This window comes from Carica papaya, chromosome 2 (assembly GCF_054855325.1).
Source record: "Carica papaya isolate Zhongbai chromosome 2, ASM5485532v1, whole genome shotgun sequence".
Lineage (NCBI taxonomy): Eukaryota > Viridiplantae > Streptophyta > Magnoliopsida > Brassicales > Caricaceae > Carica > Carica papaya.
In genome coordinates, this window is record NC_142310.1 from 17,709,070 (window position 1) to 17,780,881 (window position 71,812).

The window sequence follows — 71,812 nt, forward strand, 5'->3', positions numbered from 1 at the left end:
GGCCCCCCGAGGGCCCTAGGGTTGTTTTATCACAGGGACCGATGCAAGTGTGGCCGAATTCGGCCGGAAACGGCCAAAAACAGCCAACCCAAGGCGAATCGCAGCCGCTTGTCGCCGAAGCACGGCGGAGCCGCCGTGCCGGAATTGCGATATTGGCCGAAAGGGGCCTTGGGTCTAATTTGGGATTTTTGGGACACGTGCAGGTACCAGTAGTGCAGTTTTAGTTCCCCGAAAAAAATTCAGGGAAAATTAGGGACAGCCTGTAGGTGCACTTTAGAGCCGTATTCAGACCCCGAAACAAGTAAGGACCCCTCACCCTATTTCCTATCACGGTATTAAAGTTCAATAAATGATAAAACGGTATTTCATGAATCAATAGATGTGTGAAATTGTTTAAGGTCGCTAATGGAGCTCGAGTCTGGTGTGTTTGTCGATCAGCTGTTGTTTGGCCTATTTTACAGTCTTAAATGCAGTATGAGGTCGATGTTTTCATTTCATAGTTTCGTGTGTATATATCACTGTTTTATTGATTATGGGTTAAATGACTGAGAACCCGATGTTGTATGTTGTCTTGTTTGGCATAATTACTGCTTTACTTGTTTGTGTGTAATTTGATGATGCTGACTGAGGAAAGGGGGAATAAAAGGGTATGTGAATTGATAATTGTTTAATGTGGTCAGCCTGACTAGATATCTTGGGAGATGGTGGACGGACCGGATCCGTAGGGAACCCTACCGGGATTGTGGTCTCTCATACCGGACGGGGTATGGAGAGCTTATGTGTTTTGGCGCCCATACCGGACGGGGTATAGGGACGAACCGTTTCACCCTCATACCGGACGGGGTATTGAGGTTTATAGTTTTGGCGCCCATACCGGACGGGGTATGGGGACGGCCCTGAAATCTGATTACAAGTGTTAAGGGTTCACGGGTAGCGGGACCCCTATGGATCCCCATGGATACTAGTAGGCTGGTAAATGAGGAAAGATATGTTGTGTAATGATTGAAATGCAAAAGGCGTGATAAGTATCATGTTATACAGTTCATATGATTTCATGATGATGATAATGTTATTGCTTTCGTATATTGTTTTATAAATTTCACCGAGGTAAGTGGATAGTAAAGGATTTTATAATTGATAAAAGAATTTGTTGTAAATTATGCTCCATTGGTCTTTTTGTGTTTTCTACCCACCTTTACCTCCGTGACGGTGAGATAGTGTGATGTCTTTATTGGGCTGGTGTAGCTCATTCCTTATTTAATCATTTCAGATCAGGAAGACATAGTTCCCGAGCCCGTTCCGCAGGAAGACGGCGAAGGGGACGCCTGAAGACTCTGTAGTTATATTTATAGTTTTTATTTTCGAGTTTGTCTTTTAGTTAGTTTATTCTTTTATACTTTAAGCACGTTTTTGGTTTTAGTGTAAGGGATGTTAATCAAAATTTTTATTCCGCTTCCGCATTTGACCTTTTTAATACATATATTTCATTTCAAAATTTCGGGGCTGTTACATTTATTATTAAGTATGGCATGAGTGACTGAAGGTGTCGCGTGGGACAAGTTGATTAGCCAACTCAATAAGATGGATCAAGTGATAGATCATTGGAGTAGGTTATCGTGATTGTGAAGAATGTTAACGTTTCCCAAACATTTTTCATGTGGGTTTTAGAGTATATTTTTTTATATTCAACGAACAAAAAACAAAGAAAGAAAAAGATAAAAGTATACAAAGTGGCTTGATAGGAGATTAAGTTTAAATATTTAATAAGTTAATTTTTTAGAAAAAAAATGAAAATATTTAAAATTCATAATGTCAAAGTTATTTTTTTTTTTCAAGTGACATAATTATTCGGTGGTTTAAAGATATTTAAGATTTTTATTGTATAATTAATAAATTATATTTTATAAAATATTACATTAAAATAAAAATATCAAAATAAAATTTTTAGTTCTAAAATTTTAAAGGTAAAAGACTAAGTTGAGAAAGATACCAAAAGTAAAATGTTAAAATTGTAAGCTATTAAAAATACATAAAAATAATATATTAAGTAAGATATAATATATTTTTATTTAAATTAAATTTAACATATCGTCCAAAAAAAAAGTTCATTATAAATATTTAGTTTCGATAAAAAAATATTTTAAAGTTAAAATGTAAATAAAATATATAAAACAAATACAAAAATATAAGTAAAATTGAGAGTTGAAAACAAAAAAGTTCAATTTCTTTTTTTTTTTAATGTCAAATTGAATTTTTTTAGTGAAATTAGTTTATAATTTTTTAAAAATAAAAATATATTTACCTAAACTAATTTATGATTTAATAAAAAAAGAAAATAAAAAAATAATTTAATTTAGATAAAATCAAACAACCGTGTTTCTTCAGTCGTCTTCCAAGTTGAATTCAAGTCATTGTTTTTTCTCTCTCTAAACTCATTTACTACTTCTAGAGAGAGAAACGGATTGGTCTTCCTTTTGCCGCCCTAGAGAGAGAGAGAGAGAGAGAGAGAAGCTTCCTTTACTTTGCAAAGTCAAAGTACAAACCATTACGCATTACTCTGTAAACTGCCAATCTTCTTTCCTCCTTTGGATTTTCCTCCTCTGGATTTCTATTTCCTTTCAATCCCCAACTTTTCCTCTTCGCATTCGCTTCTATCATCTTCTTCCCCTCGATTTCTCTCTCTGTTCCTCTGTCTCGATCTTTTTTTGCCTGGTTATCTTGTGTTCTCCTGAAAAGCAACCTCTGTCTCGGCGTTCTTTCACATGAGTCCAAATACAGCGTCGTCCAGTGCTGGAGCTGGTGGATCGGCGGATTCTTCGACTGCCAGGAGGAATTCTAAGCGACCCAAGTGTAATCTTCTCTTCCTTCTTTCTGGTTCATGTAGTTTTTGTTCGTATAAGATTTGTCATGATGTTGATATTCAACTCTTTTGATGTAACTGCCGAAATCTAATTAGGAGTACGATTTCTGTATATATATTGAGCATTTTCTGTTTTTCTTGCTTTATGTTCTTTTTTTTTTTGTTCAAGGAACTTGCTTTTTATTGATGCACATGAATTATATCTTACCTTTTATCTAGCTATATGAGCCTGAGTAGGCATGATTAGCAAATATTTGGGATTGTCTCGTTGCAACACCGTATTCTTACTTGCATCGTAATAGTTGATGGACATGGTGGTGTTAGTACAGTATCCCCAAGAATGCATATTGAATATTCTTGATACTTTCTAGCTGGATGAGGTAGAGATACTATTTTCTTGGTATCGTCTGGAATTTCATTGGATGGGTGCACTGTATTAACAGAAATTGAATTCAAATTTTAATATATTTTCAAGCATGGGGAAATTTTTAAATCAAATAAAATCTTGTTATTGAAAAAATCCAGGGGAATGTTGTATTTGTTTATGCACTATATTTTTCTTGATTTTTTTTCTCTGGGGATAGAGAGTATACTATGTTGAAATTCCTTGAAGGGAATTGGTTGTGAACATGATTTGTATTTAGCTCTAAAATTTTGAATGTTCATATTGCTGACTGCTTACAATTGTGGATCTATTCTATTTTTCAATGCCTGTCTCATCAGGTCATCTTCCCTAGGCTAATGATGTCTTCTTTGATTATTCTGGCCTGTATCTTTTTCTGAGATCAAATTGAATCACCAACGTCATAAGCTTGTTACTATTTTTCTGAATTAAGTGATTTCTGCAGTGGTTTAAAGAGAGAGATTTCTTTAATCTAATAGGTAAACAAGCTTAATTAGAAAATGCTGCTGTTTGGCCAGGATTATGGCATTATATAAGCTTTCCTATTAATTAGGGTACTTTTATTTTTCTGTACTATAATGTTTTAAGAAGAAAAGAATCAGTTATATTTTTTTTAATAAATAAATACTAAACATCTAGCTAAGACAAGTTTCGAATACTCTTTTCTGGGGAAGCATCATGGTGATAGTTTTCAGCCTATAATTCATGGTGTCAAAGGCACCTATATTAGTTGGTAGGACCGGTGTTAAAAAACAAAGTGATGGACAAGATACGTTGGCATCCACCTGTAAACAATGTGAAAACCTAGGTCCAGCATGCATTTTCTGATTCTTCTTGTGATTGGAGCATTTATTTATTTAATGTCAATATAGACTAGAGACCTTTCCTTGCCTTGCATCTTACAGGATGTGATTCAGCTGAGTATTCGATCTAAAATTTATTTTCTGTATTCATATGGCGGTCACTTTGCAGATTTGCCATAAAATAATCTACTTGCCTTAAGAGAATTTCTTTTAAAAATTTTTCTCTTTCAGATTCAAGGTTTACGCAGCAGGAACTCCCCGCTTGCAAGCCAATTCTTACACCCCGATGGGTATGGTCTAATGCGTTTACTGCATGATAGAATAATAACTTTTTGAAATTTTCTCCTTGAAATATTATCATTATACATGTGAAAAAAGCATTTAACTTGTTACCTTCTGCGGCAGGTGATTTCAACTTTTCTACTCGTTAGTGTTGTCTTCATTCCCCTTGGAGTTGTCTCGCTTTTGGCTTCTCGGGATGTATGCTTGGTTTCACTCAAATCTACTGATTTTTTTTTTTTTCAGTTTAATATGTAATTGATTATGGATGTGTCATTCTTAAAAGGTTGTTGAAATTGTCCACCGGTATGACGCTGCATGCGTACCCCCGTCCTCTAGAAATGATAAGGCGGGATTTATACAAGGCCCTGAAGATAAGAAATGCAACAGAACGTTAACAGTAAGTTCCATAGTGTTCAAATTTTCACTTTTATTTTTTTTTTCTTATCAAATTTCTCACCATTGCTTTTGGTATTGATTTCTATATTTGTCAAACCTTAGTTAATTGAAATACTAAAAGTAAATTTTCTAAGTTGGATGGAAATATCATTATATTCTACGTGCAAAAGATGATTTTATTTTTTAAATTTTATGTTTATTTTGAAGTTTGTGATTATGGCTAATTTCGTCTAGCCTTATCCATATATCTTGGTTTTTGTCAAATTCTTATTTTCCATCAATTTTTTTTCAAAATATTCTGATCATGCTTTATGATTTTTTTGTTCACTTATCCAGTTTCGAAATTAAACATGCAATGTTAACAACCACAATCTCCCCCTGCTTCCAATTTAACAACCGTGTGCACTATCTCCCTGGTGCATTCACCTGCTTCTAAGGGTTGTTGAGTAACTACTAAGAGTGCATGATGTTGACTCATACATCTTGTATTTGACATATAAGGTTTTCCTAGTATAAGAGACTATTCAAAAAGGTCTGGCTGGCTTTTAATCTGCTCCAATGACCACTGTTTCTACGTATTCCATGACGGAAATAACCCTGAATGTAGTGTAGGCAGCAATCCTTTTGCCTCACTGGAGACATTTTATCAATGTCATAGTCCGGAACTGCATCTCAGATGGACATATCTAAAAATTCTATAATCTGCTGTGACGTTTTGACTATAGTAACGTGCCCCTAATGTTCTTTTTTTCTTCTCTTCATTGTAAGGTCCCTAAGCATATGAAGCAGCCTATCTATGTGTACTACCAGCTTGAAAACTTTTACCAGAATCATCGGAGGTATTTACCTGTCTCTTCATTTCCTCTATGCATCTAAAAAATCTGTGGATGCAAGAAACTATCTGGAGAAATTTTCAGAATGGTGTGATTATTATGCGAGTGATTTTTCTCATGGAAGCTTTCTTGTGACCATGGAGTTTGAAGACCACAAATAAGGCAGTATCTAGGTTATCAACTTTGTTTATACCGTGGACAGATCATTATATTTGGTGCAGGAAACTGCAATCTTTTTCTAGATTTTCTTTTTATGCATCTGAACTCAAAAAAGAAAAAAGGGGTTAATGAGTTATAAGCTTTTAATGACATGAAGATTATATGTTATGGCTTTGTGTATTTGCAAAGGAGAAAACAACAATGTCTTCTCTTCTTGTTAGATAATTGCACCTGTGCTGTATTGTGATAAGTGTTCCCCTTAATTCCCAATAGAATAATTGGCATTGACAACCAGGGGTATTTGAAATGTGCATAAAAATATCTAGTTAGATGGACCTGCATTTTTTTGCCTGGTGTTGCTTGATAATTAGCATGATCTGATTAAGCTTGTATACTTCGAATTCTCATGTTTAATTATTTTTACCATATTTAACTTTCTATCATAATAAATAAAGGTTCCCTGTTTAAAAGATTAAAAACAAAGTAGTGAGTATCTTAATTTGTAATGAACACTTGGCAATAATAATGACTTTGTACAATAGGTATGTAAAAAGCCGAAGTGATGCACAATTGAGAGATCCAAGTAGTGAGAATGATGTAAGCTCTTGTAAGCCTGAGGACAATGCAGAAGGATTACCAATCGTGCCTTGTGGTCTCATTGCTTGGAGTTTATTCAATGACACGTATAATTTTACCCGCAACAACCAACATTTGAATGTGAACAAGAGGGGCATCTCATGGAAGAGTGATAGGGAACACAAGTTTGGAAAAAATGTGTTTCCAAAAAATTTTCAAAACGGAAGTCTTATTGGTGGTGCAAGTCTTATTCCCAATGTATCAGTAAGTCCCATCACTCATTGTCATATATTTATGGGTGCATTTGAGTGGAAAGATTTTTATAATTTTCCTTTCTATTTTTTCATTTCCCATTTTCAGTTCTTCTTTCAGGGAAAAGATGTTCGCATTATTTTAGTTAGTTAATGGAATTGGAAAATAACCATTTTGATAATTTCCAGTAATGGAAGAACATAAGACAATAAAAGATGTTTTGAACATCAACATTTAAAAATTCTGTTTTCCTAATATATGTATATATGTATGTGTGAGTGTGTGTAATCATAAATTAAAATTGTTTCTCTACAGAACATTTTTCAGATGATTCTTTTAGAAAATAGATTTTTTTTCCAACTTAATGTGCTCTATCTTTCTTGTATAATGATAGTTGATATTGCATGCCATGCATCACCTTCAGATAGAATGAAAAAGTTCCATCATCGCTCTAGTTGCATATTGTGGAAGAATGTGCTTTACGCATGTATAGATTAAATTAGGAAAGTCTGAATATAATAGTTAGTCTCCCTAAAATTAGGTTAATTTGATTAGTTGCTTTTTTTGTGGTGTCATATCTCACAGATTATGGAATGGGAATATCCCACAGATTATGGGATGTGAATATTCCACACACTATGGATGTGATTCTATTTCTAAGGGCTAGAGCTTCAGTATATAAACCACTTGTAATTGTAATACAAAATATAATTTTTCCTCTCAAACTACAACATGGTATCAGAGCTTTAGGCTCTTTTTCTGGGAACTGAAACCATAACCTTCATAGCAGAGTTCTGCCTTCATAGCAGGGTTTTTTTTTTTATTCCGTTGTTGAGGAGTTTTTTGAAATTCTACTTCATCACCAAGGTTCCATTGATTCACCGCTGTAATTTGACCTGCCACTCTGTATGGAATTGTACGAAATTGCAAGCTGCCCCCTGTTTCTGCCCTACCACCACTGTTGCCAGGAAGCTTTTGTAAGAGAGTATCTGAATTGTATCAGCCTTCATCGCTGATATTTTAGTTGACTCAAAACCAGCCTTAATTGCCTTAGGACTACTTGGTTCGATTAAGAATGTCGGAGGTGGTAGAAACAAAAGATATGGTACAGTTGGAGGATGCAGAATTGTTAGATCTCAAGCCAGGGAATTGCAGAACATTCAGGCAGCATATAGGCTGAATGGAAAAAACTATCTTAAGTGGTCCCAACTTGTCCGGACTGTGCTGAAAGGGAAAGGAAAAATCAGTCACATTTTAGGGACATGGCCAAAACCGGAAGATCCACGATTTGAAGCTTGGGATGAGGAGGATTCGATGATCATGGCATGACTATGGAACTCCATGACTCCAGAGATTAGCGACACATGTATGTCCTTAGCTACTTCCAAGGATGTATGGGATGCAATTCAAGAAACGTACTCCAAGGCAAAGGATGCTGCCAAAGCCTACGAAGTCAAAGTTAAGACGATTGCTGCAAAACAAGGAGATAGGACTGTCACTGAATATACCAATCAAATGAAGGCTTTATGACAAGAACTTGATCATTATAGGGTAATTAAGACCAAATGTCCTGATGATGCAGCAATTTTGAAGGAGTTTATTGAACAAGATAGAGTTTATGATTTTCTGGTTGGACTCAATTCAGAATTTGATTTAGTTAGAATTTAGATTCTTGGCAAACAGGAAGTTCCAAGTTTCAATGAAGTGCTTGCACTCATCCGAGGAGAAGAAAGTAGAAGAGAATTGATGTTTGAACCAAAGGGAACTGACAGTTCGGCTTTAGTTGCTAGTAATAGCAATAAAATAGCCACAAATTCAGAAAAAATGCCCACGGTCGAGAATGGAAGGACCAGCCAGCCAAAGACTCAAAAGCGTGACCACAAAGACACTCTATTGTGTACCTACTGCAAGAAGGCACGTCATACTTGTGAGTGGTGTTGGAAATTGCATGGAAAACCACCTAACCGCGAGTGGGGACAAAAAAGAGAGCAACCAAGGAACAATGGACGAGCCCAGATTGTAACAGTGCAACCGCATGAAGGGATATCACAAGAGATGGGAAATCTCAGCCAAGAACGAATTGAGAGGGTGAGATCACTTATTGGCAATCTTGAAAAACCATCAGGTACTTGTTCAATGTCGTATTTAGGTAAAATTTCCTTCTCCATTGGATTAAATGTCTTGAATATAGTCTTTACCAACTCTTGGATTATTGACTCAAGAGCTACTGACTATATGATCCATTCCTCAAAAAGTTTTTCCTCATATACCTCGTGTCTAAGTAATAGGAAAATAATCACAGCCGATAGATCATTATCTACTGTGGCAGACATAGGTGATGTCAAGATAAGCCCGTCATTATTGTTAAAAAATGTTCTTCACATTCCTAGGCTAACCACAAATCTTGTTTCCATCCAAAAGCTCACTATAAATCTGCATTGTAAAGTAGTTTTAATCAGAGTTACTGTGTATTTTAGGACAAAGATTTGGAGAGGACGATTGGACATGCTAGAGAACGAGATGGACTCTACTATCTTGAAACATTAAATCATTTACCAAGTCAATCCAACACTACCAAGGGCATAACATCTCATTTTCCTGTCTCACAATCTTTTTCATCTAATAAAGAACAAGTCTGGATTCGTCATCGCAGACTTGGACCTCCATCATTTAGGATTATTAAACTTTTATTTTCTTCTTTATTTAAGGGTGTAGAAGTTGAACATTTTCATTGTGAAGTGTGCGAACTTGCTAAACACAAACATGTATCTTTTACAATTAGTAATAAAAGGAGTTCTATTCATTTTGATCTCATTTACAGTGATATTTGGGGTCCTTCAACTATTTCTAATGTAAATGGAGCTAAATGGTTTGTCGTTCATTGATTATTGTACTCGAGTCATCTGGATTTTTTTACTTAAAAAGAAATTCGATGTTAGTATTGTTCTTCAAAAATTTTGTTCTATGATAAAGACTCAATTTGGGGTCAATATAAAAAGATTTAGGTCAGATAATGCGAAAAACTATTTCAGTCAAGCCCTAACTACATACTTTCAGAAAGCATGAATAGTACATGAGTCCTCTTATGTGGGCACTCCACAACAAAATGTAGTAGTAGAGCGAAAAAATGGTCATCTCCTCGATTTAACAAAATCCTACCTGTTTCAGAAAAATGTACCTAAATCTTTTTGGGAAGAAACGGTTCTTACAGCTGCCCATATCATAAATCGCTTGCCTTCTAGAGTCATAGGATTTAAAAGTCCAATGGATGCCCTTTCCAAATTCTATCCAAACCTACATACCACAAATAGTCTTGTTCCTCGTATATTTGGGTGTGTGGCATTTGTTCATGTTCATAATTAGAACCGGGGAAAATTAGATCCAAGGGCATTAAAATGCGTGTTTGTGGGATATTCTTCAACTCAAAAGGAATATAAGTGCTATCACTCTCCATCAAAAAGGTTCAATGTCTCAGTTGATGTGACATCCCATGAACTAGAATCCTATTTCATTGTTCCTTATCTTCAGGAGGGGATTCAGTAACGGAAGATAAGGATAAGGCAGATTTTTTGCCTCTTGATCTGGCATCGTCACCACTTCCTGTGTTAAGACAGTCTAGTCCCATGGGTGTTTCTACCGAGCTTCCTGAAAATGTTCCTCTCATTGAGCCCACTGACAATACAAATCCGACCATTGATAGTGTGAGATTTGGCAAAGGCAAAGTGTTCTCGAGGAGGAAGAAGGTTGTTCGTGAATTTGTGCAAGTCCAAGACTTCAACCTAAATCTTGAGAATGAGGTAGCAGTTTCTAATCCTTTTTCTCAGTCTGTATATGAGATAAATAATAATGACCAAGACCTCCCTATTGTTATCAGGAAAGGAGTTGGAGAATGTATAAACCGACCTCTATATCCTCTTGCACATTTCCTGTCCTTTAAACATTTTTCACCATCTCATAGAGCCTTCTTTGTCAACTTAAACACCATCTCCATCCCTACGAATGTATCCGAGACTTTAACCGATGAAAAATGGAAGCAAGCCATGAATGTTGAGATGGAGGCATTGGAGAAGAACAAAACTTGGAAGTTAGTGAAGTTACCTGAAGGAAAGAAACCTGTAGGGTGTAAATGGATTTACAAAGTAAAATATAGAGCAGATGGGTCAATAGAAGGATACAAGGCTAGGTTGGTGGTTAAGGGTTATACTCAAATCTATGGGATTGATTATCAAGAGACGTTTGCTCTAGTTGCAAAGATGAACACTGTTAGAGTTTTATTGTCACTAGTAGCTAATGGTGATGGAGATTTGCAACAGTTTGATGTTAATAATGCATTTTTGCATGGAGAACAGGAGGAAGAAATTTATATGGAAGTTCCACCAAGTTATAATAAAGGGTTGACTGCTAGTACAATATGTAGACTAAAAAAGTCCTTGTATGGACTGAAACAATCACCACGAGCATGGTTTGGAAGGTCTGCTAGAGTAATGACAGCTATGGGATATAGGCAGAGTCAAGGGGATCACACTTTGTTCATTAAACACTCATTTGCAGGTAAAGTTACAGCTCTATTGGTGTATATTGATGACATAATTGTGACCGATGATGATGATAGGGAGAGACAACTTCTAAGTCAATGTTTAGCTAAAGAATTTGAGATCAAGACATTAGGAAGATTGAAGTATTTCCTTGGAATTGAAGTGGATCATTCTAAGCGAATGCATTTTTATCTCTCAACAGAAGTATATTACAGATCTACTCAAAGAAACCAGCAAAACAGAATGCAAACCAGTGAGTACTCCAATAGAACCGAATCTCAAGCTTGGGGAGGCAGAAGAAGATGCTATGGTGGATAGAGAGATGTATCAACGGTTGGTGGGGAAGCTCATTTATCTTTCTCACATTCGGCCAGCCAGACATGGCGTATGCAGTGAGTGTGATCAGTCAGTTCATGCACAATCCAAAGGAAGTCCAACTGCAGGTGGCATATAGAGTTTTGCAATATCTCAAAGGGAGACCAGGTAGAAGCATCCTTTTCAAGAGGAATGGAGGGTTAGTCTCTGAGGCATACACAGATGTTGACTATGTTGGGTCAGTCGTTGACAGAAGTTCAACTTTAGGTTATTGCACCTTCTTTGGTGGAAATCTGATGACATGAAGGAGTAAGAAACAGAATGTGGTAGCACGGTCTAGTGCTGAGGCAGAATATCGAGCAATGACTTAGGGAGTGTGTGAACTATTATAGTTGAAGATAGTTCTAGAGGATCTGAAGATTATGTGGGATGGCCCTATGAAACTTCATTGTGATAACTAATCTGCAATCAACATAGCTCACAATTCAGTGTAGCATGATCGAACAAAACACATCGAGATTGACAGACACTTTATTAAAGAAAAGTTGGATAGTGGACTGATTTGTACACCTTATATATCTACACATGGCCAACTTGTTGATATACTCGCCAAGGGGTTAAGTAGTTCAGTGTTTGAGAGTTTTGTATCCAAGCTGGAAATGGTGAATACCTTCATTCACTAGCTTGAGGGGGAGTGTGGAAGAATGTATTTTACACATGTATAGATTAAATTAGGAAAGTCTGAATATAATAGTTAGTCTTCCTAGAATTAGGTTGATTTGATCAGTTCCTTTTTTTGTGGTGTCATATCCCCCAAATTATGGGATGGGAATATCCCACAGATTATGGGATGTGATTCCATTTCTAAAGGCTAGAGTTTCTGTATATAAACTAATTGTAATTGTAATACAAAATATAATTTTTCCTCTCAAACTAGTTGCATGTATATGATTTGCCCAAACAATTTAGCTTTTCAAATATTTCTCTAGTTCAAAGGACTCTGTTTTCTTTTTTTATGTAATTAGCAGATTTTGTTATGATTGTTCATTCTCTCAGCATGTGTTAGGATAGGGATGGTTAGGTTTCTTTTCACTCCTCTTGACCTAAAATGTAATGGAAGAAACAAACGAAAAAAGCTGGATTTCAATATTTTTTTCAATTGAATTTGCTTTCTTCATTGAGACAAATGCTTAACCTGGCCTATTTTTCTTGGGTCACAGTTAAGTGAACAGGAGAACCTTATTGTCTGGATGCGGACAGCTGCACTGCCAACTTTCAGAAAGTTGTATGGGAAGATAGAGGTGGATCTGAATGAGGGTGAAACCATCCAAGTTACATTGCAGAACAATTACAATACTTACAGCTTTAATGGCAAGAAGAAACTTGTGCTTTCAACTACTAGCTGGCTTGGAGGGAAGAATGACTTCCTTGGCATTGCTTATCTTACTGTTGGTGGGATCTGCTTCTTCTTGTCCTTGACCTTCTTCGTTATGTATCTCGTCAAGCCAAGGTAAGCTTCTTAAGAAACCCAAAATAATCTATATGCTGAGCTTTCTAACACTAGGGCTGTCTTAGAAACTTCCTCTTGCAATTGAGTACTGTTTTAAATTCCAAGAAATTCAAGAAGAGACTGAGGTTTCTTTAAGCATAAAAAGAAACCTGAAACGAAAATTTTGAATAATATCAAAAGTATTATAAAATTAAAGTATTACTTGTGAGTGAAATGATAATTAAACCAAACTAGATATACAATGATTAGCAGAAAAATTGGCGTTGCTTAGAAAAATGACGCACTTTGAAAGAGGTACTTACTTTTTTCTATTTTGAGATGAGATACTTAATTTTTTATGCTCAAAATTGCATACAAGCACCTTATGAGCAATTTGCTTATGGATTAGTAAACAAATATAGCTAAGTATGATGGTTATAAATTGCTTTTAAGCAAAGTGGAAGATTCTCTTAACGGTACCCTTTGGTATCTCTTATTTACCAGGATTAAATACCACGAAAGTGTTCAGTGCTAGCCAAATAGCACAAAAGTTTTCAGTTTTATCTTTGAAGCTAGAAGGAGATTAGAATAGAACAAAATAACGAATCATTACAAATTTTTCCTTATTTTGCTGGGATTTATTTGCTTCAAATTCTCTTTAAAACTCCGGATTTTAAAATGCCAAAGTTGTCCCCACATAATTTTTAATTTCTAAATTGTCCTTTACCTTATATTAAAGCGACATTTGAATGCTTTTTTATTTTTTATTTTTTATATACTTTTATTCTTTTCCAGGTTTTATGTATACTCGTAATGTATGTGGTGTATAAACTGTATGACAATGTAGAAACTCACATGCTTGATATAAGTCTTCTTCACAGTATTTTATTACTGTACTATATTTGATAAATCTGCTTAGTATTTATAGTTATGGATTAAAATAGTTTCTCATTTAAATTTATAGAAACTAGAAACACAAGAGGAACACAACAAATAATTGTTGCTAGACAAAAACCAAGTTATTTTTTGGTATATATATTGTTAATTGATTTAGTTAAAAATATTACTGTTATCAGTCTTTTGGCGTCAAACGCTCCAATATGAGCCAAGGGTCTATTTGGAACTTGGAAGGATTGAAAAAAAGTGGAAAAAGAATCAAGGGATTCTCCATTCCTTCCTTTACATATCATATCCTCTTTGCCAGAAGACGATATAGGATTTGATCCCCTCTTTGTGGCGACATATATAAAAAAGATCTGGCAACTAATCTCAGAATCTTTTTGGTTTCAGGCGACTTGGAGATCCTTCTTACTTGTCATGGAACAGAAATCCTGGAGGCCGCTAACAAGCTTATGCATTGAGTATCTCACAGATTAGTTGTCTTGAAATGCTCTTATTTCACCCCCCTCCATTGTTAATATGAAATTGGTTGTTGCATGCTCCAAAGTGTAGTGTTTGTTTGAAATATGTATTTTTGGTGAACTTGACATCAGGAAATTTGATTTATAATTTAACAAATAGTTGCACCCAAACAGTTTTCATCTAGTAGCTGCATTCTGTAAAATGTTAATGACAAGGATGTCTATAACACTCTGAGAAGAATATTGGAGAGGTATGCTCCTTCTGGGTATGATGGGTCAACAGGATGATCACAAGCTGCTCCTGTTTGTCGCAGGATTGTGACTTTCCGACCAGCCATTGCTGCAGCACTCTGGAAAATAGACATTCAGAGGGTTACTTTTAAAGATGCTTAAAAAGACTATGATCTACTCCGGAGTGTTCATAGATTATCTGAAAAAAATCCTTATTTTGAACGGTGAAGTGTTCACTTTTAAGAGGGGGAAGCAATTAACGGTTATATAAGTTTTACAAATATCACTCAATATATATAACATTCACTAAAGAGGGAAAATAATTTCACTAAAAAAAAGAGTTAAAGCGAACAACACCACTAAACAAGGGCTAAGTTGCAAATATAGCTAGATAGGTACTAACCACTAAACACAGATTTTGGCTATCAAATTGATATTTAGTAAATATCAAGAAATTACTTGGGGCAGCAAAAAAGAAAATCAAAGAAATAACTTACCTGGAGATTACCCAAGAACATCCCACTCTGTGTCATAGCTCCTGAACAAGAGCAAGTCATGAGGAGACCTCCTCTTTTCACCAATTGCATAGCTAATGAGTTTAAATTCCTGTACATGCCTGATGCATTTTTCAGAACCTGGAAATAGACAAGCCAAATTAGTCGCAGTAAGACCACAAAAAAGTTCAAGGGGAAGCAGCCATCCACACATGAAATAGTTTCAATCCAAAACATGCAAATGTCAAACCAAACAGCTACAATGTTCTAGATGCACAAAAATATGTTTTCTCGTATATGTATAACATGGATTACGGAATGAAACTCAGAGAGCATAATTAAATCACGAAATAAGTACAAAATGTATAAACTTTGCTCTTTTATTCCTCTAGCTGCCATTTAAAAAATCCTTCTCCCTACCAAAGAGGGAAAATGAATTGTGGATATTAGCATTGTCTTTGATACTTCAGATTATCCAGTGAAAATTATCACCTTACTGCAAAGAGTTATGAATTGTAAAATATGGTGAAGCATATGTATGATCAGATAATAATTGACATCGGGTGATATCAAGCTTGGCATATCTATCATTCTTATCAGAGTGCTGACTAATTTATGACAGAGAAAAGACAATAAAACTGGGAAAAGGATGAAACAAATTATCATCCTTATCATAAGATTTCGAGGCCAGAGAGTAACAAAGGCGAGATAACATGCTCTGTTTTTTGAGGACCAAGGGGCCATATCCCAAGAGGTGAAGTAAATGATGCAATAGCTGATTTCATCAGGCAATGTTACTTAAATTTAGATGAAATGAATCTCTAAGCAGGTAAGTACTGAATGGCTGAATATCAATCAATGACATTTAAAATCTATTCTCCATTCTCCTTTTCCTGACAGAGAAAGATTTGAGTAACAAGTTATGTGATCTCCATCCTACTTCTGGAGAACAGTGAGATGAAGAACTTCACAGAAAACATCCAAAATCACATGACATTTAACCATGCTATGTTTGGGGGATGCGACGTATGTAAAGTTGCCTTCCCTCCCGCAAAATTTTTACCTTTTTCCTTGGTGCTAACTTTGGAGGATCCAAAATTATAATATCCCAAATCTCATTGCTTGAAAGAGCACTCTTCATAAACTCAATTGCGTCCTCTCTCATAAATGATATTTTTTTCTGATCCATATTGTTAAGAACAATATTTTCTCTGGCAAGCTCCAAAGCAGCCAATGATGAATCAACACCTACAGGATATGTGGATGATTTAAATGGATTAGTATGAAACATCTGTCTAATTTTTGCACAATAAACTTCATAATACTTCATAATGAGAGTGAGGGGAATTGAATGAACACCCTCTTGGGGCCTTTTTTTAATGGAATTTTCTTCATTGAAAAGAAAGAAAAGTAACATTAAGATTAAATGTAACTTTAACTGAAGCCTTCTTCATTTTTAATGCAAAACCAGCTTTCTAATACTACAAGTTATAAATTCAAGAGCAAGTTTTACTTAAAATGTTCATAAACTTTCTACACAAGCTAAAACATTAATATCGAATTTCGGACAGTTAAATTAGAAGTAGTAAACTCTGCTTTAAAATATACCTAATAAAAAATAGACCTCAATGCTTTGAGAAGATCCATATACACCATTCAATAATTCATGTTAAAGAAAAACGTGTATAAATATGGACCAGGAAGTGCCTTTCTTCAATAAATAATTCTTTTGTAGAAGAAAAATATCCCAAACTACATATTGTTATGCTGTTCAGACAAAAAACTTTTGAAACCACGTGAACATTTAGTTGTGCTTCGCCAAGAATTTCCATTAACTCCACAAATAAAATGGAGAAATTAATCCTTTCTTTTTTTTTTTGGGTGAGGGAGGCAATTGAGAAAACAATTAGTTATTTCAATTTCTATCCAAGGCATGCTTTTAATTGAAGAAGACAACAATAATATATCTGAATTAGATACTTCCAGGCTTACGTAAAGAGAAATAAGGCTTCAAAGAATATAGCATCAGATAGATAAACTATGGGCTTTTGGTAAACAAAGGGAAAAAAAAGAAAAAGAACAGTTCGACTATACCAATGACATTCATAGCACCTCCTCGAACTGCATTTAGAGCAAAACCACCACTATAGCAGCAAACATCAAGAACTCTCTGACCATTTGAAATTGTTGATATAAAATGACGGTTTTCACGCTGGTCAGCATAAAATCCTGTCTTCTGACCATCTAATGAGATTGCATAAGAAATCCCATTTTCCATAACCTGGTATGCAGATGTTACATGATGGAATAAGACAATCTTACCAGATGTTTCAAGAAGCCATTTTTCAAGAGCTGTACATAGATCAACTTAAGCCAAACAAATTTAGTCGCAGAAGCTGTCAAGGACCTAAAAGGTATGAAGATAACATCCTTTGCTAAGGTGTATAAAAGAAAGAGAAAAAGCTACAGTCAATAATTAGTAAAGTTTGATTAGGAAGATAATTGTCTTTCTAATTTTCTGTCAATTATTCTTATGGCAGTGTATAGTGTAAATGTATTAGGGTGTGACTGCTAAAAGTATAAAAATAAGATAAGAAGAGGTCACTCCTAAATTCCGAGAAACCAGAATAACTACTCTTCCTTCTATTCTAACAAACTTTGTTATTGTTTCTCTGGACACATTATGTATAAAAATTATCAAAATATAGTATTTTCTTATTCAAGAGATCATTGGATTTTCTATTGAGGATCCCACAAATTAGAGTAAAAAACATCCCAAATTTCCTACTGATTTCCATGTAAACATCCCATTACTAGATCCATCAATGGAGACTCTACCAGAAGCACTTTTTCGTTTAGGTCCAATAAATTCTATTTATTTTCATTCATAAATCTGGAACGATTTTTTTGTAAGAAGAATCTTGATATAAGAAGACATTAGACAACTGAAAGATCAAAATATACAATATTATAAATGATATGCAATTGGAATATCAAATTCTCTATTCTCTTTATCGAGTGAAATCACACCTAAACTTCTAGGATAAATTTCACTGGTCGTTAGTCGGGTTACTGACAATTAGGCAATATTAGCAACGCATCAAGGATAAATTACTTTTTCTGAAGCTCTGAAGTAAGAGGAACAAGAAAGGACTTTTGAGGGCTAATAACAGATTAAGGGTAAGAACATATTTATCACTTTACCTCCCCACAAGTTGTGTGGGTAACGTACAGAGACAGCAATGGAGAAAACAATATCAATGGTGGATGGCTTGAGATATACAATAAGTTTCGCGTAATCAATACCAGGCTGTTGGCAAAACCCTTTAGAAAGCTATCAACCTTCAAAATGCTTCAGATAACAATCATCCTTCTGTTTAACCTCGTATACCCGACAACATCCAACCATATTAGCTCCAGGTGGTGGTGGAACAAGCTGCCAAGTGTTATTGGCAAGAAGGGCATCAAACTCGCTTGCCATGGGTTGCCTCCATTTTGAGAGGATTTAACGAAAGGTTGCAAACATGATCTACGCTCAAATGGCAAATCACAGGAGGGGGCAATTGGGATTGATAAAATTGTCCTTGACTTTTGGCTTAAAATGATCTATGGGGCTTCTAGCGAGCATGGGATGAGGATTAATTATAGGAGGAGAAAGAAGGAAAAGTGACCATAGAGGCTGATGGAAGTTGAGTGGTAAGTTTTGTACTCTGGCAAAAGTAGGTGATGATAGGTTTTGGTTGAGATGGAGGTGTAAAAGGTATAAAGAACTAGAATTAGAGGACACAACTTGCAGTGCTGGACTTTTTTAGTAGATAAATAGAAATGGCAGATAGCCTTGACAATTGAAGATGTCATGGAAGTAAAAGGTGAATCAAGGATAGTAGCCAGTGGTGAAGGAAAGAGAGCAAGCAAGTCCTTAGATAAAACAGATGTTTACAGAAAACCAAATATCGAGAAACAATAACCTTTTGAGTAGCAACAATAGAATAATGATAGCTTTTATGATTGTCCGAGTATTCAATAAGGTATATTTAGTAGATATATAACTCAATTCCTCAGTAGTATGATAGGATAAAGTTGGGTAACAAATACAATCAAACAGTTGCAGATAATCATAAGTAGGTTTCTTGTTGTAGAAAAGCTCGAATGGAATCAAATTCTAAATTGAGGAGGGAGTCCTGTAAATGACATGGACAGCAGTCCTGTGAGCTTCTATCCAAAAAATTGGATCGCATAGAAGCTTGAAGAAGTAGCGAGCGGACTGTATTGATGATGGTTCAATGCATATGTTCAACCAAACCATTTCGTCATTGAGTAAAAGGAAAAAGAAATCTCATATGCGCGTCATTGTTGGGAACAAAAGTCTCAAACTTAAATGTTGACAAATTCATTACTGCCATTACATTGAAATTGCTTAATTTCGCAACCAAAATGAGTGAACAAAAAACTAAAAAGAATTGACAAAGATGTCATAAAACTGAGATTTACTTTGCATAGGAAAGACCTATAAAAAGTGAGAACATTCATTGAGAAAGAGAACAACATAGTATTGATAACCAGAGAAGGGAAGAGAGGGAATGTTTAAACATCAGAACATCTAACGGAAAACAATTCATCAACATGAATTGAGGACAAGGAAAAAGAAAGCCTAGTGCTTTTTCATATCAATCAAGATTCACAATTAAAGGAATTAATTTTAGACATTAGAGGAGGGTTAACAAGACTCTCTTTGTCATTCTAGATAGTATAAAAGATCTATAATGTCCTATACCAAAGTTCAAGAGATGGTCAGACAGCAACGCGAGTTGGACAAATGAAAGAGGGAGCAACCAAAGCTGTAGGTGAAAAAGAGTATAAATCACCTTGTCAATTGCATATGGGAATTGGGGTCAGCGTCCTGAGGTCCTTGACACAAAAACGAAAAGAACCAAACACAATTTGAACAAGAGTTATCTTTCATAAAACTATTTACCGAGATGAGATTAGCAAAAAGAGAGGGCACCACAAAAACATTGTTAATGCTAAATGTTTTATCAAAACAATTTAGAAAAGAAGAACCAATATGAGAAACGCGGTCGATAGAACTATCTCCAAATGTCACTTGAGATTTATTTGTGGGAAAGATTGAAAAATACCTAGTCTGGCAATTATATGAGTATCACCCTAGTATCAAGAAGCCAAGATGTCTCATGGAGATCTGTGAGTTGAAGGGCAACAAACAAAAATTGAATAGAATCAATTCTCTTCAGCTTAAAGACATGGATACCTGCCTGAACAGTGGAGAACATCTTCTGGAAGTGTGATTTTGTAGCCCAAACAAAAATTGAACTTAAGGGCATTGGAGCGGCAGGTTAAGGACTGTGCTTTAAAGAAGATACTAAGAATTCCAGAAGTTGAGTTCAACCATGGTCATGCAATTGACCATAGCTCCTTGAATTTGAGGAAGACAACAAATGTCCTAGTTGAGAGAAGTGATTAATGAAGGTTTGAGACAGTTGAGAGGCAGTCACACAACAAAAGCAGAGGAACTGGTGGCTGAAGAGGGAGCCTTTTGACGTTCCACGCATCAGACTTCCTAGAGGTACAAACCAATTCGAAGTTTGACAACAACAATGATATCTGAGAACTCAGACCAATAACAACATTCTCGTAGTCAAGGGGAAGGCCTCCAAGACTTGAAGCAGCAGATCATCCTCAGAAAGATCATGCCGATCGAGACAGGATCAAATTTCTTCAATCTATGGAGGTAATCATTAATGAAGAGGTCAGATATGGAAGTACTGTAGAATTGCGACTTGAGTTGAAGGGTCAAGCATGAGCATTTTTCTGGAACAATTTGTTCGATGCCAACGCAGACTTCTCAAGTAGTGAGAGAAATGTTGGGTTTGAAATGACTTCTTAAGATACCAAAAAAGACAGTGGCCTAAATCCAATAGAGAATGAGAGAGTCGAACTATTTCCAAAGGACATCGTCTAGGTTTGGGACCTACTTTGTGGTAATCCATGACTAACTTTGCACAACAGGAACCAAGCCCATCAATAACACTGTGGGTTGAAAGACTAGATGAGAAAGAGATCTCTAGAATAGGTAATCATGAAATTAAGTTGCTCATAAACATAATTCTTGATGTTTGAAACTCCAAGAAATGGAATGTGAAAATTGAAGGAAGAAGAAGAGGATGAATCAGCTAAAGAGAAGAGGAAGAAAGACTCATCATTGTAATAAGAAAGGAAGAAAAGATTTAGTTCTTTTCATGGATAGTCGGCTATTATACCAAAAACGGGTGAGGAAAAATATTGTTGGGAGATTCTTATTGATTATGCTAGTGTGTTATTTATAGCTTACAAAAGATTAAGTTGTAGAAACCTAGTTATAAGAAAATAAAAGATTACTTTATACATAGACTATATAACAATTTAATAGCAAATTGTATGAAAGAGTATATTTATCCCTTTAGGAATAAGATGTAATCAAGCAGAAAATTGTCGTCAAAAGTGTGAGTTTCCTTTTTTAAGTTGTCAAACCTTTGTGATAGAGCATTAGCAAGCAAATAGCTGTTATTTCTATGCTTGCAACTTTGTGTTTGGGTCATAAAGAATAATATTAATGCTGATAAAGGAATAAATTTTTAAGAGAGAATTAGAAGATGGTAAGGTAATGGGAGGTGAAACAGCAACTTCAAGCAATTTCATTAATGTGGAGAGAAGGACTTGCATAAGAAAAGTGATAATATCTGCAACCATTAAATCTTTCGAGGACTCTGATACCTTTGTTCTCTCTGGACAAGTTGATGGAAGCATTTCTTTAAAATTAGACACATCAATTCCTTCTTCTTTCAAAATGTCAAATGAAGGTCTCCATTTTACATGATTAATGTCATTAATTTTTCTAATGCAAGCCTCTACTTCTGGTCTATACTTCTCAACCCAAGCAGCGGAAGATGCTATTACTGCTATATCTCCAAAGACATCAACAATTAGTCCTGACAATCTGCAGCAAGGAATGATTTGACATAAATAAACTTTCTTATCCAGATTCACCTCAAAGGATGTGATCATAAACAACTATTCTGAAAGAAAATTACAGTATAAATCTAGCAAATGCACATTTTCTTCCTTCTTACACCCTCCCCTATATATTTCCTTTTTGAAAACGAAAAAGTAACAAATATTTTACGACATATGAATAGTATGATAAACTAGATGCAGGAACCAAATGACAGTATACATACTGCAAATATTACCAGCACAATCAATCAAGATATTGTAATTTACCTAGAAATTATAAGCAACAATCTCAAAGTTGGCTTGTCCAGGATTCCTATTTACATTACAAATTTTAAATTAGCTCTTGTTGTGCATCCAACTCAAACTAAGGTTGGGATTGCTGAGCATAAAATCTGCTCGTATTTTGTAATCAAGTAACTTTGTTAAAGAGGAAAAAAATAAGAAGTAATGTGGAATTTCCACAAGGAGAAAGCCTGGAGTTTGGTCTCTTTGAGACTTGTACGAACATATAAACAAATAACACGTGACGTACATCACATGATCAAATCAACTACTCACTACATATAGATAAAGAATATGGTGAACATGTCATGGGCTCAAGTGGTGGTCGGCAAAAGTCAAAGATCTTAGACTAGAAGCTCATGTACAAGAATCAAAAGGAACAAAGAGAGTAGTTTCCCAATAATTAGATGAAAATAATGATAATGTGAACACAAGACTCAGTGTCCAAATGACTTACCTGTCTCCTTCACTATTTACAAGCCGATAAGCATTTGTATATGCTGAGGGAAGTCCCAGACTCTTGCGCAGTTCTCTAGCTGCATCAATTCTTTTTTCAATAAGTTTCTGTATGTTCAAAGCACAAGAAGGATCTCTGCAAAATGAACTGACAATGAGCTCAGTAGCCTTATGAAAGAGAGACAAGAGAGGTATGAAGCACTTTTTAGAATCTAGAACATACTTCAGCGCTTCCTCTTCTAACTGCATCAGCCGAACAGAGAACATAGAAACAGAATTATACAAGCCCCACCCAATTGGTTTCTCTGTTCCATCAGCCACCAGCACGACATCTCCAGTCTTAGGTGGTGGCCTACTAATTATTCTGTCAACTGCTCCACTGTACACCATTGGGCTTCCATCCTTAAAGAGTTGTGTTTTACCCTTTTTCAATACAACCTTGGCAATACCTACCAACCAAACCAATCACAAGAAGGTATAAAAGTTAGGGATGAGTTTTGGGTACTAATTTGCTTAAGCTATTTGAAGTATTATTTAAGGATAAATGGGAATTTATAGCCAATTTTATTTTAGGTGCTTAGAATTTCCAGTAGGAACACAATTTCTTCATCTCTTCCAAAAGCAATTAAGGAAGCAACTGAAAAAGATTATAGACAGTGTCACAACCTAATACATAATGGCAGTTCTTTCAGTAGCTTGCAATATCAGCTGCAGTTCCAAACAAACTCTCAGCTAAATGTGATGGATAAGTGAAGTTCAACATTGATAAGCACATTAAATAGCAAAGAGAATGTTTACACTTGAAATATGCTTTTGTTATTGTTCCCATTGATTGATATAGCCACTCAAGCAATTTTCAATTTTCAAATTCTAATTGAAAATCATCATGGCTTCAATTCTACTTCACAATATACCTTATGAAGATAAATTCACAGGCCAATCATCTTTAAAGCAGGTACCATAACAAGGCAACTTTTCAAGTAGAGTTGTCTTTGGAACAAATAAATTCTACAAAAATTATAAGTGATTTGTAATCTTAACTTGTATGCTTAACAGTTGTTGCAAACATGAAAATTCAATTCCAAATAAATTCTAAGTAGGATCAACAAAATACATTTTAAATTCACAGTGAAAAATAACTATATACTTCAAATTTAAATGAAACTACTAAAATACCACAATACTAGAAGTACGCTAAAAATACATTAAATTTCATCAAATACTTTATCCAAATAATTTCCTTGGAACTGAAATGAATTGCATTGTTCATTTATTCCAAACATGATATGACATCCGGTTTCAATCCAATGTATTCCATTAGCATTCGGATAAAAATTATATGTCATTAGAGAGTAAATTCAACAATATATCGAGGATTCATGTATTCTCTCTCAAATTGAATCCAATAAACTATCAAAACAACACCTCTCAGGTCACTAGGAAAACTACTTAACACATTTCGCATTATCGGACCGCAAAATTTCGGACAAAAAGTACACTTAAATTGTATGCTTAAAAAGGAAAAAAGCATCGGTTGCACACGTCTATATGGGCAAAGACAGAAAGGACACGTGAAACATGATAGTATGAAGACAGCCCAATGTTCAAACGACCTGATATGTATAGATATGAGGGAGAGAAACAAAAACCTTTATGGTGAGAGGAAGCAATTTCTTGGAGGGTGGTAGCAGAAAGAGAAACAGACTTTACGAGGCGAAGTGGAAGTTGCTGCATCATTATCTTCATATTAGACGTAAATGCAAGCACATACCTCAACAGCACGCATTTGCTCTTCCTTGCTCGAAAGAGAGAAGAGACGCGCGAGCGATTCTCGTGGACGAAAAGTTGCAGACCCTGTAGGATTGAACTGGGAGCTGAGAGACTTGGACAGCTCGTTTATATGTCGGGTCGGGTCGGATTGCTCCGTTAACCCATCGCCCGGCCCATTGGATCTATTATTTACCTGGGTAAATTTTATTTTTTTAAAAAAATTATATATTTAGATCTAAGTTTATATTTTGTCTCATTCCTCTTTTTGTTTTTTCTCTGGTTTTCGGTTTTTATGTAATAACAATATAGTAGGTGCATTGTGGGGGTAGAGAAGTCGGATTTCTCAATGAATGTTCATGCAGAAGAGATAAGAAAACTTACTTGGTTATCTAGCAAGATGAAAAGCATTATACGAAATGATTCATACACGATGGAAATGTAAAGTTTGGAAGAAGGAACAAATATGGTCCAAAAAAACATATTTCTCTTCCAATTTGGAAATTAATGGATCTTATGTAAGAAAATAATGTAGCACCCGGAAAGGAGGAGGAAAAAAAAAAAAAAAAAAAAAAAAAAAAAAAAAAAAAAAAAAAAGGGGGGGGGGCCACGTCAGCAGCCACGTCAGCAGGCCCGGTCAGTAGTCCCGGCCAACCGGGGCCTGCCACGTGGCAAGATCGCGTCACTCCGAAAGGAGCCACGTTGGCGATCCGCGTGGGTGCGATCCGACGGCCCAGATCAATCACGCGATCGGACGGCCCAGATTCAAACGCACGGACGGCCCAGATTCAATCAAAAACGAACGGCCCAGATTAAAACGAAACGAACGGCTGTGATCAAAAGGCAAGGGGTTATAAATAGAACCCCCACACCAGACCAAAAACCCTAGCCGCCAGCCGCTCGCCGGAGAAGACGAACCAGAGGCCGACCGCCGCCACCCGCCGCCACTCGCCGCCGCACCGGGGAAATTTCCGACTGCCGATCGAGGTAAATTTCATACCCCCGACTCGTTTTTCCCCACTGATTCCTCCTATGGCCAAATCGAAGCCGAAATCCCGGCCAAACGGCCGGAATACGCGGCCGAAGCCCAGCGGCGCCGCCGCGCCCCCTCTCGGTTTTTGCCTCCGACGAGGCCCTTCCCGGCCTCCGTTCGATGCAATTTTTATATCACCGTGATCACCATTCTTTTCTCTACAGGTTGACCGAAGCCAAATCACCAAAACACGAACTTCGCCGGAGAGTCGCCGTACCCGAGAGCGCCGCCGCCGGTAAGCTCCGTTTTTCCGTGATTTTTTGGCCCCCCGAGGGCCCTAGGGTTGTTTTCTGACAAGGACCAATGCGAGTGTGGCCGAATTCGGCCAAAAACGGCCGTAAACAGTCAACCCGAGGCGACTCGCCGCCGCCAGCGGCGGCGCCGTCGCCGGAGCACGGCGGAGCCGCCGTGCCGGAGTTGCGATTTGGGCCGAAAGAGGCCCTGGGCCTAATTTGGATTTTTTTTGGAACCCGTGCAGGTACTGTTAGCGTGTTTCAGTTCCCCGAGAAAAATTCAGGGGAAAATTAGGGACAGCCTGCAGGCGCACTGTGAATCGTATTCGGATCCCGAAAACAAGTAAGGACCCCTCACCCTATTTCCTATCACGGTATTAAAGTTCAAAATGATAAAACAGTATTTCTTGAATTAACGCATGTGTGAAATTGCTTAAGGTTGCTAATGGAGCCCGAGTCTAGTGTGATTGATGATTTACTGTTATTTGGCCTGTTTACAGCTTTAAATGCAGAATGAGGTTTGATGTGTTCATTTTACAGATTTGTGTGCATGTACTACGTTTTTATTAATTATGGGTTGAATGACTGAAAAACTGATACTGTATGTTGTCTGTCTGGTATGAATTACGATTTGCTTGTTTAAATGTGAATTGATGATGCTGATTGAGGAAAAGGAAAAATGAAAGATTGTGTAGACTGATAATTGTATTATGGGGGTCAGCCTGACTAGATATCCTGGGAGATGGTGGACGGACCGGGTCCGTAGGGAACCCTACCGGGATTGTGGTCTCACATGCCGGACGGGGTATGGAGATCTTATGGTTTTGGCGCCCATACCGGACGGGGTATGGGGACGGCCCGTTTCACCCTCATACCGGACGGGGTATTGAGGTTCATGGTTTTGGCGCCCATACCGGACGGGGTATGGGGACGGCCCGTTTCACCCTCATACCGGACGGGGTATTGAGGTTCATGGTTTTGGCGCCCATACCGGACGGGGTATGGGGACGGCCCGTTTCACCCTCATACCGGACGGGGTATTGAGGTTCATGGTTTTGGCGCCCATACCGGACGGGGTATGGGGACGGCCCTGGAAACTGATTATGAATGTTAAAGGTTAACGGGTAGCGGAACCCCTATGGACCCCCACGGATACTAGTAGGCTGGTAAATGAGAAAAAAAGATATGTTGTACAATGATTGAATTACAAGATACGTGATAAGTGTTATGTTTTACAGCTTAGATTATTCAATGATTATGATAATGTTATTGCTTTTCTCATATTGTTTTCATAAATTCCACCAAGGTAAGTGGATGGTAAAAGTTTTATTATTGATAAAAGGTTTTGTTGTTAATAAACGAGTTTATTGTAAATTATGCTCCATTGGTCTTTTTGTGGTTTTCTACCCACCTTTATCTCCGTGACGGTGAGATATCGTGATGTTCTTACTGGGCTAGTGTAGCTCACTCCTTAATTAACCATTTCAGATCAGGAAGACATGGTTCCCGAGCCCGTTCCGCAGGAGGACGACGAAGGGGATGCCTAGAGACTCTGTAGTCATACGCATAGTTTATTTTCGAGTTTTCTTTCTTAGTTAGTTTAACCTTTTATATTTTAAGTACGTTTGTTTGGTTTTTCGTGTAAGGGATGTTAACTGAAATTTTGATCTCGCTTCCGCATTCGATATATTTAAATACTCATTTCATTTTTATATTTTCCGGGGTCGTTACAGTTGGTATCAGAGCCGCATTTCCTCGGACCCATCCCTTACACTATAGTCCTTTAAAGAAATACTCACCGATTGGTCGTTACTCAACCATTCCTTGTAAATGCAGGTACACAGAAATGAGGAGAGGAAGGCCCCCACTAAACCGAGCGGCCCAAGATAATTCGCTTCGGGAGGATTTGGACAGATTATATGAGATGGTGGAAGCTCTCGTAGCTGCTCAGCGAAGGCAAGAGGAGAGAAGGGAGTTACCCGGACCTCCTCCGCTAGCGCAGGTTGAGCCCCCGTTACAGCAGGCTGATCCCGAGCCACCCCGGCAGGAGCCTGTTCCTCCACAGTACCACCCGGCACCACAGCCGCGGTACGACCCGGTACCACAGCCACGGTACCAACAGGTACTGCCACAGCACATTCCAGTGCCCCCACCCCATCAGCAGGCGCCACCACAGGGTCCCCCAGTTCACCCTCAGCCGGCCCCAGTTCCTTTACCTCGGGACCCCGCTCCCTCCTTGATCGACCCTGGCTTCATAGAGAGGTACAGGAGACTGAACCCTTCTACTTTTTCGGGGGAATCCTCTTTTGAAGAGGCCCAATACTGGCTGGCGGAGACTGAGCGAGCCTTTGAGACCTTGGGAGTAATTCCTGAGCAGAGGGCTGCCATTGCCTCCTACATGCTGGTAGGGGAAGCAGTACGCTGGTGGGAGCTCAAGCGGGCCACCCTGCCTGTACCAGTTACTTGGGAGCAGTTCCTAGCGGCTTTCCATGCGGAGTATCTCCCTAAGCACATCCAACATTTAAAGGAAATTGAATTTGCTCAGTTGGTCCAGGGTAATATGACAGTGTCGGAGTATGCCCGCAAGTTCCTGGAGCTGGGCCGACATGCCCCGGAGACATTGTTGGATGAGGGCCGAAAGGCCAGGAAATTCCAGTGGGGTCTCCGCCCGGCGATCAGACAACACTTGTTGGTGATGGAGCTCGAGACATATTCGGCAGTCCTGGCAAAGGCGCAGATCATAGAAAGGAGCTTCGACACCCGCCCTCAGCTAGCGGGAAGTTCTCGACCTTCAGCCCCGCTCCGCAGGCCAGCGCCTACCATGCCGGTCCAACCCAGCAAGAGACCCAGGCCTGCCGCTCAGGGCCCTCCTCAGGCTATGGGGGCAGCTCGTGAGAAGATCTGCCAGTACTGCGGCAGGGATCATGGGGACCGACCCTGCTACCGCCTCAACAACACCTGTCGCATATGCGGCAGTGCCCAGCACTATGCGAGGGAGTGTCCTAGGAACCAGAATCAAGGGAGGCCTCCAATCCAGGGCAGAGTTTACAACCTTACCCAGAAGGATGCCGATGCAGACCCGGACGTGGTACATGGTATGTATACTATCTCTGGCCACATTGCTCATATTTTGTTTGATACTGGTGCATCACATTCTTTTATTTCACATGTTCTTGCTTCCAAAATTTGTGTACCACCTGATAGACTTGATTCATTATTGTTTGTATCTACCGCTGGGGGGGAGACATTACTAGGAGAGGTTGTCTACAGGGCATGTGCCGTGGAGATAGCAGATAGGAAATTGAGGGTAGACCTGATAGGGTTAGACACAGGGGATTTTGATGTAATCCTAGGAATGGATTGGCTGGCGGCGTATCACGCCACCATAGACTGCTTTAATAAAAAGATTGTATTTAATCCTCCCAACGAGGAGCCATTTACAAGTTAATAAAATTATTCGGTACTGATTCTCCCTAATGACAAATTCTTTTCTTCTTAATTCCCAGTGCGTTGATATTGTATTTTCCCTAACTAGGTAAACCCAAGAAGGAAGTTTGTATCCAAGAGATTCCAGTAGTCCGAGACTTTCCAGACGTATTTCCGGATGAACTGCCCGGTCTACCAGGGGACAGAGAGGTCGAGTTCACCATAGACTTACAGCCAGGAACCCAACCCATCTCGGTAGCTCCTTACCGAATGAGCCGCATCGAGATGGAAGAGCTAAGGAAACAAATCACTGAGCTACAAAACAGTGGCTTCATTAGACACAGCATTTCCCCATGGGGTGCCGGGGTTACTTTTGCAAAGAAAGGAGATGGAACGTTGAGACTGTGTATTGATTATAGAAGGATAAACAAGGTAACAATTAAAAACAAGTACCCTCTCCCCCGGATTGATGACCTTTTCGATCAGTTGCAGGGTGCACAGGTCTTTTCTAAAATAGATCTACGATCAGGTTACCATCAGGTAAAAGTGAGAGCAGAAGACATCCCCAAGACGGCATTCCGAACCAGGTACGGACACTATGAGTTCCTGGTTATGCCGTTTGGGCTAACCAACGCCCCGGCCATCTTTATGGATCTAATGAACAGAATCTTCAGAGAGTTCTTGGATAAATTTGTCATCGTGTTCATCGATGATATCTTAGTCTACTCAAAAAGTAGAGAAGAACATGCTCATCATCTTGCCCAAGTCCTCCAGGTACTCAGGGAAAAGAAGTTGTACGCAAAGTTGAGCAAGTGTGGATTTTGGCTCGAGCAAACCGCCTTCCTAGGACATGTTATATCGAAGGAAGGGGTGTCGGTGAACCCCGAAAAGGTTGAAGCGGTACTTGGTTGGAAAAGGCTGACAACAGTTAAGGAAATTCGCAGTTTCCTAGGGATGGCGGGTTATTACCGCCGGTTTGTCGAAGGGTTCTCCAATCTAGCGGCCCCTCTAACCCGACTCACAAAGAAGAATGCAAAGTTTGATTGGAATGAGAACTGCGAAAGGAGTTTTTCAGAATTGAAGAAGCGACTGACTACTGCACCCGTGCTGGCTCTACCGAGTGGATCAGGAGGGTATACAGTTTATAGTGATGCCTCCTATCTGGGCCTGGGTTGTGTCCTGATGCAGCATGGAAAGGTTATAGCATATGGGTCTAGACAGCTAAAGAATCATGAGAAGAACTATCCTACCTATGATTTGGAGCTTGCCGCAATCATACACGCCTTGAAAATCTGGCGCCATTATTTGTATGGAGAGACCTTTCAGATCTACACCGATCATAAGAGCTTGAAGCACATCTTCACTCAGAAGGATCTCAACATGCGTCAGAGAAGGTGGATGGAACTCCTCAAGGACTATGATTGTGACATCCTATACCATCCAGGTAAGGGCAACGTAGTAGCCGATGCCCTCAGTAGGAAGAGTGCAGGCACCCTAGCCCATCTGATGGTTTCGGAATGCAGGTCCATTGGGGCTACGCAGCAGGTTCGACTGCAAGATCTGAAGAGGGCCACATGTTTGAGCCACCTAGCAGTCCAACCCGAGCTAATCCAAAGAATAAAGGAAGCCCAGTCAATCGACTCCGCCCTAGTAAACCGCAAGAAGGATGCAGAACAGGGAGTGAACTCAGAATTTCAGATCTCTGCCGACGGATTGATTCGTTTCAAGGACAGAATGTGTGTCCCAGACGACAATGAATTAAAAAGAGACATCATGACAGAGTCCCATAGTTCAAGGTTCGCCATGCATCCAGGAAGTACAAAAATGTACCAAACTATGCGACCCCGATTCTGGTGGAATGGGATGAAGAGAGATATAGCCGACTTTGTATCTAAGTGCTTGGTATGTCAGCAGGTCAAAGCAGAACATCAACGCCCAGGGGGGTTGCTTCAGCCTTTACCGATTCCAGAATGGAAGTGGGAACACATCACCATGGACTTCGTATCGGGACTACCCAAGGCACGATCGGGACACGATGCCATATGGGTAATTGTTGACCGACTCACTAAGTCTTCCCACTTCCTGGCCATCAGAATGACTGATTCGTTGGACAAGTTGGCAAGAATGTATGTCCGGGAAATAGTCAGACTGCATGGGGTCCCAGTAACAGTGGTATCCGACAGGGATCCCAGATTCACTTCTCGGTTTTGGAATAGTTTCCAGCAAGCTATGGGAACAAAGCTGTCCCTCAGTACTGCCTTCCACCCCCAAACCGATGGACAATCAGAGAGGACAATCCGTACGCTGGAGGATATGCTCCGAGCTTGTGTCCTTGACACCGGAGGCCATTGGGACGACCATCTACCCCTGATAGAGTTTGCCTACAACAACAGTTACCAAGCAAGCATCGGCATGGCCCCATACGAGGCGCTATACGGGCGTCCGTGCAGGTCACCGATTTGTTGGGAGGAAGTGGGCGATAGAAGATTGTTTGGCCCGGATTTAGTGGAAGAAACCACGTCCAAGATAGTTAAGATCAAGAAGAACATCCAGACAGCTCAGAGTAGGCAAAAGAGCTATGCTGATACCCGGAGGAGAGACCTGACCTTTGAGAAAGGTGACCGGGTGTTTCTTAAAGTCACCCCCTTCAAGGGAATTAGTAGGTTCGGCAGAAGGGGAAAATTAAACCCCAGATACATTGGACCCTTTGAAATCTTAGACAAGATTGGTACCACTGCCTACAGACTTGCACTGCCCCCTGAGCTCTCCCGGGTTCACAATGTGTTTCATGTATCTATGCTGCGCAAGTACAATCCGGACCCTTCTCATGTCGTGGCTCATGAACCGCTCTCACTCCGAGAGGACTTGTCTTATGAAGAAGTACCGGTCAGTATCACGGACCGAGAAAGCAGAATACTCCGTAACCGGGAAATATCATTTGTAAAAGTCTTGTGGCAGAACCACACGCCTAGGGAGGCGACTTGGGAGCTGGAATCAGAATTTAGGGCCCAATATCCTCATCTGTTTGATCAAGAGTAATGAGGCAAATTTGGGGACCAAATTTCTTTATGGGGGGGAGAGTTGTAGCACCCGGAAAGGAGGAGGAAAAAAAAAAAGAAAAAAAAAAAAAAAAAAAAGAGGGGGGGCCACGTCAGCAGGCCCGGTCAGCAGTCCCGGCCAACCGGGGCCTGCCACGTGGCAAGATCGCGTCACTCCGAAAGGAGCCACGTTGGCGATCCGCGTGGGTGCGATCCGACGGCCCAGATCAATCACGCGATCGGACGGCCCAGATTCAAACGCACGGACGGCCCAGATTCAATCAAAAACGAACGGCCCAGATTAAAACGAAACGAACGGCTGTGATCAAAAGGCAAGGGGTTATAAATAGAACCCCCACACCAGACCAAAAACCCTAGCCGCCAGCCGCTCGCCGGAGAAGACGAACCAGAGGCCGACCGCCGCCACCCGCCGCCACTCGCCGCCGCACCGGGGAAATTTCCGACCGCCGATCGAGGTAAATTTCATACCCCCGACTCGTTTTTCCCCACTGATTCCTCCTATGGCCAAATCGAAGCCGAAATCCCGGCCAAACGGCCGGAATACGCGGCCGAAGCCCAGCGGCGCCGCCGCGCCCCCTCTCGGTTTTTGCCTCCGACGAGGCCCTTCCCGGCCTCCGTTCGATGCAATTTTTATATCACCGTGATCACCATTCTTTTCTCTACAGGTTGACCGAAGCCAAATCACCAAAACACGAACTTCGCCGGAGAGTCGCCGTACCCGAGAGCGCCGCCGCCGGTAAGCTCCGTTTTTCCGTGATTTTTTGGCCCCCCGAGGGCCCTAGGGTTGTTTTCTGACAAGGACCAATGCGAGTGTGGCCGAATTCGGCCAAAAACGGCCGTAAACAGTCAACCCGAGGCGACTCGCCGCCGCCAGCGGCGGCGCCGTCGCCGGAGCACGGCGGAGCCGCCGTGCCGGAGTTGCGATTTGAGCCGAAAGAGGCCCTGGGCCTAATTTGGATTTTTTTTGGAACCCGTGCAGGTACTGTTAGCGTGTTTCAGTTCCCCGGGAAAAATTCAGGGGAAAATTAGGGACAGCCTGCAGGCGCACTGTGAATCGTATTCGGATCCCGAAAACAAGTAAGGACCCCTCACCCTATTTCCTATCACGGTATTAAAGTTCAAAATGATAAAACAGTATTTCTTGAATTAACGCATGTGTGAAATTGCTTAAGGTTGCTAATGGAGCCCGAGTCTAGTGTGATTGATGATTTACTGTTATTTGGCCTGTTTACAGCTTTAAATGCAGAATGAGGTTTGATGTGTTCATTTTACAGATTTGTGTGCATGTACTACGTTTTTATTAATTATGGGTTGAATGACTGAAAAACTGATACTGTATGTTGTCTGTCTGGTATGAATTACGATTTGCTTGTTTAAATGTGAATTGATGATGCTGATTGAGGAAAAGGAAAAATGAAAGATTGTGTAGACTGATAATTGTATTATGGGGGTCAGCCTGACTAGATATCCTGGGAGATGGTGGACGGACCGGGTCCGTAGGGAACCCTACCGGGATTGTGGTCTCACATGCCGGACGGGGTATGGAGATCTTATGGTTTTGGCGCCCATACCGGACGGGGTATGGGGACGGCCCGTTTCACCCTCATACCGGACGGGGTATTGAGGTTCATGGTTTTGGCGCCCATACCGGACGGGGTATGGGGACGGCCCGTTTCACCCTCATACCGGACGGGGTATTGAGGTTCATGGTTTTGGCGCCCATACCGGACGGGGTATGGGGACGGCCCGTTTCACCCTCATACCGGACGGGGTATTGAGGTTCATGGTTTTGGCGCCCATACCGGACGGGGTATGGGGACGGCCCTGGAAACTGATTATGAATGTTAAAGGTTAACGGGTAGCGGAACCCCTATGGACCCCCACGGATACTAGTAGGCTGGTAAATGAGAAAAAAAGATATGTTGTACAATGATTGAATTACAAGATACGTGATAAGTGTTATGTTTTACAGCTTAGATTATTCAATGATTATGATAATGTTATTGCTTTTCTCATATTGTTTTCATAAATTCCACCAAGGTAAGTGGATGGTAAAAGTTTTATTATTGATAAAAGGTTTTGTTGTTAATAAACGAGTTTATTGTAAATTATGCTCCATTGGTCTTTTTGTGGTTTTCTACCCACCTTTATCTCCGTGACGGTGAGATATCGTGATGTTCTTACTGGGCTAGTGTAGCTCACTCCTTAATTAACCATTTCAGATCAGGAAGACATGGTTCCCGAGCCCGTTCCGCAGGAGGACGACGAAGGGGATGCCTAGAGACTCTGTAGTCATACGCATAGTTTATTTTCGAGTTTTCTTTCTTAGTTAGTTTAACCTTTTATATTTTAAGTACGTTTGTTTGGTTTTTCGTGTAAGGGATGTTAACTGAAATTTTGATCTCGCTTCCGCATTCGATATATTTAAATACTCATTTCATTTTTATATTTTCCGGGGTCGTTACAAATAATGTGTTTCATGATATTTTGAGGCGATTTTGTGTATAGAGAGAGTGACGGATGATAAACATTCTAATAACACACGATATTTTTCTGTAAAAATTTATAAAAAGAAGATGCGATTTAATACTAAAAATTTATGATATTATCAATTGTAAATATGTGCGCTAAAAATATAAAAAGTCTAATCATTATTGATAAGTTTATTATGAAGTAAGTTTTTTCTTATTTGAAATAACATGTGGCTATATAACATACAATGACGGATGATAAACATCCTAATAACATACAATATTTCTCTACAAAAATTTACAAAAAAATGTGTGATTTAATATCAAATTTATGATATTATCATTTGCAAATATGTACACTAAAAAAAATAAAAAACCTAATTATTATTGATAAGTTTATTATGAAGTAAGTTCTCTCTTATTTGAAATAGCATGTGATCATATAACATATAATGACAAGTAATAAACATCTTAATAACATACAATGTTTCTCTATGAAAGTTTATAAAAGAACGTGTAATTTAATACTAAAATTTACGATATTATTAATTGCAAGTATGTACGGTAAGAAAATAAAAAATTTAATTATTATTGATAAATTTATTATGAAGTAAGTTCTCTTTTCTTTAAAACAGCACATGGCTATATATTATAAAAGTCTATCCCAATGACTACAATAGTATTAATGTTGTATGCATACTATAATGCATGTGGATGTATCGATCATTTTATGTGTTTTTGTTTTTTTAAAGATTAAAATAAAGATAAATCAATAATAGTTTTTAAAAATAAATTATTTTCATATAATATATCATATCTTAATTTTTGGTGAAATATATACATGATGAATAAGCTGGGTGGAGAAATATATGAAAAGAATTTATACAGCAGTAATTTTATATTTTATAATAAAAAAATAAATTATAGTTTTTATATTTAAAAAAATTAAATAGATAACTATATCAGATATTTTAATATTATTTTTATTTTATATTTAGAAATCTTTTAGTGCATAATATTGTAATTAATTAAAAGTTAAATGTTATTTTATATTTAAAAAATTAGATAGATAATTATTATATATATGCTATTAAATTAAATAACTTATAGTCAAATAAAAAAAATTTAATTTTATATTTAAAATTTTAAATATATAAATTATATTATTATCACATTAAATAGATAACTATTACAAACATTTTAATAATCTATTTTTATATTTAAAAAATCTTTTAGTCATAATTTATAATTAATTAAAAAGTTAAATGTTATTTTTATATTTAAAATAGATAACGATTAGGTATATATGTTATTAAATTAAGTAATTTATAGTCAACAAAAATTAAAATTTAATTTTTATATCTAAAAAAAATTAAATATATAATTATTGTATTATTATCACGTTAAATAAATAAATAAATAAACATAATTTATTTTAACTTTTTGATGTTTAAATTTTTTTTAATGCGTAATTCATAGTAAACTAAAAATTTAATTTATATTTTTATATTTTAAAATTTAATTAAATAAATACTATATATATTATCACATTAAATAAGTAAATAATTATTATATGTTATTGTTTTAATTTTATTTTAACAATTATTCAATACATAACTTTATCTTTAATTAAAAATTAAATAATAGTTTTATACTTAAAAAGTTTCAATAAAACAATTATTACATATATTATCATAAAAATTATTTAAAAATGAGAGAATATATGTGAAAATATTCCGTTTTAGTTGTCTATATTCAATGGATTATATACAAAATATGTAATAATAAATAAATTTAAAGCAGTTTACAGTACAATATTTACAGTAATTTCTCTATTGAATCAAATCGTAGACAACTCCACCGAACGCGTCGGAGAAACTACTCCACCGAACCGAAGCAGCCATTTTAGCATCTCCGCAGAACAGAAGGCGAACGGAGACATTTGCGACTTTTGAATAAAAAGATTGGAAGAAAATAAGTGTTGATATTTTTCTTTGGGAAGAGAAATTGAACGGCCGAATGACGTTGGGAGTGACAGCAATCATGGCTCGGAGGCTCTTGTATTCACATTTACCTTCCATGCACGCATCTAAGCTTCTTCTCTCTCGCCAGGCAACGCATCGCTCTCTATCCATATACACACTCATATATATATATAAATCACTTTCTCTTCGGTGTCAATTTGCTTGTCATATTTATCTATCGTGACGAGTTGTATAAATGGGCCAAGTGAAAGAAAGCAATCACGATCTCTAACTTTTTTTCCTGATTTTCAAATAATTTTGTTGATTAGTTAGGTTAGTTGATGTTGATTGTAGTTGTGGGTAAGTGCTGTCAACTATATACATAGATACACATGGATTGGTATTGATTGTTTATTTTTTCGAATTTTGAATGAGGTTTTTCTACATGTTAATGAGTTTTGATGAGATGAAATTTCAAGCAATTAGAACTCTCTGTTTTTCTTTTTTTCTTCTTTTTCCTTATTAAAGCTAGAAAATCTTTTGAGGAAGTTGGATAAGTGTAGTAATGAGTTGATTGGATAACAGATGAGCATGGAGGCTCAAGGAGTTGCTGGTAAGCTCAAGAGTTCTGGTATATTGCGAACTCAAGGTCTAATAGGAGGAAAATGGATCGATGCATATGATAAGAAGACTATCAAGGTCCGTTAGAGTACTTTTTCCGTTTCTTTTTGGTCCTTGTTGTGTCAAATGTTATACATGTGGTCAATGACACGGCAGGTTAACAATCCAGCGACTGGTGAAATCATAGCTGATGTCCCATGCATGGGGGGAAGGGAGACCAATGATGCTATATCATCAGCGTATGATGCCTTTAATTGTATGGGACTCACATTCAGTGATTATTTCTTGTTCTGGTTTCTTTTTCATCTGTGTTGCTTCCATCTTGTTCAACTAAGTTTTATGTCTATTGTTATTACTATTTTTTCCAACAGAAAAAATATTATTATTGAGGGAAAGAAGATTAGGAAACATGGAGGATTAGATATGCTCCTAAAGGAAAAAGAAAAAAAAAAGGAAAATAAAAAGGAGAAAGACCGGCTATTCTTAAAAACGAACAGTTAAGAAATCCCTATGTAACATAGACAGCACAGAATTTTAAAGTGCTCATGCATCCTAGCCCAAAAGGATGCCAAGAAAGACAGCTTATCCGAAATAATCAAAGATAAGGAAAAATAATCCTTGAAGATTCTAGCATTTTTCGCCAGCTATAACAACCACAGTCTTGCAAAAAAAGCCCTGCGCCAATTAATAAGTTTGTTATCTAGTCATTTACTAAGAATTAAAGTTACTATTTTTCCTTACCTTTTGTAGTAGATGTTTTGCAATCCTTATGCTTTTTTATGTCCGAAAAAAAAATCCTTATGCTTTTGTTCTTGCTTTCACACGGTTGCTAGAGTATTTTTTTTTTTTTTTTTTTTTATAAAGTTGTTAGAGTTGAATTATTCTTGCCTTTCTTGAGTATATGAAGATTTCAATAACTACTAATTTAATATTATCTTCAACCTTTGCAGCTTGGAGTAAACTTACAGCTACTGAGAGGAGCAAATGCCTGAGGAAGTGGTATAGCCTTTATCCTGTGATCTTTATGTCTAAGGAAATACCAACAACCCAAATAGTTTTTAGAAAACTCTGTTATGTGCTAAATTTGGTTTTGAAGATTTCACAATGATGATCCTGGAATATCATTTATTTCAGAACATATATGTCTGTCGCAAAGGTGCTTAAATGTGAGTAGCGTGTTAACCTTGTATCATCAGAATTTGTGGACACATTGTTTTGGGAACTCCTCTAAGAATCTTAATGTTTTTTCTACTGCCTTCTATTTAATATTTTTTTTGTCCTTTATCTTTTTGGTACTAAGTTTGTGAAACTTTCAGTTTGACATTTCAGTACTTTGGAAATTTTACCTGTGTATTGGTTCTGTCATGATTCTTTTTCACATCTATTGAAAGGTATGACCTACTAATTGCACACAAAGAAGAGATTGGACAACTAATAACCTTAGAACAAGGAAAACCTTTGAAAGAGGCCATGGGTGAGGTAAACGATTCAAATGCCGATTATAAAGCTCAGCAGTGGATGTTGCAAAGACACTGTATGTCATTGTTATTCATCTTTTTTTATATGCAACATGTGATACTGTGTCTACAAGCTACAGGTTGCCTATGGGGCCAGTTTTATTGAGTTCTCTGCGGAGGAGGCAAAACGTATATATGGGGATATAATTCCAGCGACTTTATCTGATCGTCGGTTGTTTGTACTAAAGCAGGTGAAATTTCTGTTTGTTTGGTGTTCGAAATTTTAGAGAATTACCATCACAAATTAATTATTTCTTCCATTAGCTAGTATTTGGTTGGTCATATTAGTAATTCCTCCCCTAAGATGACTCATTTCATTGGTATACTTCAAACTTTTAAGAGAGAGGGTACGGTATTATCCACCGAAATGTTGACTCAACCACTAATTGACGGTAAGGTGGTTGGGACAACCAACATCATTCTCCAAGCTGACTGAATTGCACAACTAATCACCAGCTCTCTGATCAGTTTGTTCAAGATTGAAATAAAATGTTTTGTTTATTTATTCTTAGCATACATGTTTTTTGAAAATATCAGCTCCCTTTTTGAACAAGTACCATTAATACTTCTTTTTTATCTGCATCGTACTGCCTAAAATTTATTTTGTCTGTTGCCAGGAATTTTACAATTGTGAAAGAATCTGAAATTTAAAATTTTAAAATGATGAGTATTAAATGTAAGCTAACTTCATGAATCATCTGAAATGTGTTGATTTTAGATTCTAATTGATAATTTAAATTTCTACTTTGTCATAAAAGTTGTAAATTCAGTTTTTCCAGATTTATTATTCTGAGCCACCAAGCAATCTCGTTACAGTCATCTGTTTATCAATGCGAGCTTTGTTAATATTTTTCTTGCAGCCTGTAGGAGTTGTTGGTGCCATTACACCTTGGAACTTTCCGTTGGCAATGATTACTCGGAAGGTGTCTGTATAATGATTATTTCAGTTAATTGTACTTTGGTTGTCATAGTTTGGCTTGGAGTGAGTATAAGATTAAATATACATGCTTTTGTTTCAACCTGAAATATATTTTTTTTTACTTGTATTAGGTTGGTCCTGCTCTTGCCTGTGGCTGTACAGTAGTGGTAAAACCGTCTGAACTTACACCCCTCACAGCATTAGCAGCAGCTGAGCTTGCTCTTCAAGCTGGAATTCCTCCGGTAATTCTTACTGTTTCTTGTTATATTATGAATGTTTTAATATTAATCTGAGTCCTGTCAAATTAAAGCCCATTGCAGTTGCTTAGTATCAGTTGCAGAGCAAAATTTTTTAATGCTTTAAAATTCTAAAATTTAGAGGCCTTATCTTCTGAAGTAGAAGGTTGAGCTATTGGGAACAGCTGAGCTGACCTTTCATGGCCTCGTCTATTAATTATGTTATTCTGATTAAATGTGGAAATAAAGTCCTTAGTGAGGAACAAATCATTAGCGTGTTTTAGCATAGTAAAAATGAGGTGTAACTTTTTTTGCTTAATGGAATGGTAAGGAAAAACAAGAGGAAATATGAACCACTGAGAGTTTGATAAGTTGATAGCCAAATGACCCAAAGTATGAAATTAATTGGTATGCTCAATTTGAACCTGCCTCATTTCCATATCTTGTCTTTTTTATTGTTTAAGCTGCACTTTTCAATAAACATTGCTTAGCATCCTATTGGCCTCTTCATAGCTGTGGTCTGTAGGATCTAGTCTCACTCGTTAGATTTTTCTGAAGGACAACCTGGAGGAGTGACTGAGAAAATGTGATGCCTAATCCTATGTTGATTACGATTTTGGTTTTTCTTAACGTCTGAATGATTACTTGATGTATTTTCTGGTGATATATGTTACCTCCTAATTAGTTACCATTAATTTAGTTTGTTACACCAACTAGTTGGTTTTGCAACGTTTTTTCTGAAAGAGCATTCATGTTCCAATTCTTTTTTCTTTATGTTTCTTCTATTTCCACTTATCTATTGCAATGTTGATTTGCTTTTTTTCCTGCTGATTTTAATGTTTTGATCTTTTAGGGTGCTGTAAATGTGGTTATGGGAAATGCTCCTGAAATTGGGGATGCTTTAGTTGCAAGTTCACAGGTTTCTCCCGTAACTTCTGCCTACCTCTTGTGATGTATTTCATTAATCAGTCTCACAGGGAAGTTAAAAGATCACAAGGATATATACCTAAATCCTTGTCTTAAAAATTTACTCAGGTAAGAAAGATCACATTCACCGGATCAACTGCGGTTGGGAAGAAGTTGATGGCAGGGGCTGCAGGGACTGTTAAGAAGGTATCTATGAGCCAAGAAGAAAACATCAATGAGTAAATTCCTATATTTTTGGAATTCATAACATTGACTTTTGCAGTTATCTCTTGAACTTGGTGGAAATGCACCCTGCATAGTCTTTGATGATGCAGATTTGGATGTGGCTGTAAAAGGAGCGGTAAGTTAGGTTTATCAACCATATAGTCTGATTTTTGGATATCTTATTCATTGTCAGTTAGCACTATTGTTTTGCTACCAACTAATTTGAATGTGAAACAATGTGATCGTGTCATTGATGCTATCTCAAGTATTGGAAGGTATCATCCCAATTTTTTTTTCTTTTTCGTTTTCCAGCAATAGTTTTTGACTTTTTGGTTTAGGGGTCAAATGACAACGTCAAGATTTTTGAGTTATACATTTTGAAATCATACTTAGTAGCATGGTCATCTACTATTTTTTTTTTATTTAATTTTTGATCTTTTATAATTAAAAGTTTAAGAAGCATTATGTACACAAGGCACCACAGTGATGCCATCGTATACAGAAAGTTTTGGATGACTTCAAAGAGTTAAAAAAAAAAGAAGGGCGGAGAAAGTTTTAAATGTTTGTATCATGAATGGCGGGAATACAATGGTTCTTGGCATTCTATGCAGCTTGTATATGTGATGTATGAAGACCCTTGCAATTCCTTGAGCTGAAAAAGGATGAGCCAAGGTTTTTTTACGGTTTATCTTTTTAGATGGATTTATGGCTACTTGGGTGTGGGTTTTTGGGTGTTTGATTTGGGATTTTTTAACTCTGTTAAAAATTGATGTAGGACAACTTAAATTTAATTTGCCTCCTTAGGGTTTGATAAGAAAAAAAGTTTAGACATAACACCTCGAATTTTTTTCAAAATTATATCTAAGAAGTTTTAAGTATCACATTCAAGTATTTGATTGCATCATGTAACAAGAAATTAAGAAAAGACTCAAGATATTTTGTTGAATAACCGAATCCTCAACAGTAAATTATGGAGAAATTTATAATGATTGCTAACTAAGCTTTTCCATGTAGGATTAAATTGAGAAATACTTAATAAGAATAGAAAAACTAAATAAAAAAATACAAAATCCTAAAATTACTAAAACTATAATAATAAATTCCTAAAAGTACAATGATTTTATATTTAAAAAATTATAATTTCTAATGTAGTTAAAACTCTAGACTTTATGCCTTCCCTATCAATTATTCTTTCGATTATCAATGTAGAACTGCTGAAAGTTGTTGTGGTATTATTTGCTTATCAGTTAGCTTTTTTCTTTAGTGGATAAGAATATTCTAGTTGTGAATTGGTGCTTTTGGCAGATGGTTCCCTTCTAGATAAATTATTTAGGCCATAAAAATTGGGTTTTCATTCTTACTCCAAGTACACTGTTAACTTGAGGTAGCATTGGTAAACAAATGCAATTTGTGGTGCAGCTGGCAGCGAAGTTCCGCAATAGTGGGCAGACATGTGTTTGCGCCAACCGAGTGATTGTGCAAGATGGTATAGATGTCAATACTCGATTACAGAATTTGTAGATGTAATAGTTTGTTTGTTGGGGCTGTTTTGAAGTCCATTTTATCTTAAATGCATCCTTCCAACCTTTATGACACAAATTCAGTCAGTTTAATAAGAGATGGGCTTAGTACATCTTCTCGACCCTTATGTGAGTGAGATGTTATTACATAATGTTTTGGGGAAATTATTGTGCTTTTTCCTAAGAAAATTGTATATGAGATTTCTGTAATCTACTGATTCTCTCTAGTCCAATATTGTTTAGAATTCTAACACATTTTTGAGAACACAATTTCCTTTTGGGTTAACAATTTCGAAGAAAGATGCTTTTGAAATTGAGATATTTGTAGAGCCACAGTTTCTTAAGTGGGTCCAATTGTTTTTAAATGGAGTGTAATCCATAGATTTTGAATTTACTTTCTCCATTTAAATTTTTTTTACCTCCTTTTTTGAAATACTATTATTTTTTACCCTATTCAGTTGTAGAACTTAAAAATTGTCCTTTCATACAGGTTGTTTATTCTTTCTATTGATTTTTTAGAACTAAGTAGCAATCTTTCCTAGATTTTCAAATTTGAGAAGAAAACAAAGCCTTGTTTAGTCAAAGAAAACTGGTTTGGAATTTTTTCCTTTTTGAATTTATACATGTTTATACACAGAACTATGTGCAGTTATTAAAAATAAAAATAATGTTAGAAAAACGACTGTAAATATGAAATGAGTTTGAAAAACTGTAGTGTTTATCATTGTGATAAACTTGTATGAATTCAGAAAATGAAAACTCGAAACGATTTTCTACATCTGAACAAAGCATGAATTTTCCACACGAAATTTCCGAATTTCAGACGGGCACATTTTCCAGAATTCTAGATGTTTAAACAAGTGATCAAGTGAATGGATTGAATTTGAACAACTTTGTATTTTTATTGTTTTGTATATAGAGATGTATGTATTTAAAAGGTGAAAACTGAAAATGATTCTCTACAACTAACTGAACCTGAGATTTCCAAAATTTAGAAGTGGATTTTCCAGAATTTGAGATGTTCTAGAATATATTTTATGAAATCTATCCAGAAGAACACAGCGTAAGAAAATTCACATGCTTGTAGGTCCTTGATTAATCTATGAATTCATCTTTGCCTGAAAAACAAGTTATTGCATTCTTTATTGTTCCTTGAAGTGTACATTCTCCTCTAATCCTGTAATTTGCCTGGCTTTCTTCCTCAGGTATCTATGACAAATTTGCAGATGCTTTTTCAAAAGCAGTAGAGAAACTGCAAGTAGGGGATGGCTTTACTGAAGGTGTTGACCAGGTAGCGTTCCTGGCAATTTTCACCATCTGTTGGATGCTAAACTTTCTGTATTTCTTAGTCATCAGTTGATCTATTTTCATGGCCATTATATAAAACTCCTTTACTATATGCATTGCATACTACCCAATGATGCCTTTTCTACAACCTAGTGCACCTTTGCAATTTGTTATATTTCTGCACTTCTTTAAATCCTCTTGCCCTTCCATGTTGAAAACATGCAATTGTTCCTGCAGGGTCCGCTCATTAATGAAGCAGCAGTGCAAAAGGTATGCATTTCTTGTTTCCAGTTTCTTTCGACAATCTTTTCCTATAATTCTTCATTTTTCTCTAACCTTATGTATTAATAAAAATAGTAACAAATTGGAAGGTAACTAAATGTATTTCCCTTATTTTGATAATTAAAGACTAAGGTAGTAAAGGAAGAAAGTTTTATAATATTTTATTTAGTTTAACAAAATGGAAAAAAAGGGATAACTGGACGGATGTATTCAATTATGTCTTTAGTTAATGTAATGTCAAGTAAGAAAATTGATGATAAATAGAAAATTTTTCATTAAAATTTTAAGTTCTTTTTCTAAATTTTAAAATACTTTTTTATCTTGTTTTTCCTTATTTGTTGAAAAATTTATTTTGAACTAAGGGATGGCTACCATCCCTTGATTTGTGTTCCTTCTCATATTTCTGTAACTATGTTTTTACTTATGCAAATAAGAGAAAGAAAAGTAAGCATCTCTTGATTTCCTTTTTTCTTTCTTCTCACTTCTTTAATCAAAAGGATGGGCAACTGAGTTGCTTCTCTGATATTCCCTTAACTATGGTTTGCAGGTTGAATCATTCGTCGAAGATGCTATGTCAAAGGTTGGTTTTCTTGTTAATTCTCTTGAATTTTAAATTGCCTTCTTTGAGGATGTCTATGATTATGATATATTTGATAAAGAAATATATTTTTTTTGTTGAGAAAAAAGAGTAATTGTTTGATAAAAGAAATATACATGCACAAAGAGAAATATGATCTAAAAGTGGATAAGGTATCTGTCACGTACATTTGACATGAACTAGAATTTAGATGAAAACAGAAGAGAGATTTAGAGTTACATGAGAGAAGAAAGAGATAGATGAGATCACGATACTTGGAAATCAGAATGAATTTCCAGCATAGTGTTTTTTTGCATTTAAAGTTTTGATTACGGGATTCGCATACCTTCTTTGCTACCTTACAGCTTATTGATAAGCTGTCTTATTCTCCATCAACATACACCAACTGAAATGCAACAACCTAACTACTAACTGAAATACAAGAATCTAACTAACTGCCTAATTGAATCCTCAGCAAGCAGTTATACAGCAACTAGAATAATGATTATTTTTCCTTTTTCTACAATGGCACACCTTAAATGGTTTACTAGTTCTGACAATACCCTTCCCTCCAAAAACAACTTTTTCCTCAAGGTTTAAGTTCGGAAATTTCTGCTGTAAAATCTCATAATTCTCCCAAATTCTGTTTCCGAAGTCAACTCCAGCCCACTGGACTAATCCTTGGTCTTTCAATTCTCTCTCAGTTTGGTGTAGATCAGCCTTATTTCCCAAAAACAGAGTCGCCATCTTGACTTGCTGCTCGTTCATAATTCCATGCATCAAAAAAATTGCACAAACCTTTGAATCCAGCCAAAGTTATTACTTGATAGAAATAGGAGTTTTTGCTTTAGGTACATTATTGTGGTTGGTGTTCCTGGGTTGATCAATATCATTGTTCCTTTGGTTGTTTGCGCTCTTGGTGTGGGCAAAATTCTTTTATCAGGTGGGTTCAGCTGAGGCTGAGAACTCATCAGAGTGTGTGTACCTGAAATTGAAGCATGCAGAATTCCATAAAAAAATTTGGTTGAATTTCTGGTCAAATTCGAGCTGGTTCTGCCTGTGCCGACTCACTGGAGCATGCTTATCTGAGAATCGAGCATTTCCGCATGATAATTCCAGAATTTGGTTGAATTTCTGATTGACACGAATCTGATTCTACCTCTGTGTTTACATGAATTCACTTAATCTTTGATCTAGTTATTTCTACTTTTAATGCGCTTCATTCTATTTTATTGCACTGGATTATAAACAATGTTAATGGTAGTTATTGCAAAATATTTTCTTGCCCTCCTTATATGATCCTTAAATCTTCCAAAATTATTTTAACCTATAATAAATAACTAACAAACTCTATGCCATGGAACTGAACTCTGCTTCTGCATTTGATCTGGCAACCGATTTTGCTTTTGCCGCCACCAGGCCACAAGATTGCCTACCAGTAAAGTTAAATAATCCGTAGTAAATTGTCCATCAATAGCATAATCTGTATTGTTGTATGGCTCAAGGAGTAATCTAGTGTTCCTTTGGTAATTTACTCTTGCATTAAGGTGAACTTCTTCCACACTATTCATAAATTGGCTAACCATGCTCGCAAAATATGCAATATCTGGCCTTGTATGAGCAAGATATATAAGTTTTCTGATCAGTCTTAGTACATCTCTCTATCTCTAGCTGGATCTTTATCTGGCTAACCACACTATTCATAAATTGGCTAACCATGCTCGCAAAGTTGTTGTTGTTCAATCCTTTCACATAATCAAAGGGGAGTACTTCTAAAAATGGTCATTGTTGAAGCTTAGAAGCTTTTATTTGATTCTTGTTCTTCTTTTTTATTTTCTAAGACCTAATAAAAATATCATCTACTGCAAGCCAGTTGTTGTCAGGTTCTTACACGTAATGTAGTTTTTTTAGAATAAAAATTTCTGTGCAGTCACTTTCCTAGGGTGCTGATATGTTTTTACGGTTATCTCAAGGAATGAGAATGGTGGTTTTCATATTGAATGTAGAAACTGGTAGGAGAAAGTTTTAGAAGCTAAAAGTTTTTATTACATGAATAGCTGTTCAATCCTATTGAAAGGAAGTGTGACTAAGCTTTTTTCTGTTATTAAAACGTAGGAGCTGGTATTTGGTGGTGTAATATAGATATATACATGTGCCTGAGTGTGTCTTGTTGTTTGCTGCAACATTATACTTGATTTTTAATGGACTATCTTTTGACTGAAGGGAGCAAAAATCCTTCTTGGTGGTAAAAGACATAGCCTTGGAATGACATTTTATGAGCCTACTGTTATTGGTGATGCCAAGAATGAGATGCTTATTTCTAGGTAAGTACTTGAAGACCAATTATATCTGCAAGATTATGGTGCTTGATATTGTTAGTTATTGTAGTTGTCTGCTGCAGATGGTGAAAAAAAGTTTTCTAATGGTCTGAGTGGAATAAGATATTCGTGTGAACTTCCATTGTTATTATCAGTGACAATTTGCAACTGCTCATGCATATACAATAGAAATAAATGTTTTCATGCAAGCATATGCTATTGTGATTTTTATCTCTGTTGTTATCTCATATTAAGAAATTTGGAAACCAAAAGACTGTATTGTTTTATTGCACAAGACGCTTGGAAACTAATAGGAAATGTGCATTTGCCAGATCATGGTCATGGATAGAATTCCATTATCCTTAAAGGGGTTGTTATTAAGTGTTCGTTAATTTTAAAGGGGTTGTTATTAAGGGGTTGTAAAGCTTTTGAGGAATTTGGTGACACTATGGATTTTGATGTTTTGAAGAATAGATGGCTTAGTACCCTTGAATTTTTGCTAATGGATCATCCTCTGATTTATTTTGAGTCTTTCAGGAAGTTTTTTGTTACGGAGGACTAAGCTGTAAATAACTTGTACATGTTTATTTTTTTCTCTGCACTTCTGGTGCTTATAGCAATACAATCTTACTACTTTTCATTCAAACAAAAAAAAAGGTGTTCTTTACTTCTTTTGACAACCAACCGAACAGAGTTTCTAGTCAAATTCAACAAACAAGACTTACCAGCTCAGATATGAATTTTGTTAAGAAGTAAACAAATAACTCAGATTTGACCTGAGATTAGTCACAACATGGAAGGCTTTACCATTCTTCCAAGTGTTCTACTTAAACTGAAACTGAGTAATCATAAATGCTCTTGGAATTTGAGTCACTCAAATGTGGCAGCATTTGCCATTGCGCTGTCTTGACTCAGGACCTATCAGTGGTTTCTAATGTACTAATTCGGGATGAGGTTGACATATTGGATCAGTTTAGCAGTTTCTCATTGATGAATGTGTAAATTCTGTACTTATTTGCTTCAGGTGCACCAATTTGGTGCCTTTTATTGAATAGACTTCTCTGAAAAAAAATTAATTCTGGCTTAGACAGGTAAAACAACTACCTATACGTGGATTTTATAAATGGTACACTTGGCATGGCCTTTTATGTACCAACTATAAAGAGATAAGATTTGTACGTTTAACCAAACTTTTAATTTTTTTGGTTGTTTCATGTCTTCGTTTTGGATCTCTTCTGTGAATACCTGTAGAATGATAAATATCACGGTTGGCTTTTTGTTTGCTATTGCTGCTAGCGTCTTTGTTGGTAGCAAATACGTGAGGTTTTTCAGCTTGATGCCTCCTGTGAACTTTCATTTTAATTTGTTTTACAATTTCATTTGCAATGTTGATCTGTTTGTCTATTTTTATTATCTGGAATATCTTTATGAATTTTTGAATGACGGATCCCTTGTTTAGTTGACAAAGTTTACTGTTTTGGGGTCATATCAGAGAGGAGGTGTTTGGACCTGTGGCACCTCTTTTGCGGTTTAAAACTGAGGAGGAAGCAATTCAGATTGCTAATGACACAAATGCAGGTTCACACTTTAGCCTTTTACTCTTTTTTTTGTTACAAAACTGACTTGATTTACATTTTCTGGGGAGAAAATATGGGTGTTTCTTGGAAGATTGTGTTTTTACCAAGCTCAGCAAACTGAAATATTGAAAGCAGTTTTGGTTTAAACTTTCCAATGTAGTGCAGTAAAATTGGTTTTAATGGAGATAGGAAAAAATTTAAAAAATCCAATATGTAATCACAAGGATTCGCAATAACCACGACTGCATCCTAGAATTGTAAGACACTCTATGAGAGTATTTCAATATGTTTTATTCTTAGGCAGTCATATTTAGCTACAAAAAATCAGTTCTATGTTTATAGGGTGTCACAGATCCTAATATAACTAGGATACTGTTAAACAAAGTAAAACTTCAAACTGAATAAGTAACGAAAATCCTACTAAAATATTATTGTAGTAGATATCTTTCTAAATATAATCTTATCTGTGGTAATTATTATGTACTAGTCATATTCTACTAGTACTAGTATACTAGTAATTTTTTAGAAAATTATGAATAATGGTCTCACATCATTCTTCCCCTTTCTTCCTTTCTTTGGAAGAACTCAACTCTACTGAGAAATCCTGGATATAGTTATAAATGTGGACTAATCATAGAAAAGTTGCTCTTAATTCTTAAGTTCCTGAATTTGCATGATGGTGACCGGAATGATAGAGCATTAAAAACTTGTTTCTTTGGGAGAAAAAAAGTATTGAGAACTTTGAGTATCTGCGAAAATGCTGATAGTCATGGGACTAGGTGAATCAAGTAATTGAGCAAATTCTCTATTTTAAAAACTTAAGTTATCATATGACTAGGCAAGTTAAGTAAACAATCATCGAGCATGAGTTTTCTTGGGATGAAAGGAGGGTCCTTGACTTTGGAATGTAAATCTTTGGAAAGATAATATTTCGGTTTAGTGGTAGTTAAAAATAATCACTTAGTACTAGATTCCTCAGCTGTACATTGGACAATAACAATAAACTTCTAATATGCATTACGAATTATAATTTTATGTTTAATCTCAGTTTGCAAATCATGAATATTAGTGAACGAACAAGCATTATGGTCAGAAGTATTAAATCAATAGTTGTAGATGGTGAATCCATTGACTATTTTTTGGGTTGTATGAAAAGAGAGAAATTATAAAGCTTTTGAGGGGAGAGAATCTGATTTACGGATTGAGAGATAGATGGTTCTATGTTTTTGGTTCTATATTATTGAGGCATAACATTATTAGGGACAAAGATTTTGGGAATATCATTGATACTTTAACACGATTGTAAATTTTTGTACATGGGTTATACCTATTTAGTACTCTGTTATTATGCATGCTTCACACTTTTAATTTTTTTTTTTAAAAATAGTTGCATATGGTGAATATTGATGAGGAAAGGGAAAGGGCCTCTCCTAGTAGACGAGTAACAGAGCTATCATAAACAAACTTAATTGAGACAATTAATGGTGAAGGATCTTGATTTTTTTAAAAATGCACTCAATAAAATGCCTTAAGCTCTAATTAGCCAGCAAACTAAGTTCATCATCAACCTCAGTATCAATAATCACGAAGAGGTTATTTATTGTTTTCTTTTCTTTTCATTTTCTTTTTGGTGCTTAAAGTTCATATGAGCATTAATTCTGATGAACTCTTAAGTTTACAGTGCTTTAACTTTGAAAACTGTCATGTTTTAAGACTCAAGTTTTTTAAGTGTTTAGTAAAAATTAGTTCTTTTAAGTTAAATGGAAAAATTGCCAAAAATTTAGTATCTTAATATATTTTTATACAAAAATTTCGACATAACTTCTAATAAAATTTATCAACAAAATAGTTCTAATTTTTAATTATTAATTTTAATCTTTGAGATATTTTGTTAAGTTTTATATAACATTAACTATATATTTATTGTATAGAAAAATAATTAAAGTTAGAAATGGTCAAAAGAATTACAAGTTCTCCACTTGAAGCTCTCCCTCTGTTAGGAGGGCTAAAAGCTCTGGAGCTATTAGCACATCTGATGTGATGCCAAACGCCATTTTTGTCTTTTTTATTTTATTTTTCCAAAATATGGTTTAAACGCCTTTGATAGGAAAAAAAGCCCATCGAAGCACCCGAAGAACTTTGAAAACAAAATGATACTTATTAGCGACTTTGCTTCACTTATCATGACTATGATGCAATTCATTTTGGATTGACAAGTACCTCAAGATTAAGTGGTTATAGGAGAATATTTTACAGGAGTAATACCTTCATCATTAAAGGCATGTTACTAAGACAATTTATTGCTAAAGGATGCTGTAGGGCAGGAATCATAATGAATATCGTCTGTGTCCTAACTCCTAAGGGGTGTACTAGCAAAACTTGAGGTACTTGAAATTTATCAAAGAAATAAGGGTTGAATTTCTACGAATTTCAATAATTTGATTAAGATGATCACAGTGCTTCCTTAGGTTGGTTACAGATTGAGATTCTGTCAACGTACATCATAAAGAATCAATCATTGAAATGATGCAAGTTGTGGATCATTAACCTCAGAAGAGCCCTAGGACGAAAAGAAACTATAAATAACATGATTATGGATAAATCTTCCTAGATCTTTTTGATTGGCAATTCTTCATTTGCCACCTGATCTAACTCTTATCTTATGGTACCTACTGCAAAGATCAATTATGCGTACAAATCAGAGCCAAACTAGCATATAGCATATTGTCAAAGTTATTGAGTGCCAGTTAGAGCCAACTAGCATATCTAGCCTAATATCAAGTTAAGGATCGGAGACTTATCCTTGGTGGTGATCTCATTGATGGGTCTAGTAGTCGCAAACACATTACGAGAATCATTTTCCTTATTGATCAAAGCAAGGACAAGACATTACAAGAATATTTTTCCTTACTGATCAAAGCAAGGACAACAAAAGGATTAAGGTTATATATAGGTTATCTATTTCCTCATTTAGCTTGTCTCTCTCTCTCTACAATTCGATGTAGAATATCATGGATTAGAAGATTGGGCACTAGGAACTGGATGTATTTGATGCTGTATGTCTCTCCCGGGTGGTACTGACTTAAGAACTTGTTAGCATCCCTTCAGGTAACTTATTAGGTAGATCATTGGACCTCACATCATAGAATTCACTTCTCGAGTGTGTCAAGTCTGAAATAAGATCAAACTTGATCTTAAATGACGTTGAAGACTTCGGCAGGAGGATATTGAGATATTAAATCAGAAAGTTTAATCATATCTAGAGCAACTTGAGACTTAATTTTAGGAGAGCTTAAAATTTAGAAATTTAGGTTCAACAGAGAGACTTAGGGTCAGGGATAACCGCTTTAGTGGGGAAACCATTTTAGTAGTCAAAGGAGCACAATGGTTACCCTCTCTCCCTTATTTCTCAAAATCATTTTGATTCAAACTATGGATAACAAACTCAACTTTAGATGGTGGCCCTTATTGGTAGGTCAGTAAGGCTTTTACCATTTTACTTTAGTGTATGGTTCTCCTCACTGTGATTCGTTTCACAAAGTCACATAATCAAGGGTTTCCAAAAATAGAATTAGTGGTTTTCAGAAGCAAAAGAAGTTATAGTTAATTTAATCCTTGTAAATACTCATTTCAATAGGAATACTAAATCTATGAGTGAGATTCTACTAGAGTGATTTTATTTTCCGGAACAGTTTGTGCATCGCCTGTATCTTAAGATCTAACTTGGCAGCATCGAACTTAGAACAACCATAGTTTTGTGCAAAACCATTACTGATGACTAACTTGCACTTCCTATTTTGACATATAAGAGAAGTCTGAATGGGTACTATTCTTCTGCTCATCCTTTCCATTGACTTAGGAGAGAGGCTCAATAAGATTTAAATCCACACTATCTCAAACATTTTGGGACTCAAGATTAGAAAAGTGGGCACTCAATTATTAAGAATATATCGATATTTTTTTTGTAAGAAATCTTACTTAAAAATGAAGAATCACCCATGCATAGGGTCTCTCTAATATGTGACTAAGATAACATTAGCATAATAAAACTTCTAACTGAATGAGGAATAGAAATGCTACTAAGATGTAATCACATTAAATCACAACAAAATATTATAATTCTACTCTCGTAATAAGCCAATGCTACAAACAATTCTAGCAGTAACCATATTCTTTTGATAATTTTAAAAGTATGATGGATGGTCTAGCATTACTTTCTTCTTATAATGTGAAAATTTTATTTTCCAACATAATCATCTGAAGATTTATCTGTTTGAAAAAAGAAGAAAAAAAGCACCTATCACCTTATGATTTTCAATTTACATATGTAGGGTTAGCTGCATACCTATTTACAAACAATGTTCAACGTACATGGCGTGTCTCTGAGGCTCTTGAATATGGAATTATTGGTGTAAATGAAGGGCTAATTTCAACAGAGGTGGGCCTTTTTCCACAAACCCCAAAGTTTTACCAGATCAAACATACATTGGTTGCTTATTACTAGTTTGTTTCCGTGCAGGTTGCTCCATTTGGAGGTGTCAAACAATCCGGTCTTGGAAGGGAAGGATCCAAATATGGGATGGATGAATATCTAGAAGTGAGTAACATTTTTTTTTCTCCGCTGCCTTTGTCAATTGGACACCCATTTCACTGTACTTTGGGGCTTTTTCCCTGTGAGAGCCATTTTCTGTTTAGGAGGAAAGAAAGAAAGTCTTTCCTTTTATTTTTCCAATTTATTGAAGAAATTGAGAACTGGACTTCACAAAGAAGCCTGAAATACTTTCTTCCTTACATGGTTGTGCTCTTTAATGGTATGCAGTTAAAATACGTATGCTTGGGGGATATGAACAGAAAATAGTGTGCAAGGTTTGTACCTAGTTCATTTTTTCAAGTCCTCATAACTGAAAATGTATATTATTTAGCATACAGGTCCTTTGTCTAATCCCTTCAATTTGTGTAGGTAGGTTAATGGGGGAGAGTGCAGTCTCAAGAGTTGGTTCTGTGAGGTAAAGGATGAGCCCCAAGATAACCCTCTCACAGCTTCACTGCAAATAACTGTGTTTAAGCTAAGCATCGTGTTCTAGGTGCGTAGTATCATGCTTAAGCATTGTTGGTCGATGACGAAGTTCCTTATAAATTGAGTTGACAAGATGAAATAAAAGAAAACAAGAATTGTTTTTATAAAAATAATTTTAAAAAATGAAACAAGAGTCATGTTGTTATTTTGGCAAAAATTACTTTGTAAACCTCTTTGCTAGAGGGGAAAACTTTCCGGTTTTGTTGGAAAAGGATGAGTAGATTTCAAAGAGTAACACTCAGTTTGCCTGAAATAAAAAATCGAATTTGTGATATGAAGTTCAATGGTGATTTAATTATCAATATGTTTGGTTTACGATTAGTTAAAAACTTTTATGAAATATATCTAAAAATCTGTGTTTATGATTCATGTTTAGAATATTAATTTGTATATATATGAATGGTACATTTGTATATATGTGTATGATGATACGTTAATAGAATTTTTTATTAACGAATTTGAAAAATTATTTCTTTATCATTTTTCCAAAGAAAATTTCTTTACTATTAATAAAACGTGAATACGTTGTCTTTTTCATTAAATAGTTAGTGTAAGTTTTGATTAAAAATTTTGGTTTCAATACAATTTTTAATTGAGTTTTCTTGTTCTTCCACGGGAACTCGGCCTGCTCCGAACTGCCTCTGCGTCCTCTGCTCCGCTAATCTGTTTCTTCCTCTGCGTCTCTGGTTCTCTTCTTCGGACGCTCTCTCTTTCTTAGTAGAAAAACAAATATTTGAAATTCAAGAGCATCGCCTAAACATTGGTATTATAAGAAAAGAAAATGCTGAGGCCGGGCTCTGTGTCTAGGCCGGATTGGTCTGCATAGACGGCCGCCTGGTTAAGGCTCAAAATGGGCTTTACAAAGATGGGTTTTATTTTGGAAATGGGTAGGATTTGTGGAATAGATTTGAGAGAATGTGTTTGAAATATGATGCTTTTTGGTTAAAGAGAAAATTGGTTTTAAAAATCAATTAAGCTTTAATGTTTAAATAGTTTCAGCCTACCAATTAGTTAGATATGTTTTTATTTTTTCTTTATTTTTTTTATAATTTTATTCTAATTATTTGTTAAATAGTAAAACAAAAATTTGTCTAGATCAAATCTTATTATGTATATGAAAAAGTAAAATTAGAATTCTTCCATTATTTTCTTTAAAAAAAAAAAATTATTCTGAATGTAATATGAAGGATCGTGTTACTGGATTATAAAAAATGTTAAAATTTAAAATTTGATAAACAATTAGTTAAAACATAATAATAAAAAATTTTATGGAGTAGTTACCGGTACTAGTGAAGCTTGATTTCTATTTGTAAATTTATCATGACTGTTGTTTATAAGGATAGTGGGAGAATGTTTTTAAATTTGCATTAACTTCATCAGATTCATGAATCATCTATGAGCTTTCGAAGAAGACAATTTTCTTTAGTTGTTTGTTTTGCTATTACCGTAAATAAGAGACAAAAGACAATCTCTTCCTTACATTATTTTATATAATTCCAAGATATGTATGTATTCAGTTATGGACAATCTATAAAGCAATTGAAAATATCAATTGTGTGATAAAGAATACTACATACATAAATCTATTGTTAAATATGTGTTAATAGATATTTCTTTCCTATACTTTTCAGATGTAGTTTTTCTCATCAAATTCAAAATTTCGATTGTGGACCAACAAGTCTTTTCTTTGACTCTATCAATAATGAAGTCGTAGTATTTTCTACCCTACTTCGTATTATATATATATATATATATATATATATGCTTGTTAATTTATATAGCATATGAAAAAAAATGATGAAAAAATTAATAGGAGCTGAACAAAATTCAAAATACAGATTTATAATATATTTGAAATGAAAATGTATCATCAGTGTTATCCCTTGGAAAAACAAGTAGAGACAAAACTAGCTAGATGCATACTTTAAGTTGTAGATGATTTTCGAGTTAGTGCGGCCATCCATTTGGCTACAATTCATTGAGAAATAAATTTAATTATTAAGATATAAAAATGTTACTTGTACATATATATATATATATATATATATATATATACACAGAGACCATGTGTAAGAAAAGTATGGCATTTCATTTCATTTAGATTTGGAGATTCCTGTCTTTTTGTAATAAAATTAAGAAATAATGGAGATTAAAGTTAGTATTTAACCTTTAGTTCAATCTCAATCCCAATTCCTCATTTTCTATTTTAAAAAAATTAAGCTAGACAGTGGAAAAGTGGGGGGAGGGGGAGGAGGTGGGTTGGCTTAGATTTAAGGCCATGTTTGCTTAAGTTTCAAGCATCTTAAGATTCTGTAGATGGAATATTATTCTTTAAAATGAATATATTCCCTCAAGGTTGAATTCTTGGGGAGACCCACATCTCTATATATTTACTTTATACACCTCCTTGCTTTTTCCCATTCTAACTTCCCTCTCAAGGATATGATCGGCTCCTGCCCTGTCAATACTTATATTATATATATTATTAGTGCAGACAATCTGTTTATTTGCATATACTATGTCTAAAACTTTCAAAAATATTTTATGGGTTCTCTTTTATGTAAAAGATTTAAGCTACATAACTTAAATTCATACTTTTAAAAAAAATATACATACGCATATATATATATATATATATAAGATTAATAATTATTAAGCAATGAATACTTGTGGAAGAGAAGTTGCAGTCTGTAATGGGTTATGTTGAAGATGATGCTCATCTCGTTTCTTCCTTCATTGAAGAATTTTATAAAGTTTGGATAGTATTTTTGAAGGATGATAAATTTTTATGTTTTCAATTATGTCTTCAGATTTTTCTTGTTTTCTTTTATTGCAGGTTATGTTGCCTTCTTGTGGAGTTGCTTGCTTCATTAACTAGATGTATTATTTGTAATAAATACAACCTCCATTATCTTTATTTCAAATTCAAATGGCTTACTTTGTAACACCCAAAATATTTGTTTATATTATTTTTATTTTTATTTTAAATTTTTTAGATTTTTATTTAAATTAATTTAATTTAATGAAAATAAAAATAAAAATAATGATAAAATTGGGTAAAAATATTATTTGGATTTAATTGAAATTGATTTTGGGAAAAAAAAGGGTGAAAATTTGGATTATGGGGGTGTTTTTAAAAAGAAAATCGGAAACCGGGGGTCAAAACGTAATTTAGAAAAGTTGTGCCACGTCAGCAGCCCGGCCAACCAGGACACGCCGTGCGGTAAGAAAACGCTGACACGGGACGGGCCACGTGGGCGATCCGCGTGCGCGCGATCGACGGCCCAAATTTAATCACAATTAAATCGCGATCGGACGGTTCAGATTTAATCTTGATGGACGGTTGAGATTAAAAGGCAAAGGGTATAAATAACCCCACCCACACCTGACCACAAAACCCTAGCCACCAGTGCCTCGCCGGAGAAGAAGAACCAGACGCCGGAGGAGCCGGCTGCCGCCACCCGCCGCCGCACCGGAGAAGTTTCCGACCGTCAATCGAGATAAATTTTCTCCTCCTGGATCGTTTTTCGATGTTGAATCCGCCTATGGCCAAACCGGAGTCAAACCACCGGCCAAACGGTTGGAAAACCCCACCGAAGTCCGACGGCAGCGCCGCGACTCCCCTCTATTTTTGTCTTCGATGAGGCCCTTCCCGGCCTCCGTTCGATGCAAATTTTATACCACTATGATCATCGTTCTTTTTTCTACAAGTTGATCGGAGCCAAACATCAAAACGCGACTCACGCTAGAGGAGCCGCCGCACCCGAGGGCACCGCCGCCAATAAGTCTAAGTTTTTCGTAATTTTTTGACCCACCGAGGGCCTTAGGGTTGTTTTATCGCAGGGATTGATGCAAGTTTGGCCGAATTCGGCTGAAAACGGCCAACCCGAGGTGGATTGCCGCCGGAGGCGGCGGCGTCGTCGCGGAGCACGGCGGAGCCGCCGTGCCAGAATTCCGATATTGGTCGAAAAGGGCCATAGGTCTGATTTGAAATTTTTTTGGGACACGTGCAGATACCGGTAGTGTGTTTCAGTTTTCCAGGAAAAATTCAGGAAAATTAGGGATAACCCGTAGGCGCACTGTAGAGTCGATTTCAGACCCCGAAACAGGTAAGGACCCCTCACCTTATTTCCTATCACGGTATTAAAACTTAATAAATAATTAAACGGTATTTTGTGACTTTAGATGTGAAATTGATTAAGGTTGCTAATGGAGCCCGAATCTGGTACATTGTTGGTCAGTTGTCGTTTGATCTATTTTTCAGTATTAAATGCGGCATGATGTTTAATGTATTCATTTTATGGTCTCGTATGCATGAATTATGTTTTCTTTTATTATGGTTGGTATTATGGTGAATCCGATACTGTGTTGTCTTATTTGGTGTCAATTACTGGTTTACATGTTTGTGTATGATTGGATGAGTGAGACCAAGGAAAATGGCAAAAGGTTATGTGAAATGAGAAGTAGATAATGTGGACAACCTGACTAGATATCCTGGGAGATGGTGGACGGACCAGGTCCGTAGGGAACCCTACCGGGAACGTGGTCTCTCATATCGGACGGGGTATGGAGACCTTATGTGTTTTGGTGCCCATAGCGGACGGAGTATGGAGACGGCCCGTTTCACCCTCATACCGGACGAGGTATTGATGTTCATGATTTTGGCGCCCATATCGGATGGGGTATGGGGACGGTCCTGAAATCAGGTTGTAAATGTTAATGGTTCACGTGTAGCGGGGACCTCCTATGGATCCCCATGGATACTAGTAGGCTGGTAAAAGATGAAAATATGTTGTTTAATGATTGAAATGCAAATGTATAGTAAGTGTTATGTTATAAAGTCTATATGATTTTATGATGATGATAATATTATTGCTTTTATATGTTGTTTTCATGGACCTCACTGAGGTAAGTGGACAGTAAAGGTTTTTATGTTAATAAACGAGTTTGTTATAAATTATGCTCAATTGGTCATTTTTGTTTTCTACTCACATTTACTTCCGTGGCGGTGAGATAGTGTGATGTCTTTATTGGGCTGGTGTAGCTCATTCCTTATTTAACCATTTCATATCAGGAAGACGTTATTCCCGAGCCCGTTCCGCAGGAAGACGGCGAAGTGGACGCCTAAAGACTTCATAATTATATTGATAGTTTTTATTTCGAGTATCTATTTTAGTTAGTTTGTTTTTTCATGTTTTGAGTACGTTTTAGTTATTGTGTAAAGGATGTTAATCAAAACTTTTATTAAGCTTCCGCATTTGAGATTTTTAATATATACATTTCATTTAAATTTCCGAGACCGTTACATACTTTACTTTTAAATATTATAATGTTAATATATTTCAATGTTATTATGTTAACAATATTTATTATTTATTATAAGATAATTTTAAATATATTTATTTATTTAAAAGAAAATTATTGATGTATTTAAATTTAGTTACATTAAGAACACAAATATATTTAATTCTTATATATATATATATCCATTTAAAACGATATTCTAAAGTCTATACATTCTTTTATCGTTTACAAAATCAAATTATATAAGAATATATATCTTAATTAAAATTAAATTAGTAGAACTAATATATTTATTTATTTAACCAACTACTATAAATTATTAAGGGATTATGTGAAACAAAGGTTTTGTTTTGTTTTTTTTTTTTTAAAATAATCAATCAGATGATTGAAATATTGTTAATATTAAATTTACAATTTCTCATTTTTTTTTCAAGTATTTCTCTAATTCTTTTTCTTCTTATTTAATAAGGTTGAATCATAAATATACCAATTTTTTAAAATTAAAATGTAGGTAAGGAGTAAGAGTTGAAACCAACTCTTTAATGGAATATACCAAAAATAATTATTGAGTTAAAACTTGTTGATTTACATATACATATAGTTTTAATTTTTCTAATAAAGAATTATAGATTCTCTCTATCATTAGTAAAGTAATCTTACTAATTTGTTATTTCTTTGGTTAAAATAAAATGTTTGCTTTTAGTTTTTTAAATTAAAAGTATCACCATTACAATTTATTTTTATTTCATTTCTAGTTGATACTATTATTTGTTAATTTTAACAAAGTGACATTTTTTTTATTGACATAATTTTAACATAATTATAGACGAGAATTTGTCTTGCGATTATGAGTTTGTATATATTATGGTAGAAACTTTTTAGTAATTTTTATAAATTCAAAACTATTACATTTTCACCCCTAAAAGATTTCATATCAAAATTAATAGGTTCTTGTGTAGTGTAGATTCTTGACCTTGAAGCAAATAGGTTTATAAAGCTCTAAAATATGGATAGTTTAAGGAGATACTTCTTATTATGAAGAATAAGAAAAAAAATTGAAAATTTTTTGCTAAACAAGAAACTGATCAAGCACTACTTACGTAAATTTTAGTGAAGAAAATGGTTGATTTGGATTAAAAAAAAAATTTGAGAGAATTATTTACGCAACAATTAGAAAAAAAGTGAGAGAAAATAGTTTATAGAAATATCCAAGAGGATGGTAAATATTAAATAGAGATTTTCCATTACTCTTATATCATTATTGATCAAAACATATTTGTTTAAAACTAAAGTGAGATTTGCAAAAGTATAAGTGTATTATCATTTATAAACTTTAAAAAATATGTTATATAGGTGAAGTTAATTAGAAAGTTTGTTCTAAACATAAAATATATTATTCCTATATTTTTGATATATTTAGAAAAAAATAGCTTATACACAAATTACCTAGATCTTTTGTCTCTCTCAAAGCCATGAGACATTATTTGAGTTTTTAAAATGGCTCATCTAGTATTATTTTCATCAATGAAAGAGTCATTATCATCATTAATAAATTATTATAATATAAATGACGTAGAACCCAAAATCAATAACGCAGTCCAAAGCTCACACAATTTCAATAAATACCAAAAACTTAATTTCTAAATAAATTCTCTCTACTTAACTCGCAATCGACCTATGATTAGAATTAAAATAATATGAATTGATTAGAACGTTACAAGAAAAATTTTGGTAAGTTAAAATTAATTTAAGAAAAAATATTGATGAAAACAGTAAAAACAAGTTACATTAATAAGTAAACATCAATTATCCACACAACAAGAAGGTTGAAGAACTTCACTAGTTGAAAAGTTAGAAAACTTTATATTTTATTAACTCTAAACTTGAATTGAGAATGCTTACAACAAAATTCTAGATGCCTACTTATAGTTGAAGGCCAAGTAAAATACAAGGAAATATAATCTCTTATTAATTGTACAAACTTGACTAGAAAAATAATAAATTACACAATTAAGAAAATAATACTAATTAATGTAAATATGGTTACCTATTTTAAACTAAATAAGAATTTTTTCCACTGTTGTTGAGATGTTGCCGTCCATGTAAAGATTCTTGAATTAAATATTATACGGACTTAAAATATGAGAAGATCTCTTAATTTAAAGAGGATCTTTTGATTTTTTAGAAAAGTAAATCCGTTCATGATCTTGTGATGAATGCCTAGAATCTATCCATAATCTCCCATGATTTTTCTCATATGTGAATATACTTTTTTAGGAAGATATGATATTGTTTTGTAAACTTCAGAGATATAATGTTGAGTCTCACTCAATGAATTTTCATAATTCCTTGATTTGGGTTTCATTTTTTATCATTTAAGAAAGATATGAAGAAGAAAAGAAAATTTTCCTTTTTAAGAGAAAAATCTCTCCAGAATGGGAAAAAGTATCTTATGGGTGGGGAGAAATTTCCCATGGGCTTTTAACTTCTTCTTTTCTCTTATGACATTTTTCTCTTTTTCTCATGTGACATTAGTCTCCTCTTCCTCTACGACATTTTTTTCTGCAGCTTCTTTTCTTTTTTTAAGTGATTTTTTTTTAATCTTTATTCGATCTTCTAGTGTTTCTCGGGTGATAATGAGATAAGTGTATACTTTCAACCATTCAAGCTAATGGAATAGCGATTTTAAATTGTCACCAATTGCACATATGTCTTTTTATCATGGTCACCCAAGTAATAGATGACTAACATGCACGGGTATAACATCACAAAAAACTTCGTCAGTGTATCACTCAATAGTAAAAGAAACCCATACTTGTTTGGATATCTCTACTTCTCCACGTTCATGCGATAATTATAACTTATAGGGATGAGGATGTGTTGTGCATGTCAGCCCAACTTGTAAACTATTATAAAACTAGTAGCATTGATGTAGTTACCTTCATCAATCAATAGGTTACACACGTTATCGTTCACAAAGCAATGAGTGTAGAAGCTATCTTTTTTTTTTTTTTCCATTGATGGGATTGTCTCTCCTCCAAGTCTTCACATGAATGGGTCTCCTCCAATTGGATATGATTATTGGCTCTTAATGAGGTAAGAGATTTTTGCCTTTCACTTAATTAGTTCTCGAATCTTCTATCACCCTATTAAGTTTGGTAAGCTTTTGACCAGAGATTCCATATAAAACTTGGCATTGAGTGAGCCATGTTGCTTATGATATAAAAACATTATGAAATTCTCCAATAAAGTTAGAATTAACACCCCTTCACATGTTTCACTCTCACTCACAACCTTCTTCCCTCAAGTTGAATACTATAATTGAATCCTTTTAGATAAAAATAATCAAGCTTTGTTTAGGATACTTCAAGAATTTTTTTTAAAAAAGTGGTAAAATAATTATAGAAGTAACAAGTTCAAACACATGGATTGTACTTGTGTAAATTTTAGATTGCATTGTTGATCATGAGTTCTTCATCACTATATGTCTTAGAGTGATAAGATGTATATCAACACATTGGTTTCAAGAAAAATATAAATTTATCATTTTTATATCACACATGTTCTTCTTTAAAATCAAGTTATTAACTTATCCAAAGGTTTCTTTCACAAATAGAATATATTAATAAAAGCATAACATTAAGAAAGCTAACTTTGTTCCAAAAAAATAGTTTCTCTAATTGGTTTCCTTATTAATTGATTTATGAAAGAACTGTAAGCACATATTACAAAAATGTTATCTAAAGAAGATTTAAAAAGTTATCTTAAAACTCCTTCTTCAAAATATAAAATGATATACCATGAAGGCCAAAGGAAGACATAAAAGAAGATTTGAAAAGGTATTTGGGGCATGATTTTTTTGGTTTTCCTACATCTTGGGTAAAATATTGCTATCAGAGCTATGTCCAGATTCCAACTTGTAATAATTAGATTGGATCATTAAGCATTGGTAGTTGCTCCAAAAGAATACAAAGTCTTAACACATTTAGAGTCACTTGCATAAGCAACTTGAATTGTGAAAGAAGATACGTACACCTACTAGAACTATAGATCAAGTTTTTTAGTTAAAATAAATTCTGCACCCACCTATATTATATTATACATATGAGGTTTGACAAAGGAGTAAAGAGCAAATGTTATTTATAATTAGAATTTATCTCTAATAAACTAAACCTTTCCCATGGAAACAATTTCATAAATTTTAATGTAAACTTTATTTTTGTATCTCCAAGACAAGTTTAAGGGGAAAATGTTCGTTATATTATATTTTTTATAAGAATATCTTTCATGATTTATTTTTTTAAAATTTTTAGTTGTCTCGATTATTTCATAAATCTCATTATCCCTCTTGAGATTTATTTTTCAAATGTAACGACCATACTTTTCTAAAAAAAAAAAAATCAAATTGCTTATAACATTATTTTTTTCTCTAAGTAGGACATTGTTTCATACTTGTATTACGTCACTTCTATTGAATTTATAAGTTTAAATTGGTTGACACCAGTTTAAAGTCATCGAATTAGCATTTACCAGGATAGCATTGAAAATAACCCAAACTAAGAACCATAATTCCAACCATTTCTAAACTCAAATCACTGACTTTAAAATACTCAAATTCAAGTTATTAATAAGTAGTATGTGATTTGAGCATTTATATAAAATTCAGCAAATTTATATCTTCTCAATTAAGATTGAGGTATGAGGATACCTGAATTTAATGACTTGTACATATATATATATATATATATATATATAGAGTAACATTAATAAAATCATATGAAAATAATTCATCTTAATTAGTTTAATATATAAATAATCATCGAAAATAGTATTATCTTTTGTTGCATGGATATCCAATCTATTCATAAAATATGGTATATTTGATAGTTTATATTTGTATTTATATAGTTCTGAATGATATTACGGCTTATGATACATGTAATAATTAAGATTGAAATTTTTTCACTGGTGTTTTAGATTTTTAGTAGACAGAATCTTCTTTTAATTGTGAAAGAAGAAAGCATTTATTCCCAACGGGTTTTATGGTAAACTCCATGCATTTGAATTCCCTCCTTATGTTTTTATTATCTCCCACTAGAATTTGAAATACAAACTCTCTTGTTTACATATTTTGAGAGAGAGATCTTTTACTAGTAGTACTCTTTCTTCTTCTTCTTAACTTTGGTGGTCCCTTTGTAATTTAGTGTGTTTGACTCTATAGAAAAATGCGTATTGATTATCGTTAAAACAGTTTATAGGTAAGTTTTTATATAGAATTTTGGTTGGTTTGAATTGAATGTGGGAGAAGAAAATGCCTTGGTGGGAAAGACAATCTTCAATTCCACAAAAGCGACGGGAGATGAAGCCCTAGCAACAAAGTTTATAATAGACAAAAAAAAAAAAAAAAAAAAAGGAGGAAAAGAGAAGAGAAGAGGTCCCCCATTTCCTGTCATCAAAAGCTCCACACTATAATAACTCTTTACGCGTGATGTTCACTTCTTCACATAAGACCAACCACAGACCCTTAAAGTATGGTTCCATCTCATGTTGTTTTTTAGTGCTTTTTTCATTTTCTCTTTCTCATTTATCCTCTCTTCATTCACCTCCAAATATATGTATATATAGGTATATGCACTCGTTTGAGAAATACACTCAAAGTATTAATAAGTACTTTAATTTGAACTGCGGTAGGAAAAAAGTTTTTGGAAGCTTATGTGGATTTTGAAACTTTATCTATTGATTATTCTGCTTACTATTTAGTGTGCTAGATTCATCCACATTTGTTAGATGAAATCTATTGGTGTTATATACCGTATAATATTTGAAGATGATTGTGTTGGTATATTTTTACAAACGTACAATGACGATACATACATATCCAGCGAGGTTATAGAAAGTAAAATAACATAAATCTTGTGCCAATAATATATACACATATAATTATGAGAACCTTTTTGTTGGCAATGACATAAAGTATGTCTTGGGTTTTAACAATCATAACTGGTAGATTTATAGGTCATTATGAGCTTGAAAGGGGGATTGTACCCAAAAAACGAGGAGACTGTATCATCACACACACATATATATATATAAATACAAATTAATAAATATGTTTGTGTTTGTGTGTGTGTGTATATATATATATATATGTGTGTGTGTATGTTTTTGGAAGAAGAAAGAGATCTAGGAAGAAGGGTAAAGCGTGACAAGTCGCCCATCACGATTGCATGGAGAGTAGTCTCACTATCATTTCCTAACACTCGGAAAAGCTTCACATACAAGAATATTATAAAACTACAAATATTTATACAGTCTTCTTTTGGTTATGGTAAAAGATACACCACTACTACTCTCTCAAAGGTTTACCGATATGTGCGTCTCCCAACAGTATAAAAGCATCTAGTTCTCTCTCTAAAGGAAATGTGTTTATAGAGAAAGCTATATTCACACACACATATATAGATCTACAAACATTGTATTTATTTTGATTTCAGTATTTGTAATTTATTTGCATTCATATACTTGTATAATACATAAACTTCAAATCGTAATATCCACATACACCAATTATATATTTATTAACTAAATAATACATATACACTACTCATAATACAATAAAAATCATCTTCAAATAATAATACAAACAGATGTAAAATTTGATGGGAACCTAAAATCTATTATATAAAAATAAATGTATTAATCATTCGATTAATTAGAACTATGTTGGCTTCTTATTAATTAGAGAGAGTATCTTTTGGCAAGGAAGGGTATATATATATGTACACACACACACGTAGAGTAGCTTTCTTTTTGTAATGAATTAGATTATTTATTTAATAAATTATTATAAAATTTCCTTTTTGTTCAAGTTTGGCTTGTGTATTATTCTTTAAACTTGAGAGAAAGAGAGAAAGAGAAAGAAAGGGAATAAGCTCTTCTCTTCTTCAAAAACGCACCCTATTCTTCCCTATTTGCATCGCATTTGTTCTTGAATCTCTTCGTATTCTTAGAGAGAGAGAGAGAGAGAGAGAGAGAGAGAGAGAGAGAGGGGGAGAGGGAGAGAATGTTCCATTCTAAGAAGCCTTCTACTATGAATTCCCACGACAGACCCATGTGTGTTCAAGGTGACTCTGGCCTTGTCCTCACCACTGACCCTAAGCCTCGTCTCCGATGGACCGTTGAGCTCCATGAACGCTTTGTCGATGCTGTCACTCAGCTTGGAGGACCTGACAGTAACTCACTCATCATCTCTTCCTTCACTTTCTTTTCTTTTCTTTTCTGTAAGTCTTTTACCTTAATTTACTCATCTTATATGGATCTTGTAGAGGCCACACCCAAAACAATCATGAGAGTGATGGGCGTCAAGGGTCTTACCCTTTACCATCTAAAGAGCCATCTTCAGGTAAATAATTTCTCTTTTGCTTTTCTAAGTACACAAAACATTAATCTCCTTCCCTTATTTTGATATGAGGGTCAGGTTGATTTCCTTTCCTTTTTCTTTTCCTTTCTTTTCCTTGCTCTTATTATGCTTTCTCCTTCTTTTGATTTTTATATATAAATATATGTACACATACTTGTTTTGTTTCTGGGTTTAGAAATTCAGACTGGGAAAGCAGCCTCACAAGGAATTCAACGATCACTCCATAAAGGATGGTGAGAGAGGTGACTCTTCTTTCTAGGGTTTCCTTTTTCTGTTTGAGCATATAATCAATACTTTGGACTACTCTTTATTCTCTTTCATCTTTTACGACGCCATGCAGCTTCGGCTTTGGATCTTCAACGAAGTGCTGCATCATCATCCGGCATCATTGGACGTAGTATGAATGAGTACGTATTAACTATTTGAAACTTGATCTCTTCTTAAATATTTAAATAAAAACATCAATCAGTTTTAGCCGAAGTAAAAAATTTATAATGGATATAATAATAATTCAATAATTGTAAAGTTTTCTTATCATTCTTGTTTCTTGGGGTTGGGATTTTGTTGGGGGAAAATACATGTGTGTGACACTGTAATATTATAAAACAGTAACTCACACATGGTTGATGCGATTAGGATGCAAATGGAGGTGCAGAGAAGACTGCATGAACAATTAGAGGTAATATTTGAGAATTCCATTTATTACAATCTTTACTTTTTGTCCTTCGAGATTAAGGAAATTAAGAAAATTTTCAGGTGCAAAGACACCTGCAATTACGGATCGAAGCTCAAGGAAAGTACATGCAATCCATACTAGAGAAAGCTTGTCAGACTCTAGCAGGTGAAAATAATATTGCTGCTGCAGCTGCAAGCTACAAAGGTCTGGGAAATCATTGCGGTGCTGACATGGGAACGATGAAAAATTTTGTGCCTCCTCTCAACTTCTCATCATTTCAAGACCTTAACATCTATGGAGGAGATCAACTTGATCATCATCTTCAACAAAACATGGACAGATCATCATCCCTTGATCATGGGTTCATGTCAAATGATGATACTCTATGCTTAGGAAAGAAGAGGTCTAACCCTTATTCTACTTGCAGTGGCAAAAGCCCTTTGATCTGGGCTGATGATCCCAGGCTGCAAGAACCATCATGTCTTGGACCTCAAGATCATGATCTTTTCAAGCATTCTGCTCATGACCAGATGCAAATTGCACCACCTAATTCCATTGATAGAGGCGCAGATCACTTGGAATCCATATCCGATATTTATGAAACCAAGCCTGTCCTCTCCGGTGATCATGCCATGGCAGATAAGAAATTCGAATCAACAAAGCTCGAAAGGCCATCTCCTCAAAGGCCGTCTGATAGGATGAGCCCTATGATGAACACCGGCGGCATGCCACAAGGCAGAAATTCACCCTTTGGATGAATTGCTCCAGCTGTCTTATTATTGTTAGGTGTAAGTGATTTGATATTTAATCATTACCTCCTAAGTCCTAATCAATTACAAGTTTCTCATGATTTAGGGTTTTTGAGAATTGAAGCCTAGTAATTTATATTAGGGTCTCCACTCAAATTAGATACGATAAAATTGTCATGCATGCCAAGCCATGGTACTTAATATGTTAATTAATTATTATATTGCTGTGTAGCTATATATACTACATTTTGCTTTATTGATTATGGACTATATATGATCTTAGCTTCTTACATGCTCCTACCACCCTCATGCATTACATACATTATATATACTAACGTCTCTGTAAAAGATTCATATATTGTCCGCCAGAATGGTGGTTGAAACAACGTTTAGGAACGGATGAATATTTGTGTTCTGGAAACATTATAAGTATATATATATATATATATATATAATTCATACATAGACATATATAAAATACAACGTTGCTTAATCTTCTTGTTGTATAAAAAGAAGTTTAAAAGAAAGTAGAGATCAAGATAGAAAAAGAATATGGTGTGAATTCCTGTTTTAAGAATTTGCAGTTATCTTTATCTATTACTGACTCTTGAAATGATGAATACGTTTTGTTTTGTATATATATATTTGTGTGTATGTGTGTGTGTTTATATATATGCACACATGATACACATATATACACATTTCTTTTATGTTTTTATTTTATAAATAATAGAATCCGAATCATTTTTTACTAACTTAAACTTTTAGAGTAATAGATCACAATTAGTATTTTGTTATAAATATTTTAAAAAAATTGATGATGATATTTATACAATTCAAAATATCATGAAAATGATCTGTGCACGAAGAGAGAGAGAGAGAGAGAGAGAGTATATTTCTTGTTAGGTTAGCTTCTATTACCTTGGAGAATACCATATTTGGTCAAATCTTATAATCTGCTTACTTTTTTACTATGTCACAAACAGTAAGTAGCTTTCATGTTTGTTAATACTTCTGGGATTTACATTGTTCTTTTATACGTGTTTTTATGTATAGGTATATATATCGGTTGTAAGTAAACGAGTTAATTGAGAGAACAAAGAATAAAGAGAAGTTCTCATCCTAATACGAAAGCAAAAGTTCTAGAGAACACATGGCATGGTCGGTAAAGTAAATAGAAGTCACCACCCCAAAAATAAAAATTAAAAAGTTAACAACCAATTGAATTTCTATATATATATATATATATATATATATAGAAACCGTAGCTAGCTCCTTTTGTTGAATGGAAGAAAACGTAAACTTATTCCAATGGCGACAGACAGCATGCCTCTTTCAATATGTACTCTCTTTCTTATTTAATATTTTTACTCATGTGACTGTGTCTGTGTATGTACTAACTAGCTAAAGCCTATTCTTGGACATGTCTTCAGATCATAATTAATACTTATAAAATAATATTATTATGAATTGGATGTACATATATATTATACATTTGGGTTATCAGTATAACTTGAGTTGAAGGAGTATACATATACACATGCCTGAATTTTAAAAATAATTGAAGTAATTAACAAATGTTAATCGAGTACGTATATTTTGTATCTTAATTATTTCGTCTCGATTTTTATTTTATTATTTCCTAGAAGAAAGTTACCAGATTTCTGGCCCAAATTTGCATATAAGTGTGTATATATGTCTGCGAAAAACTTAGGGTTGATAAATATTTAATAGGTCACCAATCACCGAACTCAATCTTCCAAAGGAGCAGCTATATATATATATATATATATTACTTTAATAAAATTAAAGTACGTAGTTAGTAGAACATGAGAGAAAATTCTCTTCTCTAGAGATCTCTTTATACATGTATATGTTTGTGTATATATGTATGGGTAAACTGAGATTGGATCGACCGGGGGGGTGGTTCTTTGTTGTGGAGAAAAAGATGATGGTGATGTCATTTACCTTTATTGGTTGCAGAGAAAAATTTTGGTCTCTGCAAGTTGGCGAGAAAGCTCCCTCCTCCCTCTCATCACACATTACATACACACAACCAAGAGATAGATAGATATATATATATATAGAGAGAGAGAGAGAAGAAAAAGAAAGTAATAAAGCCTAAAGGAGGGGAAGAATACAACGCACTCCCATGCGCACCCATATCGAGGAAGCTTCTACCTTTATGCTCTTCAAGCTAAGGCTCTTGCAAATGAAAGTTGATATCATATACATATATATATATATATGTCTATATGTTTTTTTATTTAATTTGCATGGTTATAGACCCACCTCTTTCTATGTCATAATAAGCTTTACTTTACTTTTTCACATGCATATATATAAGATAGGGTGAATCAATTCAAATAAGTGAATTAATTAATTATGATTATGATAGGGTTATGATGAGTTTCTATAAACTTATTTAATTACTAAGGTGTGAATGTTGGGAGGGAGGCAGGCACACTCTTCCATGCAACACCCGGTACTAATCATTTGCAGGCCATTATAAATAACTTAGGATTCTGTTTGCTTACTCAATTTCACAGGCTTTTAGAATTTGGATTTCTGTACTGACCAACTTCTAACAAAGTGCCCTCGAGAAGCTTCTTTTATTCTTTTCTTCCTCCTTACTTGTTTTTGCTTAAAAGAAATATGAGGCATGAGTCTTCTATAGACGCAGCAAAGCCCACGAGGTATGACAAATTAATCAAAACTAAGAACGCCTATCCGGAACCCATACTGAAAGGAACAAGTGATGAAACAATTGTAGATGTGAGAAAATTTACAATTTTAAAAGCTCTCTCTCTCTCTCTCTCTAAATTAGTTTATGAATAACTTTCATCTTATTTATTTCAAAAAAACCAGCATATAAACAAAAGAAAATTGAAAAGTTCAAACCAAATATCATTTAAAAAATCTTCTCTCCTCTTCCATCGGACTTTATAGATATAATCTATTTCTAAAAATAAGTTTTGAGGTAATTTTCTAAATTTTTTTGGATAATATTGTTATGAGATGTACTTAATATTCTTTGAAAATGTGATTTAAGAAGGTAACTCCACAAAAAAAAAAAATATTTCCTTGAACAAAAATGAATTTTTCTAAGTTTTTGCTTTTATTGGTACATATTTTTTTTTTTTTTTTTTTTTTCGTGAGAGAGTACTTGAGATTGTTTTATCGAAAGATTTTTTGATGATTTATTACTTATTTTAAAAAACAACAATGTACATGATGCTAAAGAGCAAAATTTATATTTTTCTTGAATCCATGAATTGGTTAAAAGACCCCTCATTAAGTAGTGCTCTTCCAAGTATGAATCATAATATGAATAGATGTTCATTAACATTAATCAGGTGCTTATGACACTTGAAGAGTTAGGCAACTCCATGTTCTATAAAGTTACTAAGACAACTCTTATTAAATGAATATTAAAGAGGAAACTTGTAAAAATGCAAACATAAAAAAAATCTAATTCACCCCCAAAGGTTGCCATATAATCAAGTCCAACAAGTGGTATTAGGACAATTCTTTGATTTAGTGACTTAATAGTCCAAAAAAATGTCAAAATAATAACCCTCCATAATACCATATATGACCTTAAACAAGAATCTTTTAGGAATTAATTTAAGAAATTATGTAGTCAAGGATGAAAAAGTAGATAAATCATACCTCGTATTTGTGGTTTATCAGATGACTTGTATTTGTAGTTCTATTACTTTCTAGTCCTCCATTGGATTACTCGTTCATAGTTTTCGTTTAATGGATATCATTAGGTGGATTAATGATATTTCACCATCAGTTACGATAAGGTTGAAGAAATCAAAAGTTCAATCATGTTCATGTTATGTAGACTAGAATGATGACAGTAGCTATGAGGTTGTCATAAAGATAAACAATATATTGTTCA

General features: G+C 35.2%; 4 protein-coding genes across 9 annotated transcripts; 3 read left to right on the plus strand and 1 right to left on the minus strand.

Moving 5' to 3' along the window:
* Positions 1–2,394: 2,394 nt before the first annotated feature.
* On the plus strand, positions 2,395–14,435 carry LOC110817289 (ALA-interacting subunit 3-like). The gene is made up of 8 exons (XM_022045751.2): positions 2,395–2,850; positions 4,298–4,356; positions 4,472–4,546; positions 4,632–4,745; positions 5,513–5,583; positions 6,279–6,576; positions 12,635–12,924; positions 14,194–14,435. The coding sequence occupies exons 1-8, from the start codon at positions 2,763–2,765 to the stop codon at positions 14,246–14,248; spliced, it is 1,050 nt and encodes a 349-aa protein (XP_021901443.1). The 5' UTR covers positions 2,395–2,762; the 3' UTR covers positions 14,249–14,435.
* Positions 14,393–24,615, minus strand: LOC110817288 (S-adenosyl-L-methionine-dependent methyltransferases superfamily protein). 2 transcript variants are annotated; one of them, XM_088213479.1, is made up of 9 exons: positions 24,388–24,610; positions 23,405–23,446; positions 22,962–23,187; positions 22,740–22,886; positions 21,761–21,983; positions 17,084–17,270; positions 16,053–16,237; positions 14,993–15,130; positions 14,393–14,614 (listed from the first exon to the last, which is right to left on the minus strand). In XM_088213479.1, exons 3-9 carry the CDS (start codon positions 23,126–23,128, stop codon positions 14,486–14,488), a joined length of 1,176 nt encoding a protein of 391 aa, XP_088069605.1. In that variant the 5' UTR covers positions 23,129–23,187; positions 23,405–23,446; positions 24,388–24,610; the 3' UTR covers positions 14,393–14,485. The 2 variants fall into 2 exon arrangements, with proteins under 2 accessions (XP_088069605.1, XP_021901441.2); XM_022045749.2 differs by lacking the exon at positions 23,405–23,446 and having other exon boundaries at positions 22,740–22,874; positions 24,388–24,615.
* Positions 24,616–36,549: 11,934 nt separating this feature from the next.
* Positions 36,550–54,025, plus strand: ALDH5F1 (aldehyde dehydrogenase 5F1). 2 transcript variants are annotated; one of them, XM_088213480.1, is made up of 21 exons: positions 36,550–36,839; positions 37,277–37,390; positions 37,469–37,568; positions 38,263–38,311; positions 38,704–38,791; positions 38,910–39,020; positions 39,690–39,752; positions 39,880–39,990; positions 40,838–40,903; positions 41,020–41,097; positions 41,174–41,251; positions 42,535–42,601; positions 43,841–43,926; positions 44,160–44,192; positions 44,752–44,784; positions 47,005–47,105; positions 48,592–48,677; positions 53,008–53,114; positions 53,196–53,273; positions 53,496–53,542; positions 53,637–54,025. In XM_088213480.1, the coding sequence occupies exons 1-20, from the start codon at positions 36,747–36,749 to the stop codon at positions 53,532–53,534; spliced, it is 1,581 nt and encodes a 526-aa protein (XP_088069606.1). In that variant the 5' UTR covers positions 36,550–36,746; the 3' UTR covers positions 53,535–53,542; positions 53,637–54,025. The 2 variants fall into 2 exon arrangements, with proteins under 2 accessions (XP_088069606.1, XP_088069607.1); XM_088213481.1 differs by having other exon boundaries at positions 53,641–54,025.
* An 11,932-nt stretch (positions 54,026–65,957) lies between these two features.
* Positions 65,958–68,000, plus strand: APL (Homeodomain-like superfamily protein). Of its 4 annotated transcripts, none has more exons than XM_022045683.2 (6): positions 65,958–66,289; positions 66,383–66,459; positions 66,653–66,719; positions 66,818–66,884; positions 67,114–67,156; positions 67,234–68,000. In XM_022045683.2, the coding sequence occupies exons 1-6, from the start codon at positions 66,121–66,123 to the stop codon at positions 67,909–67,911; spliced, it is 1,101 nt and encodes a 366-aa protein (XP_021901375.1). In that variant the 5' UTR covers positions 65,958–66,120; the 3' UTR covers positions 67,912–68,000. The 4 variants fall into 4 exon arrangements, with proteins under 4 accessions (XP_021901375.1, XP_021901373.1, XP_021901372.1 ...); XM_022045681.2 differs by having other exon boundaries at positions 66,010–66,289; positions 66,653–66,710; positions 67,087–67,156; XM_022045680.2 differs by having other exon boundaries at positions 66,024–66,289; positions 67,087–67,156.
* Positions 68,001–71,812: the final 3,812 nt, after the last annotated feature.

What these genes read in the sequence shown, in the direction of transcription:
- LOC110817289 (XM_022045751.2), top strand. Translation starts at nt 2,763, where the DNA reads ATGAGTCCAAATACAGCGTCGTCCAGTGCTGGAGCTGGTGGATCGGCG. An exon ending in AATGCAACAGAACGTTAACA is followed by an intron (nt 4,746 to 5,512) that starts GTAAGTTCCATA and finishes CTTCATTGTAAG; the next exon opens with GTCCCTAAGCATATGAAGCA. An exon ending in GTCTTATTCCCAATGTATCA is followed by an intron (nt 6,577 to 12,634) that starts GTAAGTCCCATC and finishes CTTGGGTCACAG; the next exon opens with TTAAGTGAACAGGAGAACCT.
- LOC110817288 (XM_022045749.2), bottom strand. Translation starts at nt 24,484, where the DNA reads ATGAAGATAATGATGCAGCAACTTCCACTTCGCCTCGTAAAGTCTGTT. An exon ending in GTAAATAGTGAAGGAGACAG is followed by an intron (nt 21,984 to 22,739) that starts GTAAGTCATTTG and finishes TCCTTGCTGCAG; the next exon opens with ATTGTCAGGACTAATTGTTG. An exon ending in AGTTAGCACCAAGGAAAAAG is followed by an intron (nt 15,131 to 16,052) that starts GTAAAAATTTTG and finishes GTCTATTTCCAG; the next exon opens with GTTCTGAAAAATGCATCAGG.
- ALDH5F1 (XM_088213480.1), top strand. Translation starts at nt 36,747, where the DNA reads ATGACGTTGGGAGTGACAGCAATCATGGCTCGGAGGCTCTTGTATTCA. An exon ending in TGCTAATGACACAAATGCAG is followed by an intron (nt 48,678 to 53,007) that starts GTTCACACTTTA and finishes TTACATATGTAG; the next exon opens with GGTTAGCTGCATACCTATTT. An exon ending in GGATGGATGAATATCTAGAA is followed by an intron (nt 53,274 to 53,495) that starts GTGAGTAACATT and finishes AATGGTATGCAG; the next exon opens with TTAAAATACGTATGCTTGGG.
- APL (XM_022045680.2), top strand. Translation starts at nt 66,121, where the DNA reads ATGTTCCATTCTAAGAAGCCTTCTACTATGAATTCCCACGACAGACCC. An exon ending in TCAGCTTGGAGGACCTGACA is followed by an intron (nt 66,290 to 66,382) that starts GTAACTCACTCA and finishes TGGATCTTGTAG; the next exon opens with AGGCCACACCCAAAACAATC. An exon ending in ATTGGACGTAGTATGAATGA is followed by an intron (nt 66,885 to 67,086) that starts GTACGTATTAAC and finishes ATTATAAAACAG; the next exon opens with TAACTCACACATGGTTGATG.